Genomic DNA, 72,089 nt, shown 5'->3' on the forward strand with positions numbered 1-72,089 from the left:
TTGTAAATATTTTCGCCTCTAGGGCCTATTTATTGCCTACCTCCCTACTCTTCTACATTTGCACACACTGTACATAGATTTTTCTATTTTTCTTTTCTTTTGTGTTATTGACTGTACGTTTGTTTGTGTAACTCTGTGTTGTTGTTTTTGTCGCACTGCTTTGCTTTATCTTGGCCAGGTTGCAGTTGTAAATGAGAACTTGTTCTCAACTGGCCTACGTGGTTAAATAAAGGGGAAATTAATTAATTAATTAATTAATTTAAAATCCACAAAACACTACACTAAATACTACAGTATACTACAATCCACAAAACACTACACTAAATACTACAGTATACTACAATCCACAAAACACTACATTAATCACTAAAGTATGTACTACTGTTTTCTTTCACTACAGTATTTATACTACAGTATAGTACAGTAAATACTAGTGAATACTACACTAAAGTCCGCAAAAACACTACAGTGAATACTATAGTATTTATACCATAGTATACTATAGTTTTTTTTTCATGTGGGATGTGATATAGGCTTTTCCTGTCATACTCAAGCTCTCATTACATCTTTGTGTGAGAGGGTCTTTGAGGCTCATTAAGGAATGTCCCTCTGTCTGTTCTACACACCAGACCTATGAGAGGAAGCCTGACTAGGTGAAAATGCAAATGTGGCCTTAATGTCAGCAGTAAACCTATCTGTCTGGTGACAGTTGTGATACGGCCCATTGTCAGATGGCTCCTAACGAGGTCATCACTGTCCCCGAGACAGATGTCAACCTAACATTTGACCTCTGTCCCTCCTCTCACTGGAATGTCAAAAACTCTCCCGTCACCTGCCGAGCTATCCCGGTGGTGACCACAGATCTGGAGGTCTCCCTATTGGCTAGCTGCCTGCCGAGCTGTCATAGCGAGGGGCGGTGTACATATGTGTGTGTGTGTGGCTGTGTGTGTCTGTGTGTATGCTGTGTGGATATCAAGGTGGGCCTGATGTGTCCTAATGAGACAGACGCACACGGGCGCTAATGTCCCCGCTCGTCAGAGCAGCCGTGGCGCCCCAGCCCTCCACCTTCGTTAGGCAGGCCCCAGCTGCAGCCTGTCAGAACCCTCGTTAGACTTAGCCCTGGTGGGGCTACACAGCCATGGAGGGAGGGAGGTGTTCCTGTCTGTCTGTCAGCTGACCAGCCTCTCATTCCTCCTCTGCCCCTCAGCGGACCTTAGTCTCCTGGGTGGAGGTGAAGCTGGAGAGTATGGGGCTCTCACTCCCTCGCCTCTTCTCCTCTCTGTGTGTCAGCGGGCTGGGAATCAGGGCTCCTCTCCTCTCCTCTCCTCTCCTCTCCTCTCCTCTCCTCTCCTCTCCTCTCCTCTCCTCTCCTCTCCTCTCCTCTCCTCTCCTCTCCTCTCTTCTCTTCTCTTCTCTCCTCTCCTCTCCTCTCCTCCCCTACCCTCTCCTCTCCGCCTGTCTAATGATCTACCTGCAGGGCCCAGGGAGGGCTCAGGGGCCGTTGCTCCCCAGTATTTTGTTTCCTGATTAGAATGCAGTGGCGGTCTTTGTCAACAGCGATGTCATTCTCTGTAAGGACAAAGCATTGTAACCAGCAGCACAATTAGATGTGTTCCTGTGAATCTGCCACCTGTGTTGACCAGGCAGTCAGGGAATACTCAGATTTTCCCTCTCTTTTCTGTACAGTCTCTCTCTCGCTGGTTTCATCTCCTTTTTTAGCTGTGCAGAGAAATTGCACAGATGTACTCAACAGAAGATTTGAGACCACTAGTAGCTAATAGTAAAAACAATACTACAACTAATCATATAACTATTAACACAAAGTAAGGATCACAATGCTTATAAACCAAATAAAGACGATAAGATTAAGTCAACATTGATGACTATTTTATATATACCAGCCTCATCAGATTTTACCCAGCATGTGAACACAGGCTAACCGAACCATTAATAGTAATCGTGGGGAAGACTATGGACTGTCCAGATACTAATTGGCCCCATGGCTGATAGAGAAAACAACTCCATGGAGTGTATCAGTATTTCTTGCAAAATATGTCAATTTCTTTCTTAAAGCCAGCCGAGCAGTAATGACCCCATGGTGCTGTGTGTCTGTGGAGTGGTGTGACAACACAAATGACACTACACTGTGTGCTAATGACATGGAATGTAGTGTGTGGGTAAACATGGCAATTAAACAGCAGTCACAGACTCAGGGTGAAGCAACACTGAACCTCACAGACAGACCTCATTGTGTATTAGTCTTTAGTTAGTCTCTCTCTCTCTCTCTCTCTCCCTCATCACTTTCTCTCTCTCTCCTCACGCTCTCTCCAACCATCTCTCTCCCTCTCTCTCTCTCTCTCTCTCTCTCTCTCTCTCTCTCTCTCTCTCTCTCTCTCTCTCTGACTCCCCCTCCCTCTCCTCCCTCGCCATCTCTCTCTCTCAGTGAGACATTTGCATGCTGCAGGCGTAATTGGCTGTTCTCTCATGGCGGCAGAGGCAGTATTCCTAGAAACAAGGACATCTCAATGCACCTCACACGTCCCCACTGTCAGACCCCTCCTGCTGAAAGACACTCTGACTCAAACACGGCAACACTGAGACACCAAGCGCCACAATGGCAGCCATGTCTTCTCCCACTCACACTACACCCGGTGACAAGAAAGAGCTGAACTAAGCACATTGCTCTTCTCCCCTCTTGCAGTTTCCAAAGTTGATGACTACCGGCAGGATGCAGAACTCTGTTGGGGAACTTTAACTCTCTGTCTGAGAAAGCTGTGTGAGACAAAGAGAGACAGAGAATAGGGAGTGGAACAGTTTGGCTGCAGTTTCTCTTGGTACATGACTAGAGTTCAGATATGAGGAAGTAGGAAGTACTTGAACAGAGTCCGTGATCGGTGACAGACTATTGAAAGCCCTGTAAAAATACCACGTTGATGGAAAGGCTGATATTATTAGTTTAGCCAGAGAAGTAATCCTTCTATTAGACATTGGCATCATGTGAAAAATATATAAAATAGATCACTTCGACCTCAATGTTTAGGCCCCATATTCACCCGTGCACTAACCCCTCTCTTCATCAACCACATTTCAGCCCCACCTTTCCCACAAACCCACCCACACTTTGTCATCTTTTCCCATACACACACATCCTCAGCCTCCCTCTCTGTCTCTCTCCCTCTCGCTCAGTATGAAGACAGTACTATAACGGATCTGAGAACAGTCAGCCTGGCTGGTCATGGATCATTGGTCCGATGTGGAGGTATGGGTTGGGTATGCGTGGCTGCACACAGGTGACGTTACCTCCATGGTGCCACCACCACACCACACTGTGCCTCCACCCGCCACCCTCTCCCTCGTCACGTTGATAGAGTACCCCTGCCAGAGACTCATTTCCGTTCCCGCCAACACCGTGGAACAATTAGCAATGCTGAGTAGTTTCGCAATTAACAGCTTCAGAATTGTCACAAATTTTAGATCAGCAGGAGCAATATCTGTTTTAGAGCAAAGTTCAATTACAAAGTGAATGCATTTGCAATTCAAGCCATTAGCATTTTAAATGACCTGTTTAACGCCAGCCAGCCAGCCAGCCAGCCAGCCAGCCAGCCAGCCATCACCTCCACAGAGAGAGATGGGTTCTGGGAAGGGAGCTACAGATCTGCGGTCTTAATTTGATCACTCTGTTGTCCTAAATCATTTTCCTGTGCAGCAGGAAATACACATTGTAGTGTATTCAAGGTTTAAAAAGGCTTCTAAAGTTTTTAAGTTCCACCTTCACATTTCAGACTTGATTTGCCCTAATGAAAAATGTATAAACCCCTACTAAAATGTCTATTGATTATAATTCACATAATAATTCACATTTCCTGCAGAATTTCCTGCTGGGTCAAATTAAGACAGTGCATATGTAGGCCTCAGCTGCTGCAGAGAGAGAAGAGTCGTATTCACACAGTGTCTCAGAGTAGGAGTGCTGATCTAGGATAAGTTTTGGCTGTTAAATCAAAATGAATAAGAGTGGGGATCTGATCCTAGATCAGCACTACTACTCTAAGATTCTTTATGAATATGGGCTCTGATGTTAAGCTCGGGAACTAGCTTTCTTAGCTGTCTCTCTCTCCCCATACAGAGAAAGTACAACACACAGCACAATATGAAAACAATGCATTTTGAGTCTGGCTTTACTCCTGGATGGTAATAGAGAAATAAAGGTTATTTGATTGAATGAAGTGCTGCCAACCAGTTGTAGCAAAGGAGTAGCTAAGTATTCGGTTCAGGTTCAACACTTTCCCGTTTCTCCCATCAAAACACGCCAGTCTCTTGTGAACAGACGGTACAAAATGGTTGCAACAGCCCAGTCAGCTCAGTCAAGACTTAAATCATCCCTCAGTTGAGCTGAAAGAGAGAGAAGAACCCAAAGCCAGATAAATAGAAGAGCTGAGTTGATGGGTTCTGGCGAGAACACATTCCCACCTTTCCAATCGTATTTTCGTCTCTCTCCAGCCTTCTTTCCTTCAGCCTTCTGTGCTTCCCCAGCTAGCACAGGGCTTAGTGTACTTTTTGTGTCCCAGTGGGTATAAAGTCTATCAGAATGCATTTGTTTCAGCCAGGCCTCCATTCACTTTCAAAGGGTTAAACAGCCCATTCAGCCGCCTGTCAACATTCCCTGGCCCGCCTCGCAAAAAAGTCTGCTCGAGTTTTGTTCCCCGATCGACACTTGTCTCCTCGGTCCCGTTGTTGCTCACGTCGTGTAATATCCATGACAATCGTGTTGGGCCTTTCAGGGGCCCCGCTCTGTAGCACCCTGAATCTGAGGGGCCACTTTCAGGCTGTTAAAGAGCTTTATTTGTGTGGATTTGAAAGAGTCATGTGAAGTGCCCTCAGCTCGGAATCCTCTTCAGCGGGTCCTCGTCAGTCTCAAAGGGCTTCACACACACACAGGCTGCCATCAGTACTGCCCTCACGTTCTTATGGACTGACACCAACACCACTGCTGTTACCGCTGCTATCGCTACTGCTCTGTGAACGGTGCATTATGGAGAGAGGCAGAGAGAGAGAGCGGAGTGGAGATAGGGGGAAGCCAAGGGAGGGAGATAGTAGTAGTGGGATGAGGATGGAGAAAGTGGTGGGGGGTAAAGAGAGAGACAGAAAAAATCAAAAGAGGAAGGGAAAAGTGATATGGCTTAAACTGAAATGATGATTACAGTATTTAGAGCAAGCACTTGACTTGTTAGTGTGACTAACCCTGGCAACAACGCCCCAAAACCCCCCACCACCCCTCTCATTCATACCAACCCCATCCAATAAGGGAGGCGACCAGGAAGGGGGTGCGTGGTTGGAGGGGGGAGGGGGCGTGGGAAGTAGTGTGGCAGGGACCACAGCATATCCATGTTCATGGACCATATGGAAATTCTGTTGTGTGGAAGGAGAGCGGCGTCAAATAGCGGTGACCTTAACGGCCGTGTGTGTATGCTGAATGGTAAACAGTGCAGAGAGGGGCGCCCCCCTGACCTGCAGCATATGGGGGTCCATTCTGGAGGAGGGTTTTCTCAAACACAGCCATGCTGCCACTCAGGCCCTGGGGACTTTGATTTGTTAATGAATTGCTCTATTGACTCACATCTTGGCCTGACTCATTAGAGGAGACCAACACTCCTCTTGTCTTCTTTTTTGTGGTCTTTTTTTTCTTGCGTTTTTTTGTGTACTGTCGTGGTCTTCTGCAATGGAGGGGTGATGAGGAGGGGTTTTAGTACAGAAAACACTATTGTGCGAGCGACTAAAATCTTGCAAGCTTGTCATCTATTTTTTCAGTAGCATCCTTTCTTTGGCCCGAGCTAATTTGTATTGTGACGATTTAAGAAAACTCTTCAGTGTTCAGTGATGCAGGAGAAGAAACCCCTCCCTCCCTCCCTCCGTCCCTCCCTCCCTCCCTCCATTTCCAACAGGCTCCAGCCGTCCTCCTCTAAATCTATTTTTGTGCCCCTCCCCGTCCTCATTACCATGTGGAGACAATAATGGTTTTGTCTGGACGATACTACCTGCTTTACAATGAGCAGATTATTGTGTCCCCCCAGTGTTAACACAACTAGTACAAGCCCTCTGTCTGCAGCAATGCCACCGGCTGTCAGCACACATCCATAATGGCAGTGTCACACTGTGACACACAACACACAAAGACCCATGTGACCCTGCAGCTTCACACAAAGACATACAGCTACTATAAAAACACACACAACATATGGCAACAGCATTTGAGGGCCTCCATTATCTTCCAAAAAAACGTCATTGAGCCAAGAGCCTTCTCCTTTTCTCATTCACCCTGTCCAAAAACATTGTTTCCCCTGGCTCGAAGGCCACACAGTGCCATGGTGCTGCACCAATTACACCATCCTCTACCAGGAGGGCCATCTGCAAGCCAAATGGACCATTCTGCCATTCTGTCTGTCTGGGCATTCTGTTCCAATAGGTGTGAATCCTACAGGCTGGGGTGTATTAGACACAGGGGCTGTGTGTGTGGTGTGTGGTGTGTGTGTGCGTGTGTGTGTGCACATGTGCGTGTGTGAGCATACAAGCACAAACACCGTGCAAAACATGAAATACCACTTTTACACTCTGTCCATTTATTTATTATTTATTTTTATTTCACCTTTATTTAACCAGGTAGGCAAATTGAGAACACGTTCTCATTTACAATTGCGACCTGGCCAAGATAAAGCAAAGCAGTTCGACACATACAACAACACATGGTTACACATGGAGTAGAACAAACATACAGTCAATAATACAGTGAAAAATAAGTCTATATACAATGTGAGCAAGTGAGGTGAGATAAGGGAGGTGAAGGCAAACAAAATATATATAAAAATAAATAAAAATATAAAAAGGCCATGGTGGCGAAGTAAATACAATATAGCAAGTAAAAAAAACACTGGAATGGTTGGTTTGCAGTGGAAGAAAGTGCAAAGTAGAGATAGAAATAATGGGGTGCAAAGGAGCAAAAATAAATAAATGAATACAGTAGGTAAAGAGGTAGTTGTTTGGGCTAAATTATAGATGGGCTATGTACATGTGCAGTAATCTATGAGCTGCTCTGACAGTTGGTGCTTAAAGCTAGTGAGGGAGATAAGTGTTTCCAGTTTCAGAGATTTTTGTAGTTCGTTCCAGTCATTGGCAGCAGAGAACTGGAAGGAGAGGCAGCCAAAGGAAGAATTGGTTTTGGGGGTGACCAGAGAGATATACCTGCTGGAGCGCGTGCTACAGATAGGTGCTGCTATGGTGACCAGCGAGCTGAGATAAGGGCGGACTTTACCTAGCAGGGTCTTGTAGATGACCTGGAGCCAGTGGGTTTGGCGACGAGTATGAAGCGAGGGCCAGCCAACGAGAGCATACAGGTCGCAGTGGTGGGTAGTATATGGGGCTTTGGTGACAAAATGGATGGCACTGTGATAGACTGCATCCAATTTATTGAGTAGGGTTTTGGAGGCTATTTTGTAAATGACATCACCGAAGTGGTCAGGATGGTCAGTTTTACAAGGGTATGTTTGGCAGCATGAGTGAAGGATGCTTTGTTGCGGAATAGGAAGACAATTCTAGATTTAACTTTGGATTGGAGATGTTTGATGTGAGTCTGGAAGGAGAGTTTACAGTCTAACCAGACACCTAGGTATTTGTAGTTGTCCACATATTCTAAGTCAAAGCCGTCTAAAGTAGTGATGTTGGACAGGCGGGCAGGTGCAGGCAGCGATCTGTTGAAGAGCATGCATTTAGTTTTACTTGTATTTAAGAGCAATTGGAGGCCACGGAACGAGAGTTGTATGGCATTGAAGCTCGCCTGGAGGGTTGTTAACACAGTGTCAAAAGAAGGGCCAGAAGTATACAGAATAGTGTCGTCTGCGTAGAGGTGGATCAGAGACTCACCAGCAGCAAGAGCGACATCATTGATGTATACAGAGAAGAGAGTCGGTCCAAGAATTGAACCCTGTGGCACCCCCATAGAGACTGCCAGAGGCCCGGACAACAGACCCTCCGATTTGACACACTGAACTCGATCAGAGAAGTAGTTGGTGAACCAGGCGAGGCAATCATTAGAGAAACCAAGGCTGTCAAGTCTGCCGATGAGGATGTGGTGATTGACAGAGTCAAAAGCCTTGGCCAGGTCAAAGAATACGGCTGCACAGTATTGTTTCCTATCGATGGCGGTTAAGATATCGTTTATGAACTTGAGCGTGGCTGAGGTGCACCCATGACCAGCTCTGAAACCAGATTGCATAGCGGAGAAGAGGGGTCACATCCATCTCGAGCAAACAAAGGTTGAATAAAAGCTGAAAGGAAACTGTCCCATATCTAATCTTTTTGAACTCCCAGTGATGCCTGGAGACATGGGTAATTTAAAGGACTGTCAATACCGTAGGACTGTACCAGTCTTTTATCATGGCCCTGTGTAGATGTCTCAGAGACCTACTGTCAATACTGTAGGAATGTACCAGTCTCTTATCATGGCCCTGTGTAGATGTCTCAGAGACCTACTGTCAATACTGTAGGAATGTACCAGTCTTTTATCATGGCCCTGTGTAGATGTCTCAGAGACCTACTGTCAATACTGTAGGAATGTACCAGTCTCTTATCATGGCCCTGTGTAGATGTCTCAGAGACCTACTGTCAATACTGTAGGAATGTACCAGTCTCTTATCATGGCCCTGTGTAGATGTCTCAAAGACCTACTGTCAATACCCTAGCACTGTACCAGTCTCTTATCATGGCCCGGTGTAGATGTCTCAGAGACCTACTGTCAATACCCTAGCACTGTACCAGTCTCTTATCATGGCCCGGTGTAGATGTCTCAGAGACCTACTGTCAATACCCTAGCACTGTACCAGTCTCTTATCATGGCCCGGTGTAGATGTCTCAGAGACCTACTGGCTGGCAGACACTGGAATATGTTTTTGAGTGACACAAGGCCTTGCATAGGAGCTTTTTTGCATGTTTGTGGGACTGGAAAAAATGCCCGGAACAAAAAATAACGTTATTAAACAGTTCACAGGGTTTGAAAATAACAGTTTTGTTCCAGAACTGTATAGATCACCTGGCTGTGATTCTGTTCATCGTAAAATGTAGTTCTTTTGCGGTTTTCTGTTCTTTTGCGGTTTTCTGTTCTGTTCCCTGGACCAGTTCCAACCCCTGATTAGCGTGCTTAAGATTAGAATATAGAAGTGTACGTTGTGGGCTAAATGTGTACCACTACTTGAATCAGTAAGAAGCTTGTTCTTTTCCTACAGTACATAGTGGTGCAGACTGGCTCTGTGAAAAGCAGGAGACACTTTATTCCTACTGTATACAGACAGTGATACAGGCTGATTGTGTAGCTACTCTACCAGTGCCAGTAGCAGTAGGAAGCTTGTTCTATTCCTACAGTAAACGGACAGTGGCGCAGGCTGGCTCTGTGGACTTCCTGTGGGGTGTAGGTGGTACGTGGGGGGCACTGGGTCAGCTGGCGGAGTTTCCTGTCCACTGTGGAGGGGGAATCATGCTGTCTGTGGGCGTGAGCGCACGCGCGTGTATGTGTGTGTGTGTAGGGGGAGTCCTGCTGTGAAGGCCTTCCATGGGTTGCCAGGCCCATCCAGGTCCATTGTCTGGTAATAGGATGTGTTCCCTGGGCTCAGCCACTGGACACGCTGTGCATGACGCACGCAGACAGCCTTCCCTGGACTCAGAACCAGGGTGGGGCTGTCCTCTCTCCTCCCCAAGGGTTGGGACGGCCCTCACAGACAGATAAAAAAAGAGGTGGGGGAGAGACCTGTCACTTCTCTCTCGTGGCATTCCTCCATCCCCCAAAATATAATGCTTTACTGGAAACTTGGAAGTATTTTCCGAGTTGGTATTTTTACCTCCCTGTTTGATTTAGGCATTTTTAGGTATGTCGTATGTGACTGTATTACGTAGGCTCTGGCCATGAAATATCTCTGATAGTTGTTTCTAATCTAAGTTTCTGATTTCCTGCACACAGAAAATGGGCCATACAGTATGTGACATAAAATGAAACAAAAAGTTTGACTAAGAAGTAACAAAAGCTTTTTGGATGACAGCTTCCCAAATAACTATGTGAAAGTAGCAGGAGCTGATCCGTTCATATTTACCAAAAAACAACATCTTGCTATTCTATTCCAAAATAGCTGACACAAAGCGTGACAGTCCTCACTGTTGGTCCGAGACCTAACTCCTTTAGGAGGACTCTGACTGAACCCTGACATGGGCCTTCATTAGTTTTGCATTGTTTTGTGGGACTGGAACTGTGTTTTTATGGCTGTCCAGTCTCACTTTTGATGCCGCCATATGTGAGGGTTGTGACACGACCCTTGACCTTGGGCCCAGAGTCCTTTTGATTGGGTCTGACTGGGGGCTTGCTGGTGCTGGGGCTCAGAGGGGCTTGTTTTGTCAGGGCCTGTGTGTCTCTGGCTGTGTTTGTGGAGAGGTAGAATATGCATTGAATATGGCATGATTTTCTTTATTCAGAAAGTTACTGTGCAGTACCATCACATATCATACCTTATCTGTACTAGGGTTACAAAGGGAGGTCTATTACTGGAAACTTTCAAACTACCAGTAAATTACCAGAATTGTTCAAGGCTTTTATGTCATCTATCACAAGACATCTAGTGGCCCTTTGGGGTACTTAGATGTCTGTATTTATCTCTGGCCCTCTGTGTGGCCGTATCACATGTAAAATATATGAAATATATAACTAAATAGCTAACAAAATGGCTACATGGACTATCTGAGTTGCCCTATGTATTTTATTCTTATTTGTGTGCTGTCTCTATGCACTCACAGGGCCCTACACACACGGATACTCCAACACACATACAAACAGTCACAGGGCCCTACACACACTGATACTCCAACACACATACAAACACACCCTGATACTCCAACACACATACAAACAGTCACAGGGCCCTACACACACTGATACTCCAACACACATACAAACACACCCTGATACTCCAACACACATACAAACACACACAGGGCCCTACACACACTGACACTCCAACACACATACAAACACACACTGATACTCCAACACACATACACACACTCACAGGGCCCTACACACACTGATACTCCAACACACATACAAACACTCACTCCCATCATTTGCTCACACACACACATAATATGCAAATACTTTTATTCTGACTCTACACACACCCACTCACATACAATCATATATGCTGCTTCTACTCTGTTTATCATATATCCTGATGCCTAGTCACCTTACCCCTATACATACAGTATCTACCTCTATCTCTCCAGTATCCCTTCACTTTGTAAATATGCTACTGGAACTGACCCTATATATAGTATGCTTACTTACTTTATCGTGTTCTTCTTATTTCTTATTTTATATCTTGTGCGTCTTTGTTCTACCTTGTTATTTTTAGTATTACATTGTTATTGATTACTGCATTATTGGGGTTAGAGCTTGGAAGAAAGACTTGTGATATTAAAACTTGAAATGAGTAAATAAGATGATAAAACAAAAGAAGAATGACAAAGCTGTAAAACATTATGCTAAATATAAACCATCAACTTAATGAATACCATTAGTGTTTAATATGAGTGATTCAGCATGAAATATCCTTTATATATTTTTACACACTGATTTTTAAATTATAGTTGGAGGAGTTTCAGAGTTCACTGAAAATAACGCCATTGTTGATTAGATGCTTTTTTAATTAATAATGCTATTCTCTCTGTAACCACATGGTCTAGCTGCTAGAAACTCTTGGACAATATGGACACAGATATATAACATTTATGCTAAATATTAATATGTTTTTAGTTTAAGTTATTGAAGAATAAATTACCAAAGTTAAGATAGATTGCCATAGATGTTCTGTTAATTAACAAAATGATTTAAGATTTCGGTAACTTTGGTCAACTACCGGTAGTTTTTCAACCTTAATCTATACATTTTGTATTGCATACAGTAGGCCTTTTCCATAGCAGTAATTTCACATAGGATACATGAGCATGTGTCTGTTTGCAGCCTGGCAGGCCATCCAGTGTTCAAACCGTATATCTTGGGGCCTGTGTGAATTAGGATGGACCGGAAGTGTCAACCTCTTTACCGAAACACACTGAACAATTAGCATAGTGGAGTGATGGGAGAGATGGCCCTGTGTGAATTAGGATGGACCGGAAGTGTTAACCTCTTTACCGAAACACACTGAACAATTAGCATAGTGGAGTGATGGGAGAGACGGCCCTGTGTGAATTAGGATGGACCGGAAGTGTCTTCCTCTTTACCATAACACACTGAACAATTATCATAGCACGGCCCTGTGCCACCTACTCAACGGGGGGGTGGGGACTATTATAGTGTCAGAGCCACAACACATTAGAAACAGTGCATGTGTGTCTGTGTGTGCATGCGTGTGTGTGTCTAAGCATGTGTGTGATGGGAGAGACGGGCCAATGGTTCCTGTCATAGAGAGCCACAACACATTAGAAACAGTGCATGTGTGTCTGTGTGTGCATGCGTGTGTGTGTCTAAGCATGTGTGTGATGGGAGAGACGGGCCAATGGTTCCTGTCATAGAGAGCCACAACGCATTAGAAACAGTTGGGATTCATTTCACATGTACACTGAGGAATCTCAATATTTATCCAGTTTGTCTGACCGAGGCACCTGCTGGGGGACACGTTAGTCATTTGTAAGCATTAACACGGGCATCTCCCTCACTCTTCCCTCCCTCCATCCTTCCCTTCCTCCCTTTCTCCCTCGTTCCCTCCCTCTGTGAGTGCACTGTCACTCATGTTGTAGCCTTTTAAATGGCATCCTCCGACTACGGAGCAGTCGCACACTTGACAGTTTTATTGGGGACGTGCTGACGGCAGAAAGAGAGAGAGAGAGTTAATGCTTACAGATGATGAGAGAGAGAGAGTTAATGCTTACAGATGATGAGAGAGAGAGGTATGAAAAGGGGGACATCATTTAGTCAAATCAAATTAGAAGAAACGGAGTGATGTGATTAATAGCAGTGGGGTAATCATGCAGAGCCATAATCACCACAGTGGACTTCAAATTAGCAGCACCCACAGTAGGCTTTGATCTGCAACGCATCAAATAGAGCCAGACGTCAGGTTGTCAGGTTTCTTAAAGTACACCTTCGCCTTGATGCCTTTTCACTGCCACACACTGCTAAAAATACACCAGCCAGGAGACACAAGATGACAAAATGGAGAGGTAGGTAGAGATTCTGGCAGTGTGGCCCCTGCTTCAGAGTCACAGGGCTAGTAGTCATCGACAAAAAACATGCCATGAAAGTGGACTTAGGAGGTCTGACAAGGTCTCAAATACTGTTGCCGCAAGGTCAGAGAGCTAGAGAGAGAGAGAGAGAGCAAGAGAGAGAGAGAGAGAGAGAGAGATGGAGGCAGATGGAAACAGAGACTTCATGAGCTATCATGGATTATGTAACAAAGTCTGCAGAAGGCTCAGGTGTCATGGAGACCGTGGTTAGTGTCTGAAACACACTGCTTAGCCTCTCCCCACTACAGTAACACTGACATTTTCATTAAAAGGTCACCCATCTTTTAATGTCTTCACCCTGGCTTTAATGTAGGGCTGGGAGAGAGAGAGAGAGAAAGTGGAAAGCAGAGATATGAGCCAAGTGAGATCTAAGACAGCACCAGAGCAGACAAACACCATCTTCAAGACCAAATGAGACAAGGACAGACTTCATTGGACGGATCCAAATTAATTTAATGTAGTTTTAATGATTCTTATAAAGTAGCCGTTATATCTTTGTTCGAATTTAAAAACACAAACTATTTTAATCACAGGCTTATGTAGTGTGGATGACACACTTAAAAGCACATATATGTAAAATAATTCCATATTTAAATATAGAGGATAGCCATTAAGGAGATCATGGTGTGAAATACAATCTGAAATAAAAGGAGGAACCCTTTAGTTCTCTAATTTAGCGTGTCGACTGTATGAAGTTAAAAGATGGTCCCCACTTAGTTTAATATGAGGATGTGGACATTTTTCTCTGAAAATTGATTAATATAATTTGGTTAGAGAAATCATTTAAATAGCAATAAGGACACAGACTGTATCTGTTGGGCATAAAATAATTTCAAGTATAAATTAAATAGCTTATTATTGCCTTTCATTTCCTTAAGGGGATTTTCCACACTCATTTTTCTTTCCCTTCTTGGTATGTGGGGTAATTTCTTTGGAAGATATGAGGATATGGAATTACTTCTGTGTGGACGTGTGTTCAGTGGGGGCACTACATAAAAGTCTGCTGTTCTACTCACTGGATCTTGTTCCACATACTGTTCGTACTGTCTGTATGTCCGTCCGTCTGTCCGTCTGTCTGTCTAGGGACCAACACAAAGGCTTTCCATGATGTGGGTTTTACTCATTGCTTACTCATTGCATTTGATGAATCCAATTCATATGTTCCTAGTGCCATAAATCAAATCACATTCCTTCACTTCAAACCCCAACATTCCCTGGCTCCCATCAATAAGTTACAGAATTGCTGAGATCAGTCCACTTCAACACCTGTCAGACAATGTCACCAGATCAAAATGGAGGAAGTGCGTGGCTTTGAGAGGGAATGGCTAAGTTGCTGGCATGCAAACAGTGTTGTGTCCAGTGACTTGAGGAAGCAGTGCAGGAACAGGAGCAGAGCAGGGTACAGTGACTCAGAGAGGCCTCAGTGTGACGTCAGTGTGGTGGTATGGCTCAGAGTGGATAGAGGTCCTGGCCGTTTGGCCCTGACAGCTGCGTCTGCCCCCAGTAATACACCCGGTCCATCGGCCGGGGCCCCTCTCCCGCTGTCAGCACACCGATCGGCTTTCATGGATCATCTCTTATCTGCTGAATCTGTCATTACAGAGGAGAGGGATCCTTTTGGGGGGCTTTATACCACAACGCCACGGTTCACATGCTCCAAAGCAGACCTTGTGGGTGTATGGGTATGTCTCTCTCTCTCTCTCTCTCTCTCTCTCTCTCTCTCTCTCTCTCTCTCTCTCTCTCTCTCTCTCTCTCTCTCTCTCTCTCTCTCTCTCTCTCTCTCTCTCTCTCTCTCTCTCTCTCTCTCTCTCTCTCTCCCTCCATACCTCCTTCCACAGTAGGTGACTGAGTGTTAACCTGCCAGTGTGTGTGTGTGTGTGTGGGGGGGGGGGGGGGGGGGGGGGTCTGGGAAGGGATAGGAGGGGAAGGGTTTTTGTTTGTTTGGACAGATGCACAGGCCCATCTCTGAACTTCTGTCAGTGATCAAAGGAGCCGATGATGTAGAACAGATTCATGGGCCATGTCTTATCAGCCCCTGGTCCAGCCCTCATCCATCATGCTGAGCCCTCGTCCGTCTCCCTCCCGATGACGGCACCCTAAACACAGGGCATTAATCACCACTGCTCCCCTGTCCCGCTCCTTCCCTGGCCAGGTGACCCGCTGGCCGCATTGCCCTCCAGGCCTTCATTTACCAAGGGAGGGAAGGCTCAGTGGCTTAGTCTCCCAGAACCAAGCCCCCAGGGCAGCCCCGCTCTGCGTCAGTGTGGACCCCTTCTACCACCACCCCTACCAAAGGCCACTGGTGCTCTTTCAACAGGTCTGGAACTGGGGTTCCTGGAATTTGGGAGGTTAAATGGAGAGATGCCTCACTGTCAAAGCCACATATACACAGGAATGCACACTCACACACACATATGCTAAGACACACCCATGCACATAGACGTACCCAAACACGTGTATGTATACTGTATGTACCCGTGAACTCTTGGTGTTTATATTGTGTACGTTCCCCTCCTGCTGTTACCTTTGGTCATTGACATTCGTCATTATGGATTTCAAATGGAAAGGTAGTCCGATCCTCAGTAGACTGAAGATGAAAGGGGAAAGGGTTAAGTGCTTCCTTTGTGTCAGCAGGTTAAGCAAAACGTTTCACATAAGCTTTAATAGCCAGAGAGAGATAGCTAGGACCTTTGTGTCTCAAAAATTCTCAACTTAAAACAAATGCCAAAAGTAACAGAAAAGGGTAATGGGTCTACATGCAAAGAGCAGCGTTTCTAAGGAAAGGGCTTGTTTATCATGCCAAACCGCACTCGCTATCAAAGTTTAAAGTGTGGAAAAAATGTGCACTTTATTCAGGATAGGTCATAAGGAAATAAGTCAATTCAGTTCAGGGCATGAAACAGCAATAAATAGTCAATAGAGCTTTTTTTAAATGATTGGTTTTATTTTATTTTGTATTTATTCATTATTTATTCAAGGAAAACCCATTGAGACAATTGTTTCATTCACAAGGGTGCCCTGATCACAGTAACACAACAATCAAATACAATACACCGGCTTTAATGCGGTTTTAACCAATCATCATTCAGGATTAGACCCACCCATTGTATTAAAAAATTATAAAAAATACAGCACAACATGTCAGAAAAACAGCTACATTCCTCAGCTACTTGGTCCTTAATCAATACTTTAAAAGGCCTGCGCAGCACCAGAACATCTAGTAGTAAAGAGTTTAGTCAATTGTTCCAGCAGTGAGGCACACTAAAACAAAAAGGGGATTTACCTTATTTGGTGGAGACCTGAGGAACCTCAAGAGCAAACCCTGTGAACTGGTTTGATATCTCATGTTTTTATACTTTAACAACAAAGTTCGATAAGTCAGAAGCTTGGGTAGTAGAGCTTTTTAAACCAAAAGGGAACAGTGAAGTGATCTACAGGACTTTAATGAGGACCAGACAACCTTTTGATACAGCATGCAGTGATGAGTATTAAAACTGTCACCTGTGATAAAGCACAGGGCACTATGGTAGAAGGCACCCAAAGGTTGGTTTAAGAGTAGTGACTGCTGCATTCTGGTAAATGGTGTCACAATAGTCAAGAACTGGAAGGAAATTATAAATACAGTACAATAGTTCTGGCCATAAAATGTAAAAAATCTGTCAAGAGGAAATGACTTAGCGTCATTTAGGCTACTGTAAAATATATATATATATATATATTGCTTACCATCTTGTTTTCACCATGTTTTTGTCCCCAACAGACATAATGTGGGTTATAATGTGGGTTAGTGCCAATGAGCTGGGCGTAGGAGCCGTTGGAATCAAAAAGGTTGGGGTTAGGGCTAGTGCTAGTTTTAGCATCGTTAGCATTATATGATTGACCATTGACCATGCTGGGTACAGGGGAAGGTTATTGGGGTCTGAGTAGAAGTCACAAGTTTGTTCTCACACCACAGACACTTTACTGCTGACCCAGTGTCAATGGGCCATATAGATCACCAGAGACACCCACCAAGACATGACAGAAGCACATCCTATTACAACACTAGATAAACACAAAAACTCATTCCAAACCCAATTGCATTGGGCAAGACAGTCACATATACTTGCTCAAATACTGAGGCCTTTGAAATGATTGAGGAGCATAAGTAATCTTCTAACCCCTTCTGCCATGTACAGTGGGGCAAAAAAGTATTTAGTCAGCCACCAATTGTGCAAGTTCTCCCACTTAAAAAGATGAGAGAGGCCTGTAATTTTCATCATAGGTACACTTCAACTATGACAGACAAAATGAGAAAAAAAATCCAGAATATCACATTGTAGGATTTTTTATGAATTTATTTGCAAATTATGGTGGAAAATAAGTATTTGGTCAATAACAAAAGTTTCTCAATACTTTGTTATATACCCTTTGTTGGCAATGACAGAGGTCAAACTTTTTCTGTAAGTCTTCACAAGGTTTTCACACACTGTTGCTGGTATTTTGGCCCATTCCTCCATGCAGATCTCCACTAGAGCAGTGATGTTTTGGGGCTGTTGCTGGGCAACACGGACTTTCAACTCCCTCCAAAGATTTTCTATGGGGTTGAGATCTGGAGACTGGCTAGGCCACTCCAGAACCTTGAAATGCTTCTTACGAAGCCACTCCTTCGTTGCCCGGGCGGTGTGTTTGGGATCATTGTCATGGTGAAAGACCCAGCCACGTTTCATCTTCAATGCCCTTGCTGATGGAAGGAGGTTTTCACTCAAAATCTCACGATACATGGCCCCATTCATTCTTTCCTTTACACGGATCAGTCATCCTGGTCCCTTTTCAGAAAAACAGCCCCAAAGCATGATGTTTCCACCCCCATGCTTCACAGTAGGTATGGTGTTCTTTGGATGCAACTCAGCATTCTTTGTCCTCCAAACACGACGAGTTGAGTTTTTACCAAAAAGTTCTATTTTGGTTTCATCTGACCATATGACATTCTCCCAATCTTCTTCTGGATCATCCAAATGCTCTCTAGCAAACTTCAGACGGGCCTGGACATGTACTGGCTTAAGCAGGGGGACACGTCTGGCACTGCAGGATTTGAGTCCCTGGCGGCGTAGTGTGTTACTGATGGTAGGCTTTGTTACTTTGGTCCCAGCTCTCTGCAGGTCATTCACTAGGTCCCCCTGTGTGGTTCTGGGATTTTTGCTCACCGTTCTTGTGATCATTTTGACCCCACGGGGTGAGATCTTGCGTGGAGCCCCAGATCGAGGGAGATTATCAGTGGTCTTGTATGTCTTCCATTTCCTAACAATTGCCCCCACAGTTGATTTCTTCAAACCAAGCTGCTTACCTATTGCAGATTCAGTCTTCCCAACCTGGTGCAGGTCTACAATTTTGTTTCTGGTGTCCTTTGACAGCTCTTTGGTCTTGGCCATAGTAGAGTTTGGAGTGTGACTGTTTGAAGTTGTGGACAGGTGTCTTTTATTCTGATAACAAGTTCAAACAGGTGCCATTAATACAGGTAACGAGTAGAGGACAGAGGAGCCTCTTAACCTGTTGGGGATGGGGGCGCTGTTTAGACTATTTATGCTAATTTGGCTAATTTTTTAAACGGCTTCCCACAAAATCCTTGATCGTACAATATGCATATTATTATTATTATTGGATAGAAAACAGTCTATAGTTTCTATAGGAGTTGAAATTTTGTCTCTAAGTGGAACAGAGCCCATTCTACAGCAATTTCCCTGACATGGAGTCAGATTTGAGAAATGTTGGCCACTCTTCTGAAGTCAGTTAAAAGGGCACTGTCATTGCTATGACTACATGGACACTTCTTACGTCTTCCCCTGGATGCCTTTACGTGATGACGATTCCAATGGGGTCGATTGCGCGTTCACAGGCCCCACAAATGAAAAAACCCTGAAGCTAGTCATTCTTTTGGAGCTGCGTCATGCGCCTAGAGGACACCGGCGCGCACCTGTTCCAAGCGTTAGTTTAGCCTGTTATATTTCTCCGGTCATCTTTTCACTCGTTATAGGAGTTAAAAACATCATAAGGTAGTTAATTTAAAGCGTTTTATAGCAATTTATATCCGTTTAGTGCGATTTTGGGACATTTATTTTTGCAACGATGTGAAAAGTTGGGCACGCTTTTCAGTTCATCCCGAACGCAGTTGACATTTCCACATGGCAAGAGGACAGCTTTCCACCAAAAGACGATTTCTCCCAAGAAAGGATCCTTTGCCCAAGATACTGATGGAAGAACAGCTCAAGGTAGGACATTTTTATTATGATAAATCGTGTTTCTGTCGAAACATTTTAGTGGCTTAGGACGCCATGTTTTTTGACGTAGCTTCGCTTGGCGCAAACTGTATTGAAAAGTAAGGATAAATTAAAAAATGTAATAACGCAATTGTATTAAGAATTAAATTGTCTATCAATCCCTGTCCACCCTATATTTTTTAGTCACGTTTATGAGTATTTATGTATAAGAGTAGATCACTGTCTAAGTGGCGCAAGGACTTTTTCTTTACCAGCTTGTCTACATTTCACATTGTCTAACCATGATTTTGGTGGCTAAATATAAACATTTTCGATCAAACTGTATATGCATGTTGTAATGTGATGTTACAGGAGTGTCATCGGAAGAATTCTGAGAAGGTTAGTGAAAAAATTAATATCTTTTGGCGATGTTGACTTTTATCGCTCACTTTGGCTAGAATCAATGCTGGGCTGCTAATTGCTATGTGCTAAGCTAATATAACGATTTATTGTGTTTTCGCTGTAAGACACTTAGAAAATCTGAAATATTGTCTGTATTCACAGGATCTGTGTCTTTCGATTCGTGTATGCTGTGTATTTTTACGAAATGTTTGATGATTAGTAGTTAGGTAAACACGTTGCTCATTGTAATTATTCTAGTCCATTTGTGACGGTGGGTGCAATTGTAAACTATGCCATCTACCTGAAATAGGCACTTTTTTCTAACAAAACCTATCCCATACCATAAATATGTTATCAGACTGTCATCTAATGAGTATTTTTGTTGGTTAGGGGCTATAAATATCTTAGTTTAGCCGAATTGGTGATGGCTACTGGTGTTGGTGGACAAATAAAAGATGGTGGATTATGCTAATGTGTTTTTAGGTAATAGATGTACATCTTTACATATTGTGTCTTCCCTGTAAAACATTTTAAAAATCGGAAATGTTGACTGGATTCACAAGATCTGTGTCTTTCATTAGCTGTATTGGACTTTAATGTGTGAAAGTTAAATATTTTAAAAATATATTTTTTTTGAATTTCGCGGCACTGGTTTTTCAGTGGGGGGGGGGGGGGTGTGCCGCTAGCGCCACGCTGATCCTAGACAGGTTAAAGAAGAAGTTGCAGGTCTGTGAGAGCCAGAAATCTTGCTTGTTTGTAGGTGACCAAATACTTATTTTCCACCATAATTTGGAAATAAATTCATTAAAAATCCTACAATGTGATTTTCTGGATTTTTTTTCCTCATTTTGTCTGTCATAGTTGAAGTGTACCTATGATGAAAATTACAGGCCTCTCTCATCTTTTTAAGTGGGGGAACTTGCACAATTGGTGGCTGACTAAATACTTTTTTGCCCCACTGTATACTGGCCTCAGTAGTCACAGATATGACGTTGGTTAAATCATGAAAAAACTGACATTCACAGTCATACTACAAGTTCAAACCAAGGTGATGAGACTCATAACATTGCAGTAGGGCCATCACCCTGAATGACTAGACATTAGAGAGAAAGCTTGACCAATCAGAATAGTCCTAGTGCTGTAAGCGGAACACAATACAAGCAGAATCTCATTCCATATCTCTCCTCTATTCTATTCTAAATGGGATGGAAAGTAGAGGTGCATAACCTTGCTGATGTCCTTCCCCTCTGAACTGTTAATAAGCCTATTTGTTAACTGCCAGTGGCAGGAATGAGCGTAAGCCCATATGGTCCCCGATCCCTCATAGGTGAAAGTCAGTTATCCCTCTTCCTGCCTCTCTCTCAGTGGTCGGTGAAAGGTGTAGAGATATCACTCTGAGTGCTGTGACAGCTCTACTTTAGCATATTCATGCCAAGTACAGACTCATTTCACAGGTGTATTAAAATACTCCTAACCCCCTCTCTCATAGGCCCATAAGCTCACTGCCGCGCGGGGATGGTGAGTCGCCATGCATGAAAATCAATGGGGGAAATATGTAGAAATAAAAGCATGCATCAGAGGCCGGGTCAAGAACCTAATTTCACAGTGACACCAGGGGTAATTTGGCCCGGGAAATGTTTGTCAATTCTCCATTCATTTGAGCCGGCATGGACGCAACTGAACCACTGTGCTGCGAGGCCCTCGGTCTGGGGTGTGAGGTGGCCAACCTGAACGCCTATATTTATGGCAGCACTTTTGTGAATACATTACGCCTGTCATGATGAAATAAGTGACATACTTACATGATGTGGGGCAGCAGTCCAGAGGCAGTGAGACGCTGGGGGAGGCAGAGATAAGAGGAAGTGGTAATTAGTACATTCATCTTTTTTACGATATCATTTTTCAGACATATATGATCACAATGTAAATTAGAAATAAGGAGGAAGGAGGGGGACCTGGCTTTGTGGGAAATGGAATTCATTTGGAGCTGGTGGGTGGGGTGGGTCAATCGCCTCAATCACACTACAATAGAGCGGTGTTGGTTGTGTTGGGAGGGCAGGTGTAATTTACGGCTGTGTTTGGCTTCCTCTCCTGCCATGCACCTGGCAGAACCCAGTACTCCTCCTGCTGCTCTGGCCAGCTGCTGAGCCTCCTCTCACTCAGATAACACACGCTCTGCCTGCCTGCCGGCCACACTGGCTGCCTGGCTTCAAATCCCATTCATTTACCGCTCAAAAAGGGAGGGAATAAGGAGGGAGAAAAAGGGAAGAGAAAATAAAAGACACCTGTCTCTCTCCTCCTTACCCATCTCTCTCTCTCTCCTCCTTTCCCATATATCCCTCTCTCCTCCTTTCCCATATATCCCTCTCTCCTCCTTTCCCATATATCCCTCTCTCCTCCTTGCCCATATATCCCTCTCTCTATCCTCCTTACCCATCTTTCTCTCTCTCCTCCTTACCCATCTCTCTCTCTCTCCTCCTTAACCCTCTCTCTCTCTCTCCTCCTTAACCCTCTCTCTCCTCCTTAACCCTCTCTCTCTCTCCTCCTTAACCCTCTCTCTCTCTCTCTCTCCTCCTTAACTCTCTCTCTCTCTCTCTCTCCTCCTCCTTACTCATCTCTCTCTCTCTCATCCTTACCCATCTCTCTCTCTCCTCCTTACCCATCTCTCTCTCTCGCTCTCTCTCTCTCTCTCTCTCTCTCTCTCTCTCTCTCTCTCTCTCTCTCTCTCTCTCTCTCTCTCTCTCTCTCTCTCTCTCTCTCTCTCTCTCTCTCTCCTCTCTCTCTCTCCTCCTCCTTACCCATCTCTCTCTCTCACTCTCCTCCTTACCCCTCTCTCTCTCTCTCTCTTTCTCTCTCTTCTCTTTCTCTCTCTCTCTCTCTCTTCTCTCTCTCTCTTTCTCTCTCTCTCTTCTCTCTCTCTCTCTCTTCCCTGTGATTCAGCCTCATAGACTCTTAAAGGCATTCTATGGATTTTTCATTTGGCTTCCTCTCGCTCGGCAGAGGCCCCCTGTTTTAGCAGCGCCATTACCTCCGTAACGATTATAGACAAAAAGTTAATTATGTAATTATAAAGCCAATAACAGCCTGCGCTGGTTTACTCTGCTTTAGTCGGTTTAAACATTATCTCCTGTGTGCACATCATAACAGGCGGAATGTGAGGAGAGGAGATTAACGCCTTGGAAAGCAGATGCAGAATTTAATTCTCCCAGTCCACGGCTGCCTGGGAAACCATTAAGTAATCACAACATTCTCCCTCGATTAAATTCACGGCTGCCACTTTGCACACAAAGGGAAGGAGGGAAGAGGGAAGAAGAGGTGCCTGCCTAGGAAGAGAAGAGAAGCTTGCGCTCTCTCTCATTTTTATTGACTGGAACGGTGGAACAGCAGTCTCTGCCTGTCCCTGTCCCTGTCCCTGTCCCTGCAGGCACTGATGAATAAACCGGTTAAATAGGGGTACTTCAATCTGTCAGAAATTGAAAAGTTGGAGTGGGCATGAATAAAATCTGAGTAAAAATAAAAGAGGAAGGGGATGTGTTGAGATGTGTTGGGTGTGATAAAGCTCAATGGAAGTGGATGGAATAAATGGGGAAGCAGAAAAAGATGCTCTTGATATTTCCACATTATTTTCACTCATTTCACTCAACCTCAGATGATTGTTGTGGCCAGCAGCTACAGATAAGGCAGGCAGACTAGATTGAGAGGAAAAGGGCTAGATTGGACTTGGTTTAAATGGATTAAAACACACACACAAACACACACACTGTACCTGCGATACACCACAACTATACAGTAAGCATAACTAATTACTTATGGATGGGGCATGTGTGGAATTAATAGGCTGCTGAAATTGTATTTATTTAATGTTCCGGTGTGAGGATGGTTGAAATAGCCCCTCAGGGATAGAGGTCAAAGTGTCATTCTCCTAGTATACACAAGTACTTAGGATCAGGAGAGGGTCCTGCTCTGATTAATAGGCTAATTCATTAGTTGAGTTAAGTGGTTTAGTGAGGCAGCTGAGGCTGGGCCCTGCAACCTGAGGCCTCTACAGACCACATAGCTTCAGACCAAGAGGATCAACACTGAGCCTAAATGCAAGATAAAGACACCAAATGAACTGAGAACAAACATGGATATACTGTAACGGCTGTCGTGTCGGTGGAAGAAGGTGAGGACCAAGGTGCAGCGTGGTAAGTGTTCATGATATTTAATAATAATCAAAACTGAACACTGAATAACAAAACAACAAAGAAACAACCGAAAACAGTTCTGTCTGATGCAGACACACAAAGACTGAAAACAACCACCCACAAAACCCAACAGAAAACAGGCTACCTAAATATGGTTCCCAATCAGAGACAATGACTAACACCTGCCTCTGATTGAGAACCATATCAGGCCAAACGAGAAAACCAACACAGAAACACAAAACATAGATAACCCACCCAACTCACGCCCTGGCCACACTAAAACAAAGAAAATACAGAAGAACTATGGTCAGAACATGACATACAGTATACAAACAGTCAAAGGCCATACTATACAGCACTCTGAAGCAGCAACACTACACACATAGCCTTTTGCATACTTATGCTGCACAAAAATATAAATGCAACATGTAAAGTGTTGGTCTCATGTTTCATGCACTGAAATAAAAGATCCTAGAAATGTTCCATATGCACAAAAAGCATATTTCTCTCAAATCTTGTGCAAATATTTGTTTGTATTTCTGTTAGTGAGCATAGCTCCTTTGCCAAGATAATCCCATCCACCTGACAGGTGTGGCATATCAAGAAGCTTAAACAGCAGGATCATTACACAGGGGCACCTTGTGCTGGGGACATTAAAAGGCCACTCTAAAATGTGTAGTTTTGTCACACAGCCCAGTGTCACAGATGTCTCAAGTTTTGAGGGAGCTTGCGATTGGCATGCTGACTGCAGGAATGTTTCCAGAGAATGTAATGTTCATTTCTCTACCATAAGCCGCCTCCAACGTCGTTTTTGAGAATTTGGCAGTACGTCCAACTGGCCTCACAACCGCAGACCATGTGTAACCACGTATGCCCAGGATCTTCAAATCTCAGGGAAGCTCATCTGCGTGCTCGTCGTCTTCACCAGGGTCTTGGCCTGACTGCAGTTTGGCTTCGTAACCTACTGCAGTGGGCAAATGCTCATCTTCGGTGGCCACTGGCACACTAGAGAAGTGTGCTCTTCACAGATGAATCCCGGTTTCAACTGTACAGGGCAGATGGAGTCCTGTGGGCGAGCGGTTTGCTGATGTCAACATTGTGAACAGAGTGGCGCATTGTGACAGTGGGTTTATTTTATGGGTAGGCATAAGATACGGACAAGGAACACAATTGCATATTATCGATGGCAATTTGAATGCACAGAGATACCGTGCCAAGATCCTGAGGCCCATTGTCGTGCCGTTCATCCGCCGCCATCACCTCATGTTTCAGCATGATAATACACAGTCCCATGTCTCAAGGATCTGTACACACTTCCTGGAATCTGAAAATGTCCCAGTTCTTCCATGGCCTGCATACTCACCAGACATGTCACAATTGAGCATGTTTGGTATGCTCTGGGTCAAAGTGTACTACAGCGTGTTCCAGTTCACGCCAATATACAGCAACATTGCACAGCCATTAAAGAGGAGTGGGACAACATTCAACAGGCCACAATCAACAGCCTGATCAACTCAACTCTATGCACTGCATGAGGCAAATGGTGGTCACACCAGATACTGACTGGTTTTCTGATCCATGCCCCTATCTTCAAAAAAAGTTTTCTGTGACTAACAGCATTTCTGTATTCCCAGTCATGTGAAATACATAGATTAGGGCCTAATGAATTTGAACTGTAACTGAAAGTGTTGCATGTTGCGTTTATATTACTGTTGAGTGTACAATCTCATAATAAAATATATATATACACACACACAGACACACACAGACACACACACACACACACACACACACACACACACACACACACACACACACACACACACACACACACACACACACACACACACACACACACACACACACACACACACACAGACCAAGCATATGTGCATGTACGCACCCTTCCATTAAAAAATACAAGTGCAAAGTTACAATGAACTCGCACCCCCATGTTTCCAGTGATCGGTAGGGACATATTGACATACAATAGTCCGATGTGGAAGTTCAGGTGTGTGTTATTGACTGTGCTGCGAAAAAGGGGCTTGTGTCTCAAAGGGCATTTCTATAGGCGGTATTTATATAAGCACGAAGGAACATCAAAGTACCTCCTATCATCTATCATAGTCTTAGGTTATCAGGTGTTATGGGAGGGTTAGCTTTGGTCTGTGTTTGTACTTGACATGCTCCATAGTATAGTATGCATGTGTGATTGTGGGCGCAAGTGTGTGTTTCTTTTTGTGACTACCTCCAATGTCTATTGATGTCTGATTCATGCACACAAGCATGCACACCCACACACACACCCACACACACACACACTGGAATCCAAGATGGCATAGCAGTCAGACGTCTTTGTCTTTGTCCTATCGTGCCCCTTGTATATATCTTTTTGCATATTTTTCTTCGCATATTTTTGAAAGTATTTCCCTTAACCTCAACTTCTAAACACTCTCCTGCAACCTGCTTCTCCCAATGTGACGTGGATCTGCTTTTTTCTAAAGTATTTCTGTTTACTTCGGATCTGGAACCCCTCAACTGAAGCTAGCCAGCTAACTACCTACCAGCTATCAGTTAGCAAACCATTGCTTGCGGTCATCAGCTAACCTTTAGCTCGGAAAGCTATCGCCAGTTCGAACAACGTGACTCAAACCAGAGCATAACGGACCTATTTCTCTCCATATTCCCGGATTCCTACCGCAAACTCTGAACATTTTCATCTGGATCTTCGCAACTAGCTAACCGCAATCCCGGGTGTCCACTCCTGGCTAGCGTTTCCATCCCGGAGCAAGCACCAATTAGCCTGAAGCTAGCCCGGCCAGGGCTCCTGTGCTACCACCGAAGCCCACTCCTGGGTTACAATATCCGGAGCCCTTCTATTGCCGGTACGGGGCACGGAACCCCGCCGATCCTCTACGACTGGAATACCGACATAATCTGCCCGAGGACTCCAACAGGCCCCTCAGGCGCGACGCCCGCTGAAGGCCCAGTCTGCTAACCTGCTAGGCCTGCTAGCTACCTAGAGCTACCTGGAACCCTACTAATTCCTCAACTGGTCTATCGAAGTCACCGCACGAAGCGGCAAAAACAGACTTAACCCCATCACGACGTCCCCCAAAGGCTAACTTGCTAGCCCCGGTCTGCTAACTGCTAGCTTGCCTGCCCCGGTTTGCTAACTGCTAGCTTGCCTGCCACGGTCTGCTAACTACTAGCCCCTGCTAACTGCTAGCTTGCCAGCCCCGGTCTGCTAACTGCTAGCTTGTTTAGCCCCGGCCTACTAACTGTTAACTTGTTAGCATCGGCCTGCTAACTGTCTGAATCGCCGTGTCCCCAGTCAGCCCAACCACTCACTGGACCCATATGTTCACTTGGCTATGCATGCCTCTCTCTAATATAAATATGCCTCGTCCATTACTGTTCTGGTTAGTGATTACTGTCTTATTTCACTGTAGAGCGCTAGGGGTCCGTTTTTTTATTCTTTAAATAACGTGCCCAACGTAAACTGACATTTTCTCTGGCCCAGATCGTAGAATATGCATATAATTTACAGATTAGGATAGAAAACACTCCAAAGTTTCCAAAACTGTCAAAATATTATCTGTGAGTATAACAATACTTATTCTGCAGGCAAAAACCTGAGAAAATGTTTTAAAAAACCTGTGTTTCCTGGCCCGTCTATCCTCCATTTAAACCGGTATCAACCAGATTCCTTTTCCAATTGCTCCCTCAGGCTGTGACCAGGCTTTAGACATAGTTTCAGGCTTTTATTTTGAAAAATGAGCGAGATGTTTCATAAGGAGTCAGGTGTCCTCTGAATGTTTCCTGCGCGCGAGAGAGGGGCTCCCCATTTTCCTTTTCTCTCTTAAAGAATAGGTTATGGTCCGGTTGAAATATTATCGATTATGTTTGTTAACCTGAGGATTGATTATAAAAAAACATTTGACATGTTTCTACGACCATTACGGATACTTTTTGGAGTTTGTCGAACGGAACACGGCTTTGGTTTTCTCAACATAACCTGTCTAGGACTGGGGTGCCGCTAGCGGCACCTCCCCCCACCCCCACTGAAAAGGCAGAGCCGCGAAATTCAAAAAAAATATTTTTTTTTAATATTTAACTTTCACACATTAGAGTCCAATACAGCTAATGAAAGACACAGATCTTGTGAATCCAGCCAACATGTCCGATTTTTAAAATGTTTTACAGGGAAGACACAATATGTAAAGATGTAAATCTATTAGCTAAACACATTAGCATAATCCACCATCTTTTCTTTGTCCACCAACACCAGTAGCTATCACCAATTCGGCTAAGCTAAGATATTGATAGCCACTAACCAAGAAAAAACCTCCTCAGATGACAGTCTGATAACATATTTATGGTATAGGATAGGTTTTGTTAGAAAAATGTGCATATTTCAGGTAGATGTCATAGTTTACAATTGCACCCACCGTCACAAATGGACTAGAATAATTACAATGAGCAACGTGTTTACCTAACTACTAATCATCAAACATTTCGTAAAAATACACAGCATACACTAATCGAAAGACACAGATCCTGTGAATACAGACAATATTTCAGATTTTCTAAGTGTCTTACAGCGAAAACACAATAAATCGTTATATTAGCATAGCACATGTGCAAACATTACCCCAGCATTGATTCTAGCCAAAGAGAGCGATAACGTAAACATCGCCAAAATATATTAATTTTTTCACTAACCTTCTCAGAATTCTTCAGATGACACTCCTGTGTCTTTCAATTAGTGTATGCTGTGTATTTTTACGAAATGTTTTATGATTAGTAATTAGGTAATACGCGTTGCTCTGTGTATTTATTCTAGTCAGTTGTGATGTTGGGTGCAATTGTACACTATGATTTATACCTGAAATATGCACATTTTTCTAACAAAACCTATCCTATACCATAAATATGTTATCAGACTGTCATCTGATGAGGTTTTTTCTTGGTTAGTGGCTATCAATATCTTAGTTTAGCCGAATTGGTGAATAGCTACTGGTGGAGAGAAAATGGTGGACAAAGAAAAATGGTGTGTTTTGCTAACGTGGTTAGCTAATAGATTTACATATTTTGTCTTCCCTGTAAAACATTTTAAAAATCTGAAATGGTGCCTTTATTCACAAGATCTGTATCTTTCATTAGGCGTCTTGGACTTGTGATTTAATGATATTTAGATGCTACTATTTAATTGTGACGCTATGCTAGCGATGCTACTCAGTGTGGGGGGGGGGGGGTGGGGGGTGCTCCCGGACCCGGGGTAGGTACTCGTGAAAGGTTAACAAACAGATTACCGACCATTTCGAATCCCCCCGTACCTTTTCCGCTATGCAATCTGGTTTCAGAGCTGGTCATGGGTGCACCTCAGCCACACTCAAGGTCCTAAACGACATCATAACCGCCATCGATAATAGACATTACTGCGCAGCCGTATTCATCGACCTGGCCAAGGCTTTTGACTCTGTCAATCACCACATTCTTATTGGCAGACTCGACAGCCTTGGTTTCTCAAATGATTGCCTCACCTGGTTTACCAACTACTTCTCTGATAGAGTTCAGTGTGTCAAATCGAAGGGCCTGTTGTTTGGACCTCTGGCAGTCTCTATGGGGGTGCCACAGAGTTCAATCCTCGGGCCGACTCTCTTCTCTGTATACATCAATGATGTTGCTCTTGCTGCTGGTGATTCTCTGATACACCTCTACGCAGACGACACCATTCTGTATACTTCTGGCCCCTCTTTGGACACTGTGTTAACCTTTTACGGGAGCAGCCTGACACCGGTACACTTATAACAACATCCAGCTCAAAGTGCAGGGCGCGAAATTCAAAATCTATTTTTTTTTTAATATTTAACTTTCACACATTAACAAGTCCAAGAAACCAGATGAAAGGTGCACATCTTGTGAATCAAGCCAACATGTCCGATTTTTAAAATGTTTTACAGGGAAGACAAAATATGTAAATCTATTAGCTAACCACGTTAGCAAAAGACACAACTTTTCTAACTCCATCAGTTTCTTACTCCATCAGGTGCTATCACAAATTCGACCAAATAAAGACATAAATAGCCACTAACCAAGAAACCAATTCATCAGATGACAGTCTGATAACATATTTATTGTATAGCATATGTTTTGTTTGAAAAATGTGCATATTTCATGTATAAACCATACTTTACATTTCAGCTACAATCCAAAATTGCACCGAAAGCAGCCATAATATTTACAGACACCAACGTCAAATAGCTAATTACTCATCATAAAACATTTCTGAAAAATACATAGTCTGCAGCAATTGAAAGACAGGCATCTTGTGATTCCAAACAATATTTCCGATTTATTAAATGTTTTACAGCGAAAACAAAATGTATCGCTATATTAGCGTAGCTACAATAGACAGACACAATTGGGCGCCCACGGCCAGTTCACATGCACGACAGATATATGAAATAACATCATAAAATGGGTCTTACTTTTGCTGATCTTTCATTAGAATGTTGAAGAAGGTGTCCTCGGTCCAGATGAGTCGTTGTTTCGATTCAGAATGGCAAATTTCCCTCTTCAATTAGCATTGGCACTAGCCGAGTGGCATAAATTTCTCCAACGTAAACACAGTCAGAGGACAGAACACGGCAAAACTCCCGAATAAAGTTTCAATAATCTGATTAAACTATATTGAAAAAACATACATTACGATGATATGGTCACATGTATCAAAAAAAATTCGAGCCGGAGATGTTAGCCGTTCGTTACAAAGGCAAAACAGAAGTCAATCCCACTTCCTTCAGAGTACCGGAAGTGGACGGTCACGTCAAAGAAATAGGTTTTTTTCCACCACAGAACAAGAGGAGCAAAAAAAATTATTCTCTGACATCCTCTTTACACCAATAGGAAGGCGTATAGAGTCTAAGTAGACTCCTAAGTGTCAAGACCATGTATAGGCATCAAGTTGAAAAGAGCATCGATTTCTGACATTTCACTTCCTGGTCAGGAAAAGTGCTGCAGAAGGACTTCTGTTTCACTCAGAGAAATAATTCCAACTCTTTTAGAAACTAGAAAGTGTTTTCTATCCAAAAAGAATAATAATATTCAGATTGTACGAGCAAGATTTGAGTAGGAGGCCGTTTGAAATGGGCACGATTTCACTGGCTACTCAACACTTTGCCTTGCAGCCATAAGAAGTTAACCCCTCCAGACGAGCTTCAATGCCATACAACTCTCCTTCCGTGGCAACTGCTATTAAACGCAAGTAAAACTAAATGCATGCTGTTCAACCGATCACTGCCCGCACCTGCTCGCCTGTCCAGCATCACTACTCTGGACGTCTCTGACTTAGAATACGTGGACAACTACAAATATCTAGGTGTCTGGTTAGACTGTAAACTCTCCTTCCAGACTCACATTATGCATCTCCAATCCAAAATTAAATCTAGAATCGGCTTCCTATATCGCAACAAAGCATCCTTCACTCATGCTGCCAAACATACCCTCATAAAACTGACCATCCTACCGATCCTCGACTTCGGTGATGTCATCTATAAAATAGCCTCCAACACTCTACTCAACAAACTGGATGCAGTCTATCACAGTGCCATCCGTTTTGTCACCAAAGCCCCATACACTACCCACCATTGCGACCTGTACGCTCTCGTTGGTTGGCCCTCGCTTCATACTCGTCGCCAAACCCACTGGCTACAGGTAATCTACAAGTCTCTGCTAGGTAATGCCCCGCCTTATCTCAGCTCACTGGTCACCATAGCAGCACCCACTTGTAGCACGCGCTTCATCAGGTATATCTCACTGGTCACCCCCAAACCCAATTCCTCCTTTGGTCGTCTTCCAGTTCTCTGCTGCCAATGACTGGAACGAACTGCAAAAATCTCTGAAGCTGGAAACACTTATCTCCCTCACTAGCTTTAAGCACCAGCTGTCAGAGCAGCTCACAGATTACTGCACCTGTACATAGCCCATCAATAATTTAGCCCAAACAACTACCTGTCACGTTCCTGACCTGTTTTTCCTTTTTCTTGTATTTATTTTGTTGGTCAGGGCGTGAGTTGGGGTGGGTTGTCCATGTGTTATTTTTCTATGTCGGGTTGTTTGTGTTCGGCCGGGTATGATTCTCAATCAGAGGCAGCTGTAAATCGTTGTCCCTGATTGAGAATCATACTTAGGCAGCTGGGGTTCACGTGTGTGTTTGTGGGTGGTTGTATCTCGTGTCTGTATTCGTGCCACACGGGACTGTTTGTCGGTTCGTTTCTCTTTTGTCATTTTGTTTCGTTAGTGTTCCGTTTATTTTGTTAATAAATAATCATGGACACAAACCACTCCGCATATTGGTTTGATCCTTCTCGCCTCTCCTCCTCGTCTGAGGAGGAGGATTACGATGACCGTTACAGAACCACCCACCAATCTAGGACCAAGCGGAGTGTAAACGGGCAGCGACAGCAGCAACAGAGGACACAGGACTCGTGGACTTGGGAAGAGATCCTGGACGGCAAAGGACCCTGGGTTCAGCCAGGAGAATATCGCCTGTCCCAAGGCGGAGCTGGAGGCAGCGAAGGCAGTTGGAGGCAGCGAAGGCAGAGAGGCGCTGGTATGAGGAGGCAGCGCGGCGACGCGGTTGGGAGCCCGAGTGTCAGACCCAAAATTTTCTTGGGGGGAGGCACACGCGGAGTGTGGCAAAGCCGGGTAGGTTACCTGAGCCAACTCCCCGGGCTTACCGTGGAGTGAGAGGGCGTCGTACTGGTCAGACACCGTGTTATGTGGTAAAGCGCACGGTGTCCCCAGTACGCATGCTTAGCCCAGTGCGGGCTATTCCACCTCGCCGCACTGGTAGGGCTAGGTTGGGCATCGAGCCGGGTGCCATGAAGCCGGCCCAACATATCTGGCCTCCAGTACGTCTCCTCGGGCCGGCGTACATGGCACCAGCCTTACAGATGGTGTCCCCGGTTCGCCAGCATAGCCCAGTGCGGGCTATTCCTCCTCGCCGCACTGGCAGGGCTACGGGGACCATTCAACCTGGTAGGGTTGGGGAGGCTCGGTGCTCAAGAGCACGTGTCCTCCTTCACGGTCCGGTGTACCCGGTGCCACCTCCACGTACCAGTCTTCCGGTGGCAGCCCCCCGCACCAGGCTGTCTCTCCGGGTTCTCTCTCCAGCTGCTCCCACCTGTCCAGCGCTGTCAGAGCCTTCCTCCTCTCCAGCGCAGCCAGTGTCTGAGCTGTCTGCCTGCCCAGCGCTGTATGAACTGTCTGCCTGCCCAGCGCTGTCTGAGCTGTCTTCCTGCCCAGCGCCGTCAGAGCTGTCCGTCTGTCCCGAGCCGCCAGAGCCGTCCAGCCAGGACCAGCCAGAGCCGTCCAGCCAGGACCAGCCAAAGCCGACCAGCCAGAGCCGTCCAGCCAGGACCTGCCATAGCCGTCCAGCCAGGACCTGCCAGAGCCATCCAGCCAGGACCTGCCAGAGCCGTCCAGCCAGGAGCTGCCAGAGCCATCCAGCCAGGAGCTGCCAGAGCCGTCCAGCCAGGATCCGCCAGAGCCGTCCAGCCAGGATCCGCCAGAGCCAGCCAGCCAGGATCCGCCAGAGCCGGCCAGCCAGGATCCGCCAGAGCCGGCCAGCCAGGATCCGCCAGAGCCAGCCAGCCAGGATCCGCCCCTCAGTCCGGTGCTGTCCCTCAGTCCGGTGCTGCCCCTCATTCCGGTGTTGCCCCTCATTCCGGTGTTGCCCCTCATTCCGGTGCTGCCGCTTAATCTAATGGGGGTTATATGGAGGGTGGTCATTGGGAGGAGGCCAAGGAAGCGGGGTTTGACTATGGTGGGGTGGGGACCACGACCAGCGCCAGAGCCGCCACCGTGGACAGACGCCCACCCAGACCCTCCCCAAGACTTTATACTGGTGCGCCCGGAGTTCGCACCTTAAGGGGGGGGTTATGTCACGTTCCTGACCTGTTTTTCCTTTTTCTTGTATTTATTTGGTTGGTCAGGGCGTGAGTTGGGGTGGGTTGTCCATGTGTTATTTTTCTATGTCGGGTTGTTTGTGTTCGGCCGGGTATGATTCTCAATCAGAGGCAGCTGTAAATCGTTGTCCCTGATTGAGAATCATACTTAGGCAGCCGGGGTTCACGTGTGTGTTTGTGGGTGGTTGTATCTCGTGTCTGTATTCGTGCCACACGGGACTGTTTGTCGGTTCGTTTCTCTTTTGTCATTTTGTTTCATTAGTGTTACGTTTATTTTGTTAATAAATAATCATGGACACAAACCACTCCGCATATTGGTTTGATCCTTCTCGCCTCTCCTCCTCGTCTGAGGAGGAGGATTACGATGACCGTTACACTACCTCTTCCCCTACTGTATTTATTTATTTATTTTGCTCCTTTGCATCCCATTATTTCTATTTCTACTTTGCACATTCTTCCACTGCAAATCTACCATTCCAGTGTTTTACTTGCTATATTGTATTTACCTCGTCACCATGGGCTTTTTTGCCTTTACCTTCCTTATCTCACCTCATTTGCTCACATTGTATATAGACTTATTTTTTCTACTGTATTATTGACTGTATGCTTTGTTTATTCCATGTGTAACTCTGTGTTGTCGAATTGCTATGCTTTATCTTGGCCAGGTCGCAGTTGCAAATGAGATCTTGTTCTCAACTAGCCTACCTGGTTAAATAATGGTGAAATAAAATAAAAATAAAATAAAACACACACACACACACACACACACACACACACACACACACACACACACACACACACACACACACACACACCCTCCTCCAGTACCATGCCCAGTCGCAGACCACCAGCCTCCAGTCTTAGACTGCTGCTTTCCTCCGCTTCAGTCTTGTCCATCAGAGCCCTCCTTTGGGTCCCTCTAGACATACCCCAGGGGCCTGTGGCCCCTGCTCACCCAGTCCACCCACTCCCTATTCCACACAGCAAAACACCAGGATCATGTTTGGAAAAGGCAGCAGTTTTGTGTTGCAAGAACAGCTGGTACGTTCCAGATAACAGCTGAATTTGAAAAGAGTACCAAGGTTGCCACAGCCAAACAGCATGGGCTTCCTTTTTGTCTCTTTTAAAACCATTGATGAGTTTCCTCAATCAGGGCCGAACGGTTTGTTTCTACAAGCCTCCAACACAATATCATAGCAGAGTCTGGCGCGGAATAACAAGCACTGTGCAGGCCTGTTCAGGCTATTCAGAGCTGTCGTGTTACACCATACATTGAATGAAGACACTGAGATGATGGGTCCCAATACACAGGCTGAAATCCCAGTCAATTTGTCATCAAAACACTTCATTCAACTCATCAGAAATGTGTGTGGCAAACTGAGGAATAACCATATATCCTTTCAAACTAGTATATTTAGCATGGTTGCAGAAAGTTCACCTATATTGTGTTCAATGTATGGTGCTTCTCAATTAAATCAGCATCCATACAAGAACAGAGGGGTAGATCTAATGAGAAAAACAGTAGCCATTTTACTACTAGCATAAACAAGATATTTCCGACTGTGCTAGCTATCAGTCAGGCATATTCCTGTTCTTTCAGCAGGTCCAGAGGGCCTCCAGACACCCTGGAGCTACCCCCAGCCCTCTCCTGCCCTCTACCCCAGCTACCCCCACCTCTGCTGGGCTCCCACTGACACTTTCTCGTATCGCTCCCTCCCTGTCACAGGGCCCTGCCCTGAGCTGCCAGGCCGCGTTGACAATTCCTGACATTTCATTAACTAATTACACTACAAATAATTAAGCATGTTCACATCTGTAACAGACACAGGACAAATGACTGTCAGGGCCTGGTGATTGATGAGCTCCCTGAGACTTTATCTGATGAGATTCACCTGGAAGTCTCACGCTCGCTCAGGACACACACATCAATAAACACAAACAGACAGTCATAAACAGAAGCACACTGCATGAGCAAAATATTGTAACAGTGAATGCATGCACAAATTCACTAACACAATAGACAAACATGTATAGACAGCTACATGTGTATGCGGACAAACACACACACACTCTCAAACATTCACAAATGCACTTGCACACACACACAAACACACTCTCTCACACTGACACAGTGACACACACAACAAAACAAAAGTGTGACATCAAGAATTCACTTTCTTGAAAAGCAAAAAAGGAATTTGTCCTCCATGCCAGTCCTCCTTTTGAAATGGGTCAAACCCCAGCCTACAGGCCCAGGGAAAAGGATGGGAAAATTAATGACTACAATGGAGTCTTTGCATTTTTCTTAGACTCTGAAAAAAAACAAAGAACAAGGCCTGTGACAAGCTCCATTATTTGGTTGCGCTGCGAGTGAGGAGACAGCTCCTGCTGGAGAGGGAGATGAAAGTAGTGGGAAGGAGAATGGGGGCCTGGGAGGGCAATGACTGAGGGGGGGCTCCGGGATGTCAAGAGGGCCACAGAGATGGCAGGTGATGGGGATGGGCCCCCCACCCCCCGCCTCTCCCTTCGTCCATTGCCTCCCTGTCGTCGCGTGGAGCTACGGAGCCTGTCAGCACAAAGACAAATTATCACAGGGGTAAATTCACGGACAGACAGGGAGAATCTGTCACCCGGTGGAACAGTCCCTCTTAGGGACTTCACACGGCCATTATGAGCAACTTAAGAAAGGGAAATTCACAGCAAGACCATGCAGCATCCAGCACCCTACTGGAGAGAGGGAGGGGGAGGGGGAGGGAGGGATGGAGAGAGGGAGGGAGGGGGAGGGAGGGATGGAGAGAGGGAGGGAGGGGGAGGGAGGGATGGAGAGAGGGAGGGAGGGAGAGGGAGGGAGGGGGAGGGAGGGATGGAGAGAGGGAGGGAGGGGGAGGGAGGGATGGAGAGAGGGAGGGAGGGGGAGGGAGGGAGGAATGGAAAGAGAGAAATAGAGGGGTGAAGGATAGTGGAACAATGGCTGGAAGTGTTAAACCCATATACCGTTCAAATGCTTCATTATATGTAAAGTGAAATCAGTACTTACACTTTTTATAATCCAATATTTTTTAAAGAAATGCTCATATCCATATTGAGTGACTTTCTTCTTAATTATCTCACCTACAGGTATTGACTGAACTTCCTGCCCAACTCAACAATATCCTTTACTAGAGGCAATGTGCAATGGGATGCCATGGGATGCTCCAGATCAGCATTCTGACTGCAACATACTGTTAGTCCCAGGCCTTTGTTGTCCCACCCCGCCTTGCAGAACCCTTCCTTGGCCCAGTCCCAACGAGTCCATGAGAAATCCCACAACAACAAATAATACCTCTCAAATGGGTATCATGTGTGCTCAGAGAGGAGTTAGATTCATAAATTACGGCTTTGTATTTCATTGGAAACTCCCTGGGAAGGTGAACAATGTGTTGAATAGTGAACTTTGTGGATAAATGTGCTTTAAGCCTCTGGACATACAGGCAACAGTTTTTGGGAAATGCCAAGCAAACACATGATGTCAGGAATTGTAAAGAAGTGTATAGAGAGGCTGTTCCTACATGAAGGCTGCTGCCCATGATAAATGATTGTATTATTTATGTGGGATATTAAAGTACTTAGAGAGCTTGTACTTTCACCTCCAAATGGAAATGGGAGAGAGCTACAGGTACTCAGTACAGGCACAGGCACAATGGAGCCTTTGACTCCCACCCTGTGAGCGTATTTAGTCCCATATTCAACATGTATATCACAGATGTCATGAACAAAGTAAATGAAAGCGGTTAAAGAAAACAAACATAAGGGTAGAAGGCATTTTAAAGACACGGTTGTTTCACCTGAATAGAAGAGGGCTTTTAGTGGTGAGGTCCAAGCGGAACATTTGTTTCAGTTTATTTAAGTGTTTTTGCTGTAGCATGTCTAATGTTGGTCTAACATAAAGGCTGAGTGTTAAGGTGTGCCACACTGAGGCTGATGCCACATGTGTTACTGAGGAAGTCGCACTGCAAATAGTGTAATAACAACTTGTAGTTTTAATGTTGACGTTATTAAAACACATTATTATTTGTTGTAAACTAAAATACTAAATATTTTACATAAGTCTGTAATGTCTATGTTATTGTTTTTAAATGTATTTAAATTGTAAAGTATTTTTGTCTGTAATGTCTTTTTCGTTATGTGTCAGACCCCAGACAGTGCCTTAGGAAAGACCCCTTGACTTTTTCCACGTTTTGTTACTTTACAGCATTATTTTAAAATGGGTTAATTAAAAATAAATCCTCAACAATCTACACACAATACCCATTAATGACAAAGTGAAAACTGTTTTTTAGAAATGTTTGCTAATTTATTAAAATTGAAAAACAGAAATACAAAAGACCCTTTGCTATGAGACTCGAAATTGAGCTCAGGTGCATCCTGTTTCCATTGATCATCCTGATGTTTCTACAACTTGGAGTCCACCTGTGGTAAATTCAATTGCTTGGACATGATTTGTAAAGGCCCACACCTGTCTATATAAGGTCCCACAGTTGACAATGCATGTCAGAGCAAAAACCAAGCCATGAGGTCGAAGATCTTGTCTGTAGAGACAAGATTGTGTCAAGGCACAGATTTGGGGAAGGGTACCAAATATGCAGCATTCTTAAATGGAAGAAGTTTGGAACCACGAAGACTCTTCCTAGAGCTGGCCACCCAGCCAAACTGAGCAATCGAGGGAGACGGGCCTTGGTCAGGGAGGTGACCAAGAACCCAATAGTCACTCTGACAGAGCTCGAAGAGTTCCTCTGTGGAGATGAGAGAACCTTCCAGAAGGACAACTATCTCTGCAGCACTCCACCAATCAGGCCTTTATGGTATAGTGTCAAGATGTAAGCCACTCCTCAGTAAAAGGCACATGATACCCCGCTTGGAGTTTGACAAAAGGTACCTAAATGACTCTCAGACCATGAGAAATAAGATTCTCTAGTCTGATGAAACCAAGACTGAACTCTTTGGCCTGAATCCCAAGCATCACGTCTGGAGGAAACCTGGCGCCATCTCTACCGTGGAGCATGGTGATGGCAGCATCATGCTGTGGGGGTGATTTTCATCGGCGGAAAAGGAGACTAGTGAGCATCGAGGCAAAGATGAACAGAGAAAAGTACAGAGAGATCCTTGACGAAAACCTGCTCCAGAGTGCTCAGGACCTCAGGTCTCTGAATGTCCTTGAGTGGCCCAGCCAGAGCCCGGACTTGAACCCTATCGAACATCTCTGGAGAGACCTGAAAATGCTCCCATCCAACCTCACAGAGCTTGAGAGGATATGCAGAGAAGAATGGGAGAAACTCCCCAAACACAGGTGTGCCAAGTTTGTAGTGTCATACAAAAGATTTGAGGCTTTAGTTACTGCCAAAGTACTGAGTAAAGGGTCTGAATACTTATGTAAATGTGTTTTTTATTTTTAATAAATTACCACCCAAAGTTTTTGCTTTTTCATTATGGGGTATTGCGTGTAGATTCATAAGAATATTTTTTTTAAAGTAAGAATAAGGCTGTAACCTAACAAAATGTGAAAAATGTCAATGGGTCTGAAGTTTTCCGAAGACACTGTATCTGTCGCCATTGGCGTCGGCTAATGGGGGCCCTAATAAAATCATAAATCATACGGAAAATGTTGCCTGACAAAAATAGGGGCATAGGCTGCAGCTAAAAAAGTGTGTACAGTGGTGTTGTACATGGTAACCGCATAGTAATGAGTAACCATAACCATAAACCATCTGTTCTTGCTTTATGGAAGATGAATTATGTTAAACTCAGTGAGATCACTAATAATTAACATAAGGTTTTTCTGCACCCACCCAACAGTGACATCATTGGGAGAGCACAATGCGTTTGATCATGTTCAATATTTTATCAAAGGTTGTCTTACAACAACTTATTCTAATTCAGAGTGTATGCATGTATCCAAACAACTTTCCCAATAATGGGGACAAAGGGGTTTTAAGTTGTGCATGGAACGAAGCCACATCTATTGTGTTCAAAATGTATCATTTCAATCCAACCATTATGACATCGCCTTTTACATTTGTCTTGGCCAACACAAAAGACCAGTGTCCCTTTAACTAAATTCTGAAGGGATTATTTCCATCTCTCCAAACTCAGAACCCAGTAGTCTTTCTTTCTATTTCAAGCTGGGGCATGAACTTGGATGGGTCCTGCTTTCCCCCCTGCTGAACACCACATTTGGAACACACCGTCACAATTGGTGGGATTAACCCCTCCCACCGCCCTTCTCCTGTCCCCCCCCACCCACTCTGGCCCAACCTTGCCAGTAAGCAGCAGAGGTGAATGCTAACTGGATAATGTTCAGAGAGAGAGAGAGCGAGAGAGAGAGAAAGAGAGAGGGGGGCAGTGGCTGGGCCCCAGTGTGATGACTGTGGGTGGGGTGTAGGGTCATGTAGATGGGGTGTAGGGCTCTGTAGGACTTACTTAAAAGGACCTGCTTTGAACTACGATTCATGAACCATTTGCATAAGAAGATTTGCTTGAGGAGAATGGAGGGGTATTGCTGCTGGTCATTAATATGCCAGCTAATTCAGCACATTGTAAGCCCATTGATGCTTCACTAAAGGACAGTTATCCCACTGCCATTGTTTAGGCCTGAACCAGTCTGAGCAGTTGTTACAAATTACATACTTAATTGATTTAAAATCTGCCATAAACCGGCACAATGGGGGGAGCCATATTAATGTTGTATGGACGGGAGAGTGAGAGATTAATCTGATTAGTTTTTTTATGGGCGATGTAGATGTGATATAGTCCCCTAATAAATGAGAGGGCGTGTAAACATACAGTATGTGCATATGCTGATGAGATAGCCATCATAGCTAAACATCATGAACAGACGCATCGCTCACATCCTCTGGTGCTCCATAGAAATAATCAGACAATCAATGTGTTTGTATAGTAGTGCATTTTGTTCAGAATGTGACGTCAAATATAGCTTTGTAAATGAGGTGAAATGATGTCAACTAATCACAAAGTCAGCAGCAGCACGACATCATGCCAAAGCAGGCCATCTAAAGATAGATTTAGTATTTCCAAAATAGCCTTTTTGGGCTAATCATATCCTCATGACTCACTTGTGGTTACCAGAGCTAATGAACGCTCCACAAGTTTCCACACTGAGCACCAATTAGAGGCCACAACAAAGAGAAATGAAAGATAAACATTGCAGTATTGCGTACTTGTTGCACCAATAAGACCTAATCCCTGGGATATGCTGAACAATATTAGCTTTTCAATGACTCCTCCTGGGCATTGAGAGGCAGTCTATTGAAACAGTGAGTGACCCAAGCCCAGGCCCCCTCCCCTCTGCTCTGGACCACTCCAGGAGAAGCAGTGTGCTCTAGATGTGAGAGGCCTTAAGCACAGCAGCGGCCTTCAGCCCACACCCCACTGCCTCCTCTCACCTCCTCCTCCTTCTCTCTCCTCCTCTCTCTTGCTGCCTGTTTATTCCACCTTCCTTCACCTGCTCCCCCATCATGGACTCCCAACACAGAGCATCAGAAAAAAGAGGAGTAGTCCAGAGGAACAGTTAGTGGAATAGCCAGTGAGTTGTAAATTATGGAATATGAGAGGTGTCATGATTTTGGGGTTCGACTGCAATGCACCCCCCTTTTGTAGAACACTGATCCCCTCTTCAGTGTCGGCCATTGTCAGCGTGTCCTTCTAGGCGTTTGTAACCGCGGGGCCAGTGTGTAGTCTTCTCCCCTCTTCCATCTCCAGCCCCACATCAAAGCTGGTGGAGCTGTGCTTTGTGGGGCTTGGTCCCTTGACTCTCAACATGTGGTTTTGTGGCTCTGGACATCGGCACCTTTTAACCCATTCTGTTGAGATTAGGCATCGCCTTCAATTGGGCATTAGTGAAACTATAGTAACCAATAAGCAGCTTGGAGCTGAATGGAAACTATGTATCTTGTCACAGTGGAGCTGTCGGAACATCACGGTCCCAGACAAGTTCCTCTGCAGGGTTTTGGCTGCCTGGACTGGGGCCCCTTCTTTTCATACTGACACAAAGTAACCCCCCCCCCCCACTCCCGTTTGCAACGGAGGCGCTAGTAATGGTAATTCATATTCAACACACAAAAAAACATTGTTTTCCACAGGGCCACAAGCATTTAATTATCTCAAACTGATTTTTTTTCATGTTGGGGCCTACAACAGCGAGCGAGTGAGAAAATTGGACCTAAATGAATAACCAACAACGGTTTACGGGGGTGGGGGGGGGGGGGGTTCACATGACATGATGACTAAGGAGGGGGGTAGCTGCTGCATTGGGGATATCTGGGAAATAAACAAGCACTAATGGAGCTGCCGGTCTGGGCTGCAGGGCTGCAGTGTTGGCTAGATCCAAACTGGTCCTGGGGAGAGAGGAAGGGCAGGGCCTGGCAAGTGGAGAGCCAGGCGGAGGACCAGGCTGTGTCGCAGGCCTCTGGCTTCATTAAGAGCTGCAAACAGAGCTCCATGGGGCCCGGTAGGGCTTGGAGCCTGGGCCTAGTTCGCCCACCACCATACCGTCAGATGCTGCAGGGTCTTAGCCTGGGCTTAGCATGGGCTAAAGGCTCCAGACAGACACTACACTCTACCACAGTCTCAATAAAGCCTGGCTTCCTAGAGCAACTGTCACTTTGCACCGCTTGCCATGCAATGCTACCAGACAACTGCTCTCCAGATCCCTGTCGAGACCAATCTTCACACGTCCCCACGTCGCCTCCACACGTCTGCATGTCTCCACCATGTAGCTCCAAGTACAGCTTAGCGAGGTTACACTGCAGTCAAAACATTTACTCTTCGCACAAATCCAGTCAATCTCTCTCTCTCTCTCTCTCTCTCTCTCTCTCTCTCTCTCTCTCTCTCTCTCTCTCTCTCTCTCTCTCTCTCTCTCTCTCTCTCTCTCTCTCTCTCTCTCTCTCTCTCTCTCTCTCTCTCTCTCTCTCTCTCTCTCACACTCTCTCTCTCTCTCTCTCTCTCTCTCTCTCTCTCTCTCTCTCTCTCTCACACACACTCTCTCTGATAGGTATCCTGATCTTCATATTACCCAGAGAGCACAATCCATGTGATGTATATTTGCATACTGAGTAGATATGGACTCTGCTACCCATGTTAATGCCATCAAATATAAACATCATAGTGATGATGACACTTGGCTGGTTGGTGGTTGGTGTTTGCTGTGTGTGTGTGTTGTTATGAAGCCACAGTACTTGGATGGCAGTTGCTGTCTGGTCTGTGTGTTTTTGTTTGGAAGCCACAGTTAACAGGCGTTCATCATGATGTTCCACTGTGGACAGACATCTCACACTCTCTCCGGTGGACCATAGAGAGTCAGCATGGGACTGGCTGGGTCAGCTTTTGGCTTATCCTCATGGATGGTGGAAGAGGGACAGTGGGACACCATCAGACAGACAGACAGAATCTTGGCGTGGCTCAGTGAAGACTGGAACCTTCTGTGAGGTGCTTGCCCCACCACATGGAGTGCTCCAATAGTGACCCTGCCGCAAACTGGCAACTGCCAACCTTCTGCTTCCGTCTGCTTGGCATATTTGGCCATTTAGTGGGACGCTTGTGAAGATCAAATGGGTTAAGATGGCCCTCTCTTAGTCAGCGGGGGAAAAAGAACATCAAAAAGGTGTAAATTTCACTTCCCCACTTTTGATTAAGTCAAGCATGAAAAGAAATGTAATACTCTCAAGTAGCAAGGGTTTACACTATTGATGCTGTTACTTCTGCTTCAGGAGGCCCAATCAGCCAACAGGGAGCTGAGTAAACTCGCCCCTAGTTTTAGGGGTGGACAGATGGAGGGCTTTTGCTGCGCCTGAAAAGACAGCTTAAGAGCTTGCCTCCTCAATCCGACTCAATACTGACTGTGTGAAATCCTGGCCCTGGCTAACCCTCCCAACCCACCCGCCTTCTCGAAAGCTGGTGGCTACCACCATATGGGCTTGTTTAAAAACTCCCACAGACTGGTACAAAGCACAACAACACAGTTTTCATATCAAGTGCTTCTCACTCAGAGGGCTTCTCACTCAAATAGGGCTTCTTACTCAAATAAGGCTTCTCACTCAAAGAGGGCCCCCTTCAACTTTTCCCCCTCCTGATTCCTAAAGCTGTCATGGGTTCTGTTCATGAGCTCTGTTGTGATTAATAGTCAGTGTTGCCATGTCTGCTGTGACATCATTTTGTGTGATGATTAATATGAACTTCAGACTAAGCATATCTGTTCAAATATTTTGGAGGAGAAAAACTAATCAAAAATGGTCATCAGTTTTCAGTTCTGAATATAAAATGTGCCTTTATACTCAACAATAGTGAAGATTCTACTTTATTTAGTTCAAAGTGGAACGATATAAAAGTCTTCCCCTCTGATATAACATTGCACCTTCTTGCTACACTTTGTAGCAGCAGCCTTTTCAACAAGGTGAAATCTAACTGCTGAAGTGTCCCTGCTACTATATAGTGGACAGCAGAATGGAATGGCTTTTGTAAAGACTTAATAGAATCTTTAACCGTTCCAACAATCCACTCCCATGGAGTTGCATTAAGTAGATATTGTAGAGGGACAATGACCTAAATAGCTCAACATCAACCTCATTAGGCATGCAGGCAGGGCCGAAACCATTTCACGCTGGAGTCTATTGTCAAGGCTCACCCCAGGTGAGCATTAAATTGCAAATGATACTCTGAAAGGCAGAGAGGAGAGTGGAGAGAGAGAGAGAGTGGAGCGGACAGAGAGAAAATGGTTCTCAGGACGAGAGGGAATGAAAAGGCATTTGGAAGAGCTGCTCAGACCGTAAAAAATCCAATACATCACAGCTTTGGGGGAGAGAATTCCACTCGTCTCCTAAGTGTCTTATTTGTAAGCAAAGCTGAGCACAGGCCTGTGGAGAGAGAGAGACTGGGAGCCTAATGACAGACTGATAGCAATTACTTCTGCCCGTCAACGACTGCCTGCTTTCCCTCTGCTGTCCCTGCTCTCTCTCCTCTTACCATTCCTGCCTGGCTGGGGGAAATTAGAAGACTGGGAAAATAAGGTGGAAGAGGTTCGGCAAAGATAGAAAACAAGTAGAAAAATACTTTCCAGTGGGTCTATTTCTCATCAGCAATCAATAGCTGCATCCTCCATCCTCCTCCATCCACCGCCAAACAGTCTGGGCCTAACAGCCCCTCGGAACAACATGTTAATAATGCGCTCTCCCAAGAACTGGCAAAGTGCTGTGGTGAGTGACGTTAAAAGAGGCTGAGGGGCGGGAGGAGACAGGAGGTGCGTTCCCCGGCGGAACTGCTCCCTGTCAGCTGGCCCGATGAGGAACTGTGCTTTTGCATATTCCTTGTCACCGGCAGCACAAGTAAGAGGACCCCTGAGGACAGTGTTAGTTGCTGCTTGGCTTGTGACTGGAGCATATTAAAGCAGGGATTAGACTGGGTTAGATTGCGGGTGACAAGCACAGAGACAGTAGGATGCAGGAAGTCACATCAAGTGTTAGTCTCTGGCCATATGTCTTCATGAAGCACCACAGTAGGGATACCTAATGAGTCCAGTGCACAGCAGTTGAGTTTATTCAAGTAGCAATGACACCTCCCCTCCCCAATGCTAATAGCATGTAGACAGATACACACACGCACACAAAACACACGCACATACACACACGGGCGCACACACACGCACACCAGGGTTTCCGTTAGGAAAATGTGGTGCCTTACATATGACCTGCAACATTTTAATTTACTGGATATTTGAGAAATTTACCAGACCCATTTGCATTGGGTGCGTAACCTGTTTAGGGCGTCCACTCACGGTGCTCAGAATGACAAAAATCACATTTAGAATATGGTCATTCATATTAACAGAACATGCAAATCGATGATGCAATGATGTGGTCCTTCTTAACGAATTCTGATGTGCACTTTGAACATGTTAAAATAACTGTCAAAATGTACTTTTCCTCAACTAACAAGATGAGTAACAAACAGCGAAATCACCAGCCTAAAATCAAATCAAATCAAATGTTATTGGTCACATACACGTGATTAGCAGATGTTATTGTGGGTGTATCTCCTTTGTTTTATTGATGTTGAGTGAGAGGTTGTTTTCCTGGCACCACACTCCCAGAGCCCTCACCTCCTCCCTGTAGGCTGTCTAGTCATCGATGGTAATCAAGCCTACTACTGTTGTGTCGTCTGCAAACTTGATGATTGAGTTGGAGGCGTGCTTGGCCACGCCTATGTCAATCTACTATAGCAGAAAAGTTTAGGCTATTGGTCAGCTTCTCGGAAATAAATAGCCTATTCCTAACAGACTCTGGGACCGTAGTGGGACGGTAGATCCCAAATTCATGCAACCAGTAGGACTAGGATACATTTTTTAGACTGATGCAACAGATCAGAACGTTGATCAACTATTATTTCTTCACATAGTAAGCTCAGCGATTCCCACAAGGCAGGAGGCTACGCACAAATGTTTGTTCCTTAATGCAATTAGTGGGAAAATACCGTTGTCAAAAGGGCACAGCACATGTGAGCAGTTTCATGTGACAGAGATGAAATAATCTGTTAGAAATTTGGAAAGAGAGGAGATCTAATGGGCTACTTTGAAGCAAGGTAAGACATTCTTCATAATATGTATTAAAACGTTCAGGTTTCAAACAATGAAGTACATGTTTTCAAAATGCATACTGCCTCCAGCTCACTGCAAAGTGGTGTGTGAAGTGTTGATGAAACCTGCCTTCCGTTGCCGTTTGATGCTGTGTTCACAATAACTGGAAACTCGGAACTCGGGAATCTCAGACTTCCAACTTCAGTGCATTCAAGACAACTGTGAACTGGGAAAAAAACAAGCTCCGACTGGGAAAAATCGTTTTGAAAGGTCGCCAACTCGGAATTCCAACTCGGGAACACGTGCCTCTTTCTAGAGCTCTGACTTTCCGACCTGAAGGTCACTGACTTCATGATTTGACCTCGTATTTTTCAAGGTTTCCAGTTGTCTTGAAAGCACCACCAGATGCTGCAGCAGCAGCTCTTGCAGTGTCAGACAGATTTTCCACTCAAAGGCTCTGTGTCTATATGATGTAGGCATGGGATAAATAAGATACAAAATGAATATACTGTACACTCGCACCAATTTAATTCCACAAAATTATGCAAATGAACCTATAGACCGATAAACAAAACCAGTCAAATGTATTTCCATCGACTGTCATTTCTATCAATCAATAGGCTACAAAGCAGTATTTCGGTAATGGGATTTTTTTCTACTTCTCCCGGACAATTGGCTAGCGCAAATTTCGTCTTTTCAAATACTTTTTATTGGACAAAAGCCGTCTAATACGGCTAACTGAAACCCTGACTTGCTCATGCACTTACACAAACACACACATTTCAAAATGTACAGAAATATTAATTCACACAGAAATACCTATGTAGACAAAAATGTTAACACAGAGAAAAATGTGTTCTATGTTCAATCATAAACACACATTCAGTCCCACTCAGCTACCTGGTGAATGGATTTCCCCTGGTCCCTTGAAAAAGAATTTCCTCCATCCCCAGCAGTATTGTGTACATGTTTATGCGCCCGTTCTGTGAAATTGCATCTGAAAACAAACAAAACCCCCCAAAAATGTACAACTGAAGTGAGGAGAGGATACACTTGAAGAATACTGCGACAGTCCTTAATGCGTTTTCTCCATGGTAGAGAAATCTACAGCTCTAATCTGTTGGGGAACAGGCAGCATGGAATATACCTGCCTTTGGGGCTGAGAGGTGAGTGTGCTTTAGAAGTATAATTACCACGCAATTACAATATAATTACACACATTAATGGTTTGGGTTTTCACCGGCACATTTGTGAGATGGAGCTGGATGCAGTAATTAGCCAGGCTAATGCTGGTGTGTTCTGGCCTTGCAACTGTTACTGTTTGAAAAACAAAGCAGCAGTGCTTCAGTTAGTTGACCGCCACATTAAACTCCTGCAGATAAATATCCTCGGGTGGCCAGATGAAAATATAAAACAACTGTGACCAGGCTTGAAAGGAAATGTGAGGACAACAGCGGTGTGGGAGGTGGTACAGAGCATGCTGGGAACTCGAGAGGCCTTTGGAGAGAGAGAGATGGTGTGGTGTAGCTAGCTTAGCCTACGAGGGGTGCTGTACTAGTGATTGAGTCCTGGAGAGAGAGAGAGAGAGAGAGAGAGAGAGCGAGAGAGAGAGAGCGAGAGAGAGAGAGAGAGAGAGAGAGAGAGAGAGAGAGAGAGAGAGAGAGAGAGAGAGAGAGAGAGAGAGAGAGAGAGAGAGTGTATTTGTGGGCCCATCCATGCTTGTTTCAAACATGTCAGCGCCAGTATAGTGTTGCACAGTGGGTCCTGTCAGCCTTCCAAACCGCACAAGAAGACAGCCTGATAACGGCGTTAATGGAAATAAAACAACAACTAAAACAACAGCACACTCAGGTTTAGTGTATCTTTTCACAAATTGAGTAAAATTATATCATTATTTCATATCTTTAGTAAAACAATATACACAAGAGCAAATAATTGTGTTTTTATACGGATATTGTATATTTACATTACCTGCATTGATTAGCACTACAAGCCTACATTATCCCACTGCATTATGGCAAACAGTGCCCTTTTAATCTAAATTCACTCCCTTTACCCACTGTTTTTATCCCATCAGTAAACTCAGAGGGGGATAAAACAGTGGGTTTCGTAAAGAAAGTCACTCTGGTGTCCTACAGAGAGGTCAAGCTTTTAAACCTGGCCCACATGGGGCTAAGCACTACTGACCAACCAGCCTTGGAAATGACTCACAGATAAGGGAATTAACATCAGTGAATTGTAGAAATGTAGATCAGAATCAGCGCAGAAGCAGCTACATCAACAGCTATAACAGCAGTTAAATCAACAGCTAAATCAGCAGCTATAAGAGCAGATAAATCAGCAGATAAATCAACAGCTAAATCAACAGCTATAACAGCAGCTAAATCAAGAGCTAAATCAGCAGCTATAATAGCAGCTAAATCAACAGCTAAATCAGCTGATATAAGAGCAGCTAAATCAACAGCTATAACAGCAGCTAAATCAACAGCTAAATCAGCTGATATAAGAGCAGCTAAATCAACAGCTAAATCAACAGCTATAACAGCAGCTAAATCAACAGCTATAACAGCAGCTAAATCAACAGCTAAATCAGCAGCTGTAACAGCAGATAAATTGGCAGCTAAATCAGCAGCTGTAACAGCAGATAAATTAGCAGCTAAATCAGCAGCTATCAGAGCAGATAAATCAACAGCTAAATCAGCAGCTGTAACAGCAGATAAATTAGCAGCTAAATCAGCAGCTATATGAGCAGATAAATCAACAGCTAAATCAACAGCTAAATCAGCACCTAAATCAGCAGCTATAATGGCAGATAAATCAGCAGATATAAGAGCAAATTAATCCGCAGATAAATCAGCAGCTATAAGAGCAGATAAATCAGCAGATAAATCAGCACCTAAATCAACAGCTATAACAGCAGCTAAATCAACAGCTAAATCAGCTAATATAAGAGCAGATAAATCCGCAGATAAATCAACAGCTATAAGAGCAGATAAATCAGCAGATAAATCAGCACCTAAATCAACAGCTATAACAGCAGCTAAATCAACAGCTAAATCAGCAGCTATATGAGCAGATAAATCAACAGCTAAATCGGCACCTAAATCAGCAGCTGTAACAGCAGATAAATTAGCAGCTAAATCAGCAGCTATCAAAGCAGATAAATCAGCAGATAAATCAACAGCTAAATCAGCAACTATAAGAGCAGATCAATCAGCAGGTAAATCAACAGCTAAATCAACAGCTATAACAGCAGCTAAATCAACAGCTAAATCAGCTGATATAAGAGCAGATAAATCCGCAGATAAATCAACAGCAGATAAATCAACAGCAGATAAATCCGCAGATAAATCAACAGCTAAATCAGCTGATAATCAGCACCTAAATCAACAGATAAATTAGCAGCTAAATCAGCAGCTATAAGAGCAGATGAATCAACAGCTAAATCAACACCTAAATCAGCACCTAAATCAGCACCCAAATCAGCAGATAAATCAGCAGTTAAATCAACAGCTAAATCCGCAGCTACAACAGCAGATAAATCAGCAGCTATAACAGCAGATAAATCAGCAGCTATAACAGCAGATATACCAACAGCTAAATCTCTCTAACTGGCTATGCAATTTAATGGCCTGGTTCCTCTCTAGGTTTCTTCCTTGGGAGTATTTTCCTAGCCACTGTGCTTCTACACCTGCATTGCTTGCTGTTTGGGGTTTTGGGCTGAGTTTCTGTACAGCACTTTGTGACATCAGCTGATGTAAGAAGGGCTTTATAAATACATTTGATTGATTGATTGAATGGCACAATAAATAACCATACATGTATTTCCCACAATACAGTCCAAAATGTTACGATTCTGTTTATTTCCAGGGCTTCTCCAGCTGTCTGTGTCTAATGCCATGGATGGAATACGTTTATCATCCTATATTGAAATATTGTGCATGTATTTTCACTATCACACCAGAGGATGGCAGAGTGTTTGATGAGGCCTGGTTCGTTCTGATGCAGCCAGAGGAGGGAAGAGGAGGAGGGGAGGGCTCCTGCACATACAATGGGCTTTGCTCTGGGCCCCATTAAGCATTACAAAACCTACTTATTTTCTCAATTCCACGCCTCAATTTATTTTCTCTTCTTCCCATTCGGTTAAATGGAAAAAGGGTAAAGAAGTGGCAAATAAATCCAACTACAATAGTCATCGGTGTCACATTTCAAAGGTATCTCAAAACATGACCAAAGGATGTTTGTGACAGTTGTGACACTAAGAACTCAGACCTTATATCTACAGTAAAAATCCCTGTTGATGCTTTCCCTTCATCCTACCAGACAACCATGGAGTAGAGACAGACAGGTAATAGTGACAACCATGGAGTAGAGACAGACAGGTAATAGTGACAACCATGGAGTAGAGACAGACAGGTAATAGTGACAACCATGGAGTAGAGACAGACATGTAATAGTGACAACCATGGAGTAGAGACAGACAGGTAATAGTGACAACCATGGAGTAGAGACAGACAGGTAATAGTGACAACCATGGAATAGATTCAGACAGGTAATAGTGACAACCATGGAGTAGAGACAGACAGGAAATAGTGACAACCATGGTGTAGAGACAGACAGGAATTAGTGACAACCATGGAATAGAGACAGACAGGTAATAATGACAACCATGGAGTAGAGACAGACAGGTAATAGTGACAACCATGGAGTAGAGACAGACAGGTAATAGTGACAACCATGGAGTAGAGACAGACAGGTAATAGTGACAACCATGGAGTAGAGACAGACAGGTAATAGTGACAACTATGGAGTAGAGACAGACAGGTAATAGTGACAACCATGGAGTAGAGACAGACAGGAAATAGTGACAATCATTGGGAATTGAATGAATCTTCTTTCAGTGTGTTGAAGTTGCTATTGGTAGCTAATGTAAAGTATATTTCCAAGTCAAATGTTATTTGTCACATGCACCAAATACAACTGGTGTAAACTTTACCATGAAATGATAGTTTAGTAACACAAAAGGAATAACATATAATAAACAAGAATGGAGCTATATACAGAAAGTACCAGTACCAGATCAATGTGGAGCTATATACAGAAAGTACCAGTACCAGATCAATGTGGAGATATATACAGAAAGTACCAGTACCAGATCAATGTGAGGCTATATATAGGGAGTACCAGTACCAGATCAATGTGGAGCTATATACAGAAAGTACCAGTACCAGATCAATGTGAGGCTATATACAGGGAGTACCAGTACCAGATCAATGTGGAGATATATACAGGAAGTATCAGTACCAGATCAATGTGGAGCTATATACAGGAAGTACCAGTACCAGATCAATGTGGAGCTATATACAGGAGTACCAGTACCAGATCAATGTGCTACTATACACAGGAAGTACCAGTACCAGATCAATGTGAAGCTATATACAGAAAGTACCAGTACCAGATCAATGTGGAGCTATATACAGGAAGTATCAGTACCATATCAATGTGGAGCTATATACAGGAAGTACCAGTACCAGATCAATGTGGAGCTATATACAGGAAGTACCAGTACCAGATCAATGTGGAGCTATATACAGGAAGTACCAGTACGAGATCAATGTGGAGCTATATACAGGAAGTAACAGTACCAGATCAATGTGGAGCTATATACAGGAAGTACCAGTACCAGATCGACGTGGAGCTATATACAGGAAGTACCAGTACCAGATCAACGTGGAGCTATATACAGGAAGTACCAGTACCAGATCAATGTGGAGATATATACAGGAAGTATCAGTACCAGATCAATGTGGAGCTATATACAAGAAGTACCAGTACCAGATCAATGTGGAGCTATATACAGGAAGTATCAGTACCAGATCAATGTGGAGCTATATACAAGAAGTACCAGTACCAGATCAATGTGGAGCTATATCCAGGAAGTATCAGTACCAGATCAATGTGGAGCTATATACAGGAAGTACCAGTACCAGATCAATGTGGAGCTATATCCAGGAAGTATCAGTACCAGATCAATGTGGAGCTATATACAAGAAGTACCAGTACCAGATCAATGTGGAGCTATATCCAGGAAGTATCAGTACCAGATCAATGTGGAGCTATATACAGGAAGTACCAGTACCAGATCAATGTGGAGATATATACCAGAAGTACCAGTATCAGATCAATGTGGAGCTATATACAGGAAGTACCAGTATCAGATCAATGTGGAGCTATATACAGGAAGTACCAGTACCAGATCAATGTGGAGCTATATACAGGAAGTATCAGTACCAGATCAATGTGGAGCTATATACAAGAAGTACCAGTACCAGATCAATGTGGAGCTATATCCAGGAAGTATCAGTACCAGATCAATGTGGAGCTATATACAGGAAGTACCAGTACCAGATCAATGTGGAGCTATATCCAGGAAGTATCAGTACCAGATCAATGTGGAGCTATATACAAGAAGTACCAGTACCAGATCAATGTGGAGCTATATCCAGGAAGTATCAGTACCAGATCAATGTGGAGCTATATACAGGAAGTACCAGTACCAGATCAATGTGGAGATATATACCAGAAGTACCAGTATCAGATCAATGTGGAGCTATATACAGGAAGTACCAGTATCACATCAATGTGGAGCTATATACAGGAAGTACCAGTACCAGATCAATGTGCAGAGAGGTATGAGGTATTTGAGGTTGATATGTACATGAAAGCAGGATATAGTGACTACGCATCAGGATAGATAATAATAATAATAAATACAGAATAGCAGCAGCAAATGATGAGTGTAAAAGTGTGTGTGCGTGTGTGTAATATGTATGTATGTGTGTTTGTGTTGTGTCAGTATGTGCGTGTGCGTTATGTATGTGCGTATGTTGTGTATGTGAATGTGTTTGGGTTTTGTGTGGGAGTGTCAATGTAATGTGTGTTAGTGAGTTCTGTACATGGTGTGTCTGTGCAGATAGTTAAGGTACCATTTATTGACTATTTAGCATTCTGGCCATTTAGCAGTCGTATGGCTTGGGAGTAGAAGGTGTCTCAGTGCCTGTTGGTTCGAGAGCCGATGCTCCGGTACCATTTGCCGGATGGTAGCAGAGCAAACAGTCTATGGCTTGGGTGACTAGAGTCTTTGGCAATTTTTCGTGTCTTCCTAAATAGGCCTACACATCCATCTGCCTAGGCTGTGATCTACAAACCATACAACAGTCTCCACAAGCCACTCCATCAGCGCTCTACCGTAGTCTACATATTTAAGCTCTGATCCGTGAGCGGGTGACGCAGTTAGTTCACTAATAAAGAGATAATGAGCGAGTCAAACAGATGGATCCCTGTGATCTGCAATGGGGACGAGAGTGCAACAGTTTACCTTCCCAGGCCATGGAGATGAGGGAGATGGAGGAAGAGTCTAGAGCATGCTGTACAAGGAGCCAACAGGATGAAAGGCAAGGCCAGAGTCTGCAGCATAGATCTACATCCACAGAGGGATTACTGACACCTACTTCCAGCTTAGGACTTTAGACTTTAGACTTTTTGAAGTTTGGGATGGGAGGGAAGAGAGAGATCCCTTTGGCTAGAGTCCTGTTTGATTCTAGTGGGAGTCCTCTCTCCTAATCCCCCTATCCCGTTCTCACCTTCTGCCTGATCCACTGCCTCCTCTTCTTTTCTCCCCCCTCCCTTCATCCCCCCGGTCCGGGATCATTATCCGACCCTCCGCCCAGCTCGACCAGGGGGGCTCCCCCTCATTAATTTCCCTAAGAAGATTACAGAGTGCGCGTTTGTTGTTGTTGTTTGAGCCATCTGATTTGCCTAAGCCCTTTGTTTTTTCATCTGGTTTACACTTTAATGCCCCCCGAATGAGTTCCACCCAATGACAGGGGAGCTCAAACTGACCCAATGCTCTGCGGAGAAGGGAAGAGAAGAGGAGAGGAGACAAGACGGAAGATCAAGCTGACCCACTACACTACTCTGCTGAAAAGAGAAGAGAAGAGAAGATGAGAAGAGGAGAGGAGAGAAGACAAGACAGGGGAGATCAAGCTGACCCACTGCTCTGCTGAGGAGAGGAGAGGAGAAGAGAAGAAGCAGAGAAGAACTTAAGAAACTGTGAACTGGGCTTCAACCGGAGGGGGAGGATGGAAAATTTAGATGTGCTGGAGGATGAAACACACACTGATTTAACCTCCACTCGTCTGACTACTATCCTCAGCATATGCAGTGCTAAAGGGCCTGCTACTTCAGAGCTCTAAGCCAGAGCCAGCCTCCACACGGGTGATAAGGAAGATAGAGGACCACAAGCCCATAGCCTACTGTTGTCAGAGCCTATAGGCCCTACGTCAGAGCCCTGAGCCAACCAGCGTTCTCACACGTGATAAGGATGGACCACAGGCCTCCATAACCTACAGTCAGTAGCTGCTTTTGTCTGGAATAGAAACAGTACACTGCCTTGGCCAGACTGGAGCTAACCTAGCTGTTGTTGTAGCGGCCTGCCAAATTCTATCCTGAAAAATGAACTCTCAGAATGATGTGGTCAGTTGGCAGGCCAGCAGGATGCGTTGGGCCTCCTTCTCTTGAAATCCTCTTGTTTTTACGACCTAAAACTGGATGGGGAATTATTTTGCGATGAGCGCTTGGGTGCTCCGGTCGCTCCGTCTTTCCTATGTGGCATCTCATTAGTAAGACGAACACAGTCTGACCACGGTCCAACAGCAACTTGGCAGTCAAGTCCGGCAGGGCCCTGCTTGTCTCACACATCACTATCAGCTGAACGTTACGTCATTAATCCAGCTTTTCATAAGCAAAGAAGGGGGTCTGTGGTTGTAAATGCGGATGGAGAGAGTGCAGAGGGGACTGACTCTCTCACCCAGTTGAGGTGAGAATTCAACATTCATAAAATGCCCTCTTCTTGTGTTGCTATGTTCTGTTTATCGTTACAGTTAGATGCCATGGTTAGTGTGTTGAAGGAAGCATGGCATTTTAATTGTATTACTTATTCATCAAGCAAAATGAAAACCTTTAATAAAAACATTTCCCATTACTTTGAGTGTGTAACTGAATTAAAAGGTAACCATATTAAAATGATGTGGGATAAAACGCAAATCTATAGCACCAAGGGCAACAAAGGGCATCCCTGACCCAACACACACACATACACACCCAAACAATTACACACCAACTCCCAGCCAAACGACCTAACCTCCACACACACAGGTTCCTATCAGCACCGAACAATTCCATACAATTAATCTGACAAAGTAAAATGTAATTGATTGATAAGGACCACAACGGCCAGCGCTCACCTTTCCAGTGTGCATTTGTCTTGGAGCACAACCACAGACAGCCAGAGCAGATGCCATCAGCCCCATCAACGGGCCGGCCCTTATCAGCCACAGGGATCGAAATGTAGCCCTTTCGGAGTATCGCCACCATCACCCCGAGAGGCAGGCCGGTGAAAAGGCCCACCACTAATAGGACAGGCATCAGAGAGGTACATCTCTGACCAGATCAAAAGGACATAGCAGACCACAGAGAGACACTCTGCTCTTTAAGGTCACAACAGCTGACTTTGCCTTATGTCTTTAAACAAAAACATTCTCTGACGAACAGCGAGCAAGAATCTTGAGGACAGTGACTTGTATAGACCTACCAGAAGAGAATGGACGGATTGAAAAAGAAAGGCTTGCTTTCTCCGGGTTACTAGTCTCCTTTTTTTTCATTTAGTGGAAACAAGAGTGAGCCAGACAACAGTTGTGACTAGAATACATCAGTGGGAATAAATGAAAGATGTTGGCTGCATAAACTCAGTCTTGTTTAACCTGCAACAATGTCAACAGTTCAGCATTGATCTACAAATGGAAAAATACCGCTGCCTGCTGCCTGATGTGTAATTACAGAACGACTGTATCTGTGTCTGTGGATCCTTTCATCACAGTGTTAGCAGGACAAGTGGTGGCACAGAGTCTGAATCACGTAGATGCTGCTGGCTTCCAAACAACGAGAGGACGGTTGTATTTTGGCCTCGGGTTGGACGAGGACATCAAAAAGACAACGTGGGCGTATAAACGGCTATTTCTGCACAGGCACACGTAACAACAAGCAGATGTAATGGTTTTCCTCACTCACGGAACTGACCAATGATATGTACAATATAATAAAATAATCAAGGACAAGACACTGGTGTTACAAACGCTATGCTCTACCAACTGAGCTTCAAAGGACCATCTGTCTGGTTCTTCCCACATATACAAAATTAATTGTTAATACGATAACACAGGCATCCATTAACGTCATCCCTCTGGTCCTTCACCAGCATTTATAACACGTCTGTGTCCCTCTGGTTCTTCACCAGCATTTATAACATGTCTGTGTCCCTCTGGTTCTTCACCAGCATTTATAACATGTCTGTGTCCTGTCCGTCTGGTCCTTCACCAGCATTTATAACATGTCTGTGTCTCTCTGGTTCTTCACCAACATTTATAACATGTCTGTGTCCTGTCCGTCTGGTCCTTCACCAGCATTTATAACATGTCTGTGTCCCTCTGGTCCTTCACCAGCATTTATAACATGTCTGTGTCCCTCTGGTCCTTCACCAGCATTTATAACATGTCTGTGTCCTGTCCATCTGGTTCTTCACCAGCATTTATAACATGTCTGTGTCCCTCTGGTCCTTCACCAGCATTTATAACATGTCTGTGTCCCTCTGGTCCTTCACCAGCATTTATAACATGTCTGTGTCCTGTCCATCTGGTCCTTCACCAGCATTTATAACATGTCTGTGTCCTGTCCCTCTGGTTCTTCACCAGCATTTATAACATGTCTGTGTCCCTCTGGTTCTTCACCAGCATTTATAACATGTCTGTGTCCCTCTGGTTCTTCACCAGCATTTATAACATGTCTGTGTCCTGTCCTTCTGAGTCCTTCACCAGCATTTATAACATGTCTGTGTCCTGTCCTTCTGAGTCCTTCACCAGCATTTATAACATGTCTGTGTCCCTCTGGTCCTTCACCAGCATTTATAACATGTCTGTGTCCCTCTGGTCCTTCACCATCATTTATAACATGTCTGTGTCCCTCTGGTCCTTCACCAGCATTTATAACATGTCTGTGTTCCTCTGTTTCTTCACCAGCATTTATAACATGTCTGTGTCCTGTCCTTCTGAGTCCTTCACCAGCATTTATAACATGTCTGTGTCTCTCTGGTCCTTCACCAGCATTTATAACATGTCTGTGTCCCTCTGGTTCTTCACCAACATTTATAACATGACCGTGTCCTGTCCCTCTGGTCCTTCACCAACATTTATAACATGTCTGTGTCCTGTTCTTCTGAGTCCTTCACCAGCATTTATAACATGTCTGTGTCCCTCTGGTTCTTCACCAGCATTTATAACATGTCTGTGTCCTGTCCTTCTGAGTCCTTCACCAACATTTATAACATGTCTGTGTCCCTCTGGTTCTTCACCAGCATTTATAACATGTCTGTGTCCCTCTGGTTCTTCACCAGCATTTATAACATGTCTGTGTCCTGTCCGTCTGGTCCTTCACCAGCATTTATAACATGTCTGTGTCTCTCTGGTTCTTCACCAACATTTATAACATGTCTGTGTCCTGTCCGTCTGGTCCTTCACCAGCATTTATAACATGTCTGTGTCCCTCTGGTCCTTCACCAGCATTTATAACATGTCTGTGTCCCTCTGGTCCTTCACCAGCATTTATAACATGTCTGTGTCCCTCTGGTCCTTCACCAGCATTTATAACATGTCTGTGTCCCTCTGGTCCTTCACCAGCATTTATAACATGTCTGTGTCCTGTCCATCTGGTCCTTCACCAGCATTTATAACATGTCTGTGTCCTGTCCCTCTGGTTCTTCACCAGCATTTATAACATGTCTGTGTCCCTCTGGTTCTTCACCAGCATTTATAACATGTCTGTGTCCCTCTGGTTCTTCACCAGCATTTATAACATGTCTGTGTCCTGTCCTTCTGAGTCCTTCACCAGCATTTATAACATGTCTGTGTCCCTCTGGTTCTTCACCAGCATTTATAACATGTCTGTGTCCCTCTGGTTCTTCACCAGCATTTATAACATGTCTGTGTCCCTCTGGTTCTTCACCAGCATTTATAACATGTCTGTGTCCTGTCCTTCTGAGTCCTTCACCAGCATTTATAACATGTCTGTGTCCCTCTGGTCCTTCACCAGCATTTATAACATGTCTGTGTCCCTCTGGTCCTTCACCATCATTTATAACATGTCTGTGTCCCTCTGGTCCTTCACCAGCATTTATAACATGTCTGTGTCCCTCTGTTTCTTCACCAGCATTTATAACATGTCTGTGTCCTGTCCTTCTGAGTCCTTCACCAGCATTTATAACATGTCTGTGTCTCTCTGGTCCTTCACCAGCATTTATAACATGTCTGTGTCCCTCTGGTTCTTCACCAACATTTATAACATGCCCGTGTCCTGTCCCTCTGGTCCTTCACCAACATTTATAACATGTCTGTGTCCTGTCCTTCTGAGTCCTTCATCAGCATTTATAACATGTCTGTGTCCCTCTGGTTCTTCACCAGCATTTATAACATGTCTGTGTCCTGTCCTTCTGAGTCCTTCACCAACATTTATAACATGTCTGTGTCCCTCTGGTTCTTCACCAGCATTTATAACATGTCTGTGTCCCTCTGGTTCTTCACCAGCATTTATAACATGTCTGTGTCCTGTCCGTCTGGTCCTTCACCAGCATTTATAACATGTCTGTGTCTCTCTGGTTCTTCACCAACATTTATAACATGTCTGTGTCCTGTCCGTCTGGTCCTTCACCAGCATTTATAACATGTCTGTGTCCCTCTGGTCCTTCACCAGCATTTATAACATGTCTGTGTCCCTCTGGTCCTTCACCAGCATTTATAACATGTCTGTGTCCTGTCCATCTGGTTCTTCACCAGCATTTATAACATGTCTGTGTCCCTCTGGTCCTTCACCAGCATTTATAACATGTCTGTGTCCTGTCCATCTGGTCCTTCACCAGCATTTATAACATGTCTGTGTCCTGTCCATCTGGTTCTTCAGTAGCATTTATAACATGTCTGTGTCCCTCTGGTTCTTCACCAGCATTTATAACATGTCTGTGTCCCTCTGGTCCTTCACCAGCATTTATAACATGTCTGTGTCCCTCTGGTTCTTCACCAGCATTTATAACATGTCTGTGTCCTGTCCTTCTGAGTCCTTCACCAGCATTTATAACATGCCTGTGTCCCTCTGGTCCTTCACCAATATTTATAACATGTCTGTGTCCTGTCCATCTGGTCCTTCACCAGCATTTATAACATGTCTGTGTCCTGTCCATCTGGTTCTTCACCAGCATTTATAACATGTCTGTGTCCCTCTGGTTCTTCACCAGCATTTATAACATGTCTGTGTCCCTCTGGTTCTTCACCAGCATTTATAACATGTCTGTGTCCCTCTGGTTATTCACCAGCATTTATAACATGTCTGTGTCCTGTCCTTCTGAGTCCTTCACCAGCATTTATAACATGTCTGTGTCCCTCTGGTCCTTCACCAGCATTTATAACATGTCTGTGTCCCTCTGGTCCTTCACCATCATTTATAACATGTCTGTGTCCCTCTGGTCCTTCACCAGCATTTATAACATGTCTGTGTCCCTCTGGTTCTTCACCAGCATTTATAACATGTCTGTGTCCTGTCCTTCTGAGTCCTTCACCAGCATTTAAAACATGTCTGTGTCTCTCTGGTCCTTCACCAGCATTCATAACATGTCTGTGTCCCTCTGGTTCTTCACCAACATTTATAACATGCCCGTGTCCTGTCCCTCTGGTCCTTCACCAACATTTATAACATGTCTGTGTCCTGTCCTTCTGAGTCCTTCACCAGCATTTATAACATGTCTGTGTCCCTCTGGTCCTTCACCAACATTTATAACATGTCTGTGTCCTGTCCTTCTGAGTCCTTCACCAACATTTATAACATGTCTGTGTCCCTCTGGTTCTTCACCAGCATTTATAACATGTCTGTGTCCTGTCCCTCTGGTTCTTCACCAGCATTTATAACATGCCCGTGTCCTGTCCCTCTGGTCCTTCACCAACATTTATAACATGTCTGTGTCCTGTCCTTCTGAGTCCTTCACCAGCATTTATAACATGTCTGTGTCCCTCTGGTCCTTCACCAACATTTATAACATGTCTGTGTCCTGTCCTTCTGAGTCCTTCACCAACATTTATAACATGTCTGTGTCCCTCTGGTTCTTCACCAGCATTTATAACATGTCTGTGTTCCTCTGTTTCTTCACCAGCATTTATAACATGTCTGTGTCCTGTCCTTCTGAGTCCTTCACCAGCATTTATAACATGTCTGTGTCTCTCTGGTCCTTCACCAGCATTTATAACATGTCTGTGTCCCTCTGGTTCTTCACCAACATTTATAACATGACCGTGTCCTGTCCCTCTGGTCCTTCACCAACATTTATAACATGTCTGTGTCCTGTCCTTCTGAGTCCTTCACCAGCATTTATAACATGTCTGTGTCCCTCTGGTTCTTCACCAGCATTTATAACATGTCTGTGTCCTGTCCTTCTGAGTCCTTCACCAACATTTATAACATGTCTGTGTCCCTCTGGTTCTTCACCAGCATTTATAACATGTCTGTGTCCCTCTGGTTCTTCACCAGCATTTATAACATGTCTGTGTCCTGTCCGTCTGGTCCTTCACCAGCATTTATAACATGTCTGTGTCTCTCTGGTTCTTCACCAACATTTATAACATGTCTGTGTCCTGTCCGTCTGGTCCTTCACCAGCATTTATAACATGTCTGTGTCCCTCTGGTCCTTCACCAGCATTTATAACATGTCTGTGTCCCTCTGGTCCTTCACCAGCATTTATAACATGTCTGTGTCCCTCTGGTCCTTCACCAGCATTTATAACATGTCTGTGTCCCTCTGGTCCTTCACCAGCATTTATAACATGTCTGTGTCCTGTCCATCTGGTCCTTCACCAGCATTTATAACATGTCTGTGTCCTGTCCCTCTGGTTCTTCACCAGCATTTATAACATGTCTGTGTCCCTCTGGTTCTTCACCAGCATTTATAACATGTCTGTGTCCCTCTGGTTCTTCACCAGCATTTATAACATGTCTGTGTCCTGTCCTTCTGAGTCCTTCACCAGCATTTATAACATGTCTGTGTCCCTCTGGTTCTTCACCAGCATTTATAACATGTCTGTGTCCCTCTGGTTCTTCACCAGCATTTATAACATGTCTGTGTCCCTCTGGTTCTTCACCAGCATTTATAACATGTCTGTGTCCTGTCCTTCTGAGTCCTTCACCAGCATTTATAACATGTCTGTGTCCCTCTGGGCCTTCACCAGCATTTATAACATGTCTGTGTCCCTCTGGTCCTTCACCATCATTTATAACATGTCTGTGTCCCTCTGGTCCTTCACCAGCATTTATAACATGTCTGTGTCCCTCTGTTTCTTCACCAGCATTTATAACATGTCTGTGTCCTGTCCTTCTGAGTCCTTCACCAGCATTTATAACATGTCTGTGTCTCTCTGGTCCTTCACCAGCATTTATAACATGTCTGTGTCCCTCTGGTTCTTCACCAACATTTATAACATGCCCGTGTCCTGTCCCTCTGGTCCTTCACCAACATTTATAACATGTCTGTGTCCTGTCCTTCTGAGTCCTTCATCAGCATTTATAACATGTCTGTGTCCCTCTGGTTCTTCACCAGCATTTATAACATGTCTGTGTCCTGTCCTTCTGAGTCCTTCACCAACATTTATAACATGTCTGTGTCCCTCTGGTTCTTCACCAGCATTTATAACATGTCTGTGTCCCTCTGGTTCTTCACCAGCATTTATAACATGTCTGTGTCCTGTCCGTCTGGTCCTTCACCAGCATTTATAACATGTCTGTGTCTCTCTGGTTCTTCACCAACATTTATAACATGTCTGTGTCCTGTCCGTCTGGTCCTTCACCAGCATTTATAACATGTCTGTGTCCCTCTGGTCCTTCACCAGCATTTATAACATGTCTGTGTCCCTCTGGTCCTTCACCAGCATTTATAACATGTCTGTGTCCTGTCCATCTGGTTCTTCACCAGCATTTATAACATGTCTGTGTCCCTCTGGTCCTTCACCAGCATTTATAACATGTCTGTGTCCTGTCCATCTGGTCCTTCACCAGCATTTATAACATGTCTGTGTCCTGTCCATCTGGTTCTTCAGTAGCATTTATAACATGTCTGTGTCCCTCTGGTTCTTCACCAGCATTTATAACATGTCTGTGTCCCTCTGGTCCTTCACCAGCATTTATAACATGTCTGTGTCCCTCTGGTTCTTCACCAGCATTTATAACATGTCTGTGTCCTGTCCTTCTGAGTCCTTCACCAGCATTTATAACATGTCTGTGTCCCTCTGGTCCTTCACCAATATTTATAACATGTCTGTGTCCTGTCCATCTGGTCCTTCACCAGCATTTATAACATGTCTGTGTCCTGTCCATCTGGTTCTTCACCAGCATTTATAACATGTCTGTGTCCCTCTGGTTTTTCACCAGCATTTATAACATGTCTGTGTCCCTCTGGTTCTTCACCAGCATTTATAACATGTCTGTGTCCCTCTGGTTCTTCACCAGCATTTATAACATGTCTGTGTCCTGTCCTTCTGAGTCCTTCACCAGCATTTATAACATGTCTGTGTCCCTCTGGTCCTTCACCAGCATTTATAACATGTCTGTGTCCCTCTGGTCCTTCACCATCATTTATAACATGTCTGCGTCCCTCTGGTCCTTCACCAGCATTTATAACATGTCTGTGTCCCTCTGGTTCTTCACCAGCATTTATAACATGTCTGTGTCCTGTCCTTCTGAGTCCTTCACCAGCATTTATAACATGTCTGTGTCTCTCTGGTCCTTCACCAGCATTTATAACATGTCTGTGTCCCTCTGGTTCTTCACCAACATTTATAACATGCCCGTGTCCTGTCCCTCTGGTCCTTCACCAACATTTATAACATGTCTGTGTCCTGTCCTTCTGAGTCCTTCACCAGCATTTATAACATGTCTGTGTCCCTCTGGTCCTTCACCAACATTTATAACATGTCTGTGTCCTGTCCTTCTGAGTCCTTCACCAACATTTATAACATGTCTGTGTCCCTCTGATTCTTCACCAGCATTTATAACATGTCTGTGTCCTGTCCCTCTGGTTCTTCACCAGCATTTATAACATGCCCGTGTCCTGTCCCTCTGGTCCTTCACCAACATTTATAACATGTCTGTGTCCTGTCCTTCTGAGTCCTTCACCAGCATTTATAACATGTCTGTGTCCCTCTGGTCCTTCACCAACATTTATAACATGTCTGTGTCCTGTCCTTCTGAGTCCTTCACCAACATTTATAACATGTCTGTGTCCCTCTGGTTCTTCACCAGCATTTATAACATGTCTGTGTCCTGTCCGTCTGGTTCTTCACCAGCATTTATAACATGTCTGTGTCCCTCTGGTTCTTCACCAGCATTTATAACATGTCTGTGTCCTGTCTTTCTGAGTCCTTCACCAGCATTTATAACATGTCTGTGTCCCTCTGGTCCTTCACCAGCATTTATAACATGTCTGTGTCCCTCTGGTCCTTCACCATCATTTATAACATGTCTGTGTCCCTCTGGTCCTTCACCAGCATTTATAACATGTCTGTGTCCCTCTGGTTCTTCACCAGCATTTATAACATGTCTGTGTCCTGTCCTTCTGAGTCCTTCACCAGCATTTATAACATGTCTGTGTCTCTCTGGTCCTTCACCAGCATTTATAACATGTCTGTGTCCCTCTGGTTCTTCACCAACATTTATAACATGCCCGTGTCCTGTCCCTCTGGTCCTTCATCAACATTTATAACATGTCTGTGTCCTGTCCTTCTGAGTCCTTCACCAGCATTTATAACATGTCTGTGTCCCTCTGGTCCTTCACCAACATTTATAACATGTCTGTGTCCTGTCCTTCTGTGTCCTTCACCAACATTTATAACATGTCTGTGTCCCTCTGGTCCTTCACCAGCATTTATAACATGTCTGTGTCCTGTCCGTCTGGACCTTCACCAGCATTTATAACATGTCTTTGTCCCTCTGGTCTTTCACCATCATTTATAACATGTCTGTGTCCTGTCCTTCTGAGTCCTTCACCAGCATTTATAACATGTCTGTGTCTCTCTGGTTCTTCACCAACATTTATAACATGCCTGTATCCTGTCCCTCTGGTCCTTCACCCACATGTATAACATGTCTGTGTCAATCTGGTTCTTCACCAACATTTATAACATGTCTGTGTCCTGTCCCTCTGGTCCTTCACCAGCATTTATAACATGTCTGTGTCCCTCTGGTTCTTCACCATCATTTAGAACATGTCTGTGTCCTATCCCTCTGGTCCTTCACCAGCATTTATAACATGTCTGTGTCCTGTCCCTCTGGTTCTTCACCAGCATTTATAACATGTCTGTGTCCTGTCCTTCTGAGTCCTTCACCATCATTTATAACATGTCTGTGTCCTGTCCGTCTGGTCCTGCACCATAATTTATAACATGTCTGTGTCCTGTCCTTTTGAGTTCTTCACCATCATTTATAACATGTCTGTGTCCCTCTGGTTCTTCACCAGCATTTATAACATGTCTGTGTCCTGTCCATCTGGTCCTTCACCAGCATTTATAACATGTCTGTGTCCCTCTGGTCTTTCACCATCATTTATAACATGTCTGTGTCCTGTCCTTCTGAGTCCTTCACCAGCATGTATAACATGTCTGTGTCCATCTGGTCCTTCACCAGCATTTATAACATGTCTGTGTCCCTCTGGTCCTTCACCATCATTTATAACATGTCTGTGTCCTGTCCTTCTGAGTCCTTCACCAGCATTTATAACATGTCTGTGTCCTGTATGTCTGGTTCTTCACCATCATTTATAACATGTCTTTGTCCTGTATGTCTGGTTCTTCACCAGCATTTATAACATGTCTTTGTCCCTCTGGTCCTTCACCAGCATTTATAACATGTCTGTGTCCCTCTGGTTCTTCACCAACATTTATAACATGTCTGTGTCCTGTCCGTCTGGTCCTTCACCAGCATTTATGACATGTCTTTGTCCCTCTGGTTCTTCACCAACATTTACAACATGTCTGTGTCCTGTCCGTCTGGTCCTTCACCAGCATTTATAACATGTCTTTGTCCCTCTGGTCCTTCACCAACATTTATAACATGTCTGTGTCCTGTCCGTCTGGTCCTTCACCAGCATTTATAACATGTCTTTGTCCCTCTGGTCCTTCACCAACATTTATAACATGTCTGTGTCTTGTCCCTCTGGTCCTTCACCAACATTTATAACATGTCTGTGTCCTGTCCTTCTGAGTCCTTCACCAGCATTTATAACATGTCTGTGTCCCTCTGGTCTTTCACCATCATTTATAACATGTCTGTGTCCTGTCCTTCTGAGTCCTTCACCAGCATTTATAACATGTCTGTGTCCCTCTGGATTCTTCACCATCATTTATAACATGTCTGTGTCCTGTCCTTCTGAGTCCTTCACCATCATTTATAACATGTCTGTGTCCCTCTGGTTCTTCACCAACATTTATAACATGTCTGTGTCCTGTCCATCTGGGTCTTCACCAGCATTTATAACATGTCTGTGTCCTGTCCCTCTGGTCCTTCACCAACATTTATAACATGCCTGTGTCCTGTCCCTCTGGTTCTTCACCAGCATTTATAACATGTCTGTGTCCTATCCCTCTGGTCCTTCACCAGCATTTATAACATGTCTGTGTCCCTCTGGTCCTTCACCAGCATTTATAGCATGCCTGTGTCCAGTCCCTCTGATCCTTCACCATCATTTATAACATGTCTGTGTCCTGTCCCTCTGGTCCTTCACCATCATTTATAACATGCCTGTGTCCCTCTGGTTCTTCACCATCATTTATAACATGTCTGTGTCCTGTCCATCTGGTCCTTCAGTAGCATTTATAACATGTCTGTGTCCCTCTGGTTCTTCACCAGCATTTATAACATGTCTGTGTCCCTCTGGTTCTTCACCAGCATTTATAACATGTCTGTGTCCTGTCCATCTTGTCCTTCACCAGCATTTATAGCATGTCTGTGTCCTGTCCCTCTGGTACTTCACCATCATTTATAACATGCCTGTGTCCTGTCCCTCTGATCCTTCACCATCATTTATAACATGCCTGTGTCCCTCTGGTCCTTCACCAACATTTATATCATGTCTGTGTCCTGTCCATCTGGTCCTTCACCAGCATTTATAACATGCCTGTGTCCTGTCCCTCTGGTTCTTCACCAGCATTTATAACATGTCTGTGTCCTGTCCATCTGGTCCTTCACCAGCATTTATAACATGTTATTGTCCTGTCCATCTGGTCCTTCACCAGCATTTATAGCATGTCTGTGTCCTATCCCTCTGGTACTTCACCAGCATTTATAACATGTCTGTGTCCTGTCCCTCTGGTCCTTCACCATCATTTATAACATGCCTGTGTCCCTCTGGTCCTTCACCAGCATTTATAACATGCCTGTGTCCCTCTGGTACTTCACCATCATTTATAACATGTCTGTGTCCTGTCCATCTGGTCCTTCACCATCATTTATAACATGTCTGTGTCCCTCTGGTTCTTCACCATCATTTATAACATGTCTGTGTCCCTCTGGTTCTTCACCAGCATTTATAACATGTCTGTGTCCTGTCCCTCTGGTCCTTCACCAGCATTTATAACATGTCTGTGTCCTGTCCATCTGGTCCTTCACCATCATTTATAACATGTCTGTGTCCATCTGGTCCTTCACCATCATTTAGAACATGTCTGTGTCTTATCCCTCTGGTCCTTCACCAGCATTTATAACATGTCTGTGTCCTGTCCCTCTGGTCCTTCACCAGCATTTATAACATGTCTGTGTCCTGTCCATCTGGTCCTTCACCATCATTTATAACATGTCTGTGTCCATCTGGTCCTTCACCATCATTTAGAACATGTCTGTGTCCTATCCCTCTGGTCCTTCACCAGCATTTATAACATGCCTGTGTCCTGTCCCTCTGGTCCTTCACCAGCATTTATACCATGTTATTGTCCTGTCCATCTGGTCCTTCACCATCATTTATAACATGCCTGTGTCCATCTGGTCCTTCACCAGCATTTATAACATGTCTGTGTCCCTCTGGATTCTTCACCATCATTTATAACATGTCTGTGTCCTGTCCTTCTGAGTCCTTCACCATCATTTATAACATGTCTGTGTCCCTCTGGTCCTTCACCATCATTTATAACATGTCTGTGTCCTGTCCTTCTGAGTCCTTCACCATCATTTATAACATGTCTGTATCCATCTGGTCCTTCACCAGCATTTATAACATGTCTGTGTCCCTCTGGTTCTTCACCAGCATTTATAACATGTCTGTGTCCCTCTGGTTCTTCACCAGCATTTATAACATGTCTGTGTCCCTCTGGTTCTTCACCATCATTTATAACATGTCTGTGTCCCTCTGGTTCTTCACCATCATTCATAACATGTCTGTGTCCCTCTGGTTCTTCACCAGCATTTATAACATGTCCGTGTCCCTCTGGTTCTTCACCAGCATTTATAACATGTCTGTGTCTCTCTGGTTCTTCACCAGCATTTATAACATGTCTGTGTCCTGTCCCTCTGGTTCTTCACCAGCATTTATAACATGTCTGTGTCCTGTCCATCTGGTCCTTCACCAGCATTTATACCATGTTATTGTCCTGTCCATCTGGTCCTTCACCATCATTTATAACATGCCTGTGTCCATCTGGTCCTTCACCATCATTTTTACATGTCTGTGTCCTGTCCATCTGGTCCTTGACCATCATTTATAACATGTTTGTGTCCCTCTGGTCCTTCACCAACATTTATAACATGTCTGTGTCCTGTCCCTCTGGTCCTTCACCAGCATTTATAACATGTCTGTGTCCCTCTGGTTCTTCACCAACATTTATAACATGCCTGTGTCCTGTCCATCTGGTCCTTCACCATCATTTATGACATGTCTGTGTCCTGTCCCTCTGGTCCTTCACCATCATGTATAACATGTCATTGTCCTGTCCTTCTGAGTCCTTTACCATTAGTAACTATAACACGTCAGTGTCCTGTCCTTCTGATTTCTTAATCCAGTATTAGTTATAAAATGTCAGTGTCCTGTCCATCTCCCTCCCCACCTAGAGATCCCCTCTCACTCCCGCACCAGCCTGCCACCACCCTCCATCCAGGCCTCTTCTCAAGCCTCCTCCCCAGCCTCCACCCTCCATCCCTCCACCCCTCAGCCTGGTTCCACATCTGGAAGTGCCTCGGCCCATGACAGACAGCCCGCTGTGAGCGTTTACTGCCCATGACATGCTGGGGATTATCTGCTAAGGTTCTTTGGTTTGGTAAAGTCAGCCTCCCTTTCCTCAGCAGCTAAAGTCAGTTCTTGTTATGTACTAATAAAGCCATTTTTCATTTTGGTTTGGGGTGTGTATGAAGGGATAGGGGAGCGTAAACATGTCATCAGGAAGGATGAGGTGTGTGTGTGTGTGTGTGTGTGTGTGTGTGTGTGTGTGTGTGTGTGTGTGTGTGTGTGTGTGTGTGTGTGTGTGTGTGTGTGTGTGTGTGTGTGTGTGTGTGTGTGTGTGTGTGTGTAATCCATGTGTGCAATGCAATTGTGTGTAGGGCCCATTCGGTTCAAATCCTCTTCCCCTGTGATTCCAGGTGGGGAGGCTGATGGGCGAAACGGGAGGGTGGTAGAGACATGGGAAGAATGGCGAAGGCAGGGTAGGATGAGGGAGGCAGGGGAAGATAGGGGAGATGGGGGAGAGACAGTGAGACTGGGGGAGTCTGTTTGGGGGAAGCAGTATGGGGAAGACAGTGGAGGCTTATGTGGGAGGCAGGAGGGTGAGGGGAGGCAGGAGGGAGAGGGGAGGCTGTATGGGGGAGGCAGAAGGGAGAGGGGGAGGCTGTATGGGGAGGCAGGAGGGGGGGGTGGCTGTATGGGGAGGCAGGAGGGAGAGGGGGAGGCAGGAGGGAGAGGGGGAGGGGAGGCTGTATGGGGAGGCAGGAGGGGGGGTCAGGAGGGTGAGGAGGGCTGTATGTGGAGACAGTGAAGGGTTATGGGGGAGGCAGGAGGGAGAAGGGGAGGCTGTATGGGAGAGGAAGGAGCGAGAGGGGGACGCTGTACTGTATGTGAGAGACGGAAGGAGCCTGCTGCAGCCACACTGAGCAGGAGACAGAAGGAGAGGCCCTGCAGGCGGCAACACGGCCCGGGCTCCCTGACGGCCTCACCCCACTGATCCCACAAATTTGGTAAACTTCATGGAAATGTAATAAGTGCCGCTGCTTTGTGTTCGCCTGCAGAGCCCAGAGCCACAGCAGAGCCCAGAGCCACAGTAGAACCCAGGCCTGGATAGATGGTGCTGGGAGGCACATGTGTGATGATTTACACAGCATACAGACAGACAGCCACAGGGTTTGCATCCCAAATTGCACCATATTCCCTATATAGTGCACTACTTTTGACTATGGACTCTGGTCAAAAGTAGTGCACTTTATAGGGAATAGGGTGACATTTGGGACACAGCCTGGCTACCTGCCCCTTTTCTTCCTTCTCCTCCTCTAACCAAGGGAGGGAGGGAGGTAGAGAAGTCCCTGTTAGTGTGGGTCTAGAAGCTACAGAGACAGCCATGACCCCAGGGCCTGCGCTGCTTAAGCCAATATAGACTCTGTACGTCCTGAGGGGGAATAATATCTATCTGGGGCTGCTGGCATGGGCCTGTCTTATTTCCCCCTCCCTCCCTCTCCTCCCTTGCTCTTTCTTCCTTCATCCCTCCCCTCTCTTTCTCCCTCTCTCTTTCCCTCCTTCAAAGGGAAGCCTCGCCTCGGCTGCTTCTGCCAGGCTAGAGAGCAGAGCCTTTGAGTTATAAGGACCAGTCTTTTCTGCGCTTCTCATTTTGAATTCATCCGATTTTGCTCTCTGGTCCCAGGTCTCTCCTTTTCCAGTGACTGAATGGCTTCTGCCTTTCTGCCTGCCTGCCTGCTGCTCTGTTCTGAGCAGCACTCTCTCTGCCATGACAACTAAATAGCCCCCCTAATACCACTTCATAAAGCAGAGGAGTATCCTACAGACTAGGTGCTATAAATGAAAGACATAAATGTTGGCTTCATGGAAGGCTTTAAGAGTGAACCTTCCACTGAAATGACAGGAGTGGCTTAACAGCCGGGGCTAAATGATTCCTTAACTAGGCATAATTTATAGACATGTCCTAGGGTGAGGAATGAATGTATCGCCATGTTACGAGGACTGGGACCAGGAGGAGAGCAGAGGAGTGGTGTGTGTACTCCTACTGTATGTGAGTGTGTGACAGTATGCTCTATATTAACAACAGCTGGGGTAGGGTGGGTTGATATTTGGAGTTAGAGGGCAGACCAAGAGGTGAAGGGGAGACATGATGGCAAGCAGGAAAACACATTAGTCAGCGTATCTTCTGTCACAAAGGCACCAGTGGTCAGTAATACAGACTGTATACACTAACAGACCTCAACTCTATTCACTGCCACAGAACCTGTCACTGTAAACAACAAACACCTCAACTGTCCCCTCACCCGTTTGCCATGTCAACACTCATTTTCTCAGAAAAACATCCTACAAGAATGACAGATGAGAAAAAAGAAAAAAACATGAAAATAATACTCTCCTCCTTTCCCAAACCCATGCAGAGATAAGATGTTTATTCTACTATTTATTTAGTTGACTTTCTTATCAGCAGACAGACAACAATGAACAGGTGCAGACACCTATTGCTCGCAGATGACAAGAGATGGAGTTGAGTGAAGAAGAACTCTCGGAGAGAGATAAGAGCTTTTCTACCCACCTCGCCAAGGTTCCGCGTTCCGACGTTCCGCTCCCCGTGTTCCGCCAGCAGTGTTCTGATGAGGCTGTTAAGCAGATGAATGCTCCCATCATTTACCCATCGGGCTGTTTGTAAGCCAACAATTCCTCCATTCATTTTTCACATAATCTTTATCGTGTCGGGGGCTTTGAGGGTTGCCTGCTGAGGTGTGTGTGTGTGTCTGCATGAGTGCGTGTGTTTGAGTATGTGTGTGTTTGTACTACAGAGAGATGAGGGGGGCAGACAGGCAAAGTGGAAGGACGCTGAGCTCTCTGAGGGGATGTTTGGCTTTGTAATTTCACCCTTGAAATTCGTGATTACAAACGGGACAACTTTTTTAATTTTCTCTTTTGTCTGTGATTCAGCTGCCTGACAGTGTGCCCCAGCAGCCAGGCCGTTTAATCAATCACCTAGATAATCAAATGTCACTGGCTATC

At 44.7% G+C, this 72,089-nt stretch overlaps 1 long non-coding RNA gene across 1 annotated transcript; it reads right to left on the minus strand.

Moving 5' to 3' along the window:
- Positions 1–15,254: 15,254 nt before the first annotated feature.
- LOC129834988 (uncharacterized) lies at positions 15,255–21,782 on the minus strand. Its single transcript, XR_008756344.1, has 3 exons — positions 21,746–21,782; positions 15,830–15,892; positions 15,255–15,639 (listed from the first exon to the last, which is right to left on the minus strand). It is a non-coding gene; the product is annotated as an uncharacterized LOC129834988 (long non-coding RNA).
- Between the last annotated feature and the right edge of the window lie 50,307 nt (positions 21,783–72,089).

Source organism: Salvelinus fontinalis, chromosome 35 (assembly GCF_029448725.1).
Source record: "Salvelinus fontinalis isolate EN_2023a chromosome 35, ASM2944872v1, whole genome shotgun sequence".
NCBI lineage: Eukaryota > Metazoa > Chordata > Actinopteri > Salmoniformes > Salmonidae > Salvelinus > Salvelinus fontinalis.